The sequence below is a fragment of the Hydractinia symbiolongicarpus genome, chromosome 6 (assembly GCF_029227915.1).
Source record: "Hydractinia symbiolongicarpus strain clone_291-10 chromosome 6, HSymV2.1, whole genome shotgun sequence".
NCBI lineage: Eukaryota > Metazoa > Cnidaria > Hydrozoa > Anthoathecata > Hydractiniidae > Hydractinia > Hydractinia symbiolongicarpus.
The window spans coordinates 2,525,084-2,597,172 of NC_079880.1; positions in this window are offsets into that span (position 1 = coordinate 2,525,084).

Sequence of the window (72,089 nt, forward strand, 5' to 3'; positions counted from 1 at the left end):
CTCATTTCCCGAACGATTTTTTAAATTATTTTTTCAGCACTAAAACGCATGAGACTTGCAGTTTTTAAAAATGTTTTCATTTTTGATGAGACGGTGAATAAAAGAAGTTTAATTGCCGGCAAACGAAAACCTGCGATTTCCCGTAAATCCTGGACTCGGCCCGTATAGTCAAAAGTATACAAAGAAAGTACCCAGGGTGTAAACTCATTTCCCGAACGATTTTTTAAATTATTTTTTCACTACTAAAACGCATGAGACTTGTAGTTTTCAAAAATGTTTTCATTTTTGATGAGACGCTGAATAAAAGAAGTTTAATCGCCGGCAAACGAAAACCTGCGATTTCCCGTAAATCCCGTACTCGGCCCGTATAGTCAAAAGTATACAAAGAAAGTACCCAGGGAGTAAACTCATTTCCCAAACGATTTTTTAAATTATTATTTCACCACTAAAGCCCATGAGACTTGTAGTTTTTAAAAATGTTTTCATTTTTGATGAGACGCTGAATAAAAGAAGTTTAATCGCCGGCAAACGAAAACCTGCGATTTCCTGTAAATTCCGGACTCGGCCCGTATAGTCAAAAGTATACAAAGAAAGTACCCAGAGAGTAAACTCATTTCCAGAACGATTTTTTAAATTATTTTTTCACCATTGAAACGCATAAGACTTGTAGTTTTTAAAAATGTTTTCATTTTTGATGAGACGCTGAATAAAAAAGGTTTAATCGCCGGCAAACGAAAACCTGCGATTTCCCGTAAATCCCGGACTCGGCCCGTATAGTCAAAAGTATACAAAGAAAGTACCCAGGGTGTAAACTCATTTCCCGAACGATTTTTTAAATTATTTTTTCACCACTAAAACGCATGAGACTTGTAGTTTTCAAAAATGTTTTCATTTTTGATGAGACGCTGAATAAAAAAAGTTTAATCGCCGGCAAACGAAAACCCGCGATTTCCCGTAAATCCCGTACTCGGCCCGTATAGTCAAAAGTATACAAAGAAAGTACCCAGGGAGTAAACTCATTTCCCAAACGATTTTTTAAATTATTATTTCACCACTAAAGCCCATGAGACTTGTAGTTTTTAAAAATGTTTTCATTTTTGATGAGACGCTGAATGAAAGAAGTTTAATCGCCGGCAGACGAAAACCTGCGATTTCCCGTAAATCCCGGACTCGGCCCGAATAGTCAAAAGTATAATAAGAAAGTACCCAGGGTGTAAACTCATTTCCCGAACGATTTTTTAAATTATTATTTCACCACTAAAGCCCATGAGACTTGTAGTTTTTAAAAATGTTTTCATTTTTGATGAGACGCTGCATAAAAGAAATTTAATCGCCAGCAAACGAAAACCCGCCATTTCCCGTTAACCCTGGACTCGGCCTGTATAACCAAAAGTATACAAAGAAAGTACCCAGGGAGTAAACTCATTTCCCGAACGATTTTTTAAATTTTTTTTTCACCACTAAAACGCATGAGACTTGTAGTTTTCAAAAATGTTTTCATTTTTGATGAGACGCTTAATGAAAGAGGTTTAATTGCCGGAAAACGAAAACCCGCGATTTCCCGTAAATCCCGGGCTTGACCCGTATAGTCGAATGTATACAAAGAAAGTACCCTGTGAGTAAACTCATTTCCAGAACGATTTTTTAAATTATTTTTTCACCACTAAAACGCATAAGACTTGTAGTTTTTAAAAATGTTTTCATTTTTGATGAGACGCTGAATAAAAGAAGTTTAATCGCCGGCAAACAAAAACCCGCCAATTCCCGTAAACCCCGGACTCGGCCCGCATAGTCAAAAGTATACAAAGAAAGTACCCAGGGAGTAAACTCATTTCCCGAACGATTTTTTAAATTATTTTTTCAGCACTAAAACGCATGAGACTTGCAGTTTTTAAAAATGTTTTCATTTTTGATGAGACGGTGAATAAAAGAAGTTTAATCGCCGGCAAACGAAAACCTGCGATTTCCTGTAAATTCTGGACTCGGCCCGTATAGTCAAAAGTATACAAAGAAAGTACCCAGGGAGTAAACTCATTTCCCAAACGATTTTTTAAATTATTATTTCACCACTAAAACGCATGAGACTTGTAGTTTTCCAAAATGTTTTCATTTTTGATGAGACGCTGAATAAAAGAAGTTTAATCGCCGGCAAACAAAACCCCGCCATTTCCCGTAAACCCCGGACTCGGCCCGCATAGTCAAAAGTATACAAAGAAAGTACCGAGGGAGTAAACTCATTTCCCAAACGATTTTTTAAATTATTATTTCACCACTAAAACGCATGAGACTTGTAGTTTTCAAGAATGTTTTCATTTTTGATGAGACGCTGAATGAAAGAAGTTTAATCGCCGGCAGACAAAAACCTGCGATTTCCCGTAAATCCCGGACTCGGCCCGTATAGTCAAAAGTATAATAAGAAAGTACCCAGGGTGTAAACTCATTTCCCGAACGATTTTTTAAATTATTATTTCACCACTAAAGCACATGAGACTTGTAGTTTTTAAAAATGTTTTCATTTTTGATGAGACGCTGAATAAAAGAAATTTAATCGCCAGCAAACGAAAACCCGCCATTTCCCGTAAACCCTGGACTCGGCCTGTATAACCAAAAGTATACAAAGAAAGTACCCAGGGAGTAAACTCATTTCCCGAACGATTTTTTAAATTTTTTTTTCACCACTAAAACGCATGAGACTTGTAGTTTTCAAAAATGTTTTCATTTTTGATGAGACGCTTAATGAAAGAGGTTTAATCGCCGGAAAACGAAAACCCGCGATTTCCCGTAAATCCCGGGCTTGACCCGTATAGTCGAATGTATACAAAGAAAGTACCCTGTGAGTAAACTCATTTCCAGAACGATTTTTTAAATTATTTTTTCACCACTAAAACGCATAAGACTTGTAGTTTTTAAAAATGTTTTCATTTTTGATGAGACGCTGAATAAAAGAAGTTTAATCGCCGGCAAACAAAAACCCGCCAATTCCCGTAAATCCCGGACTCGGCCCGAATAGTCAAAAGTATAATAAGAAAGTACCCAGGGTGTAAACTCATTTCCCGAACGATTTTTTAAATTATTATTTCACCACTAAAGCCCATGAGACTTGTAGTTTTTAAAAATGTTTTCATTTTTGATGAGACGCTGAATAAAAGAAGTTTAATCGCCGGCAAACAAAAACCCGCCAATTCCCGTAAACCCCGGACTCGGCCCGCATAGTCAAAAGTATACAAAGAAAGTACCCAGGGAGTAAACTCATTTCCCGAACGATTTTTTAAATTATTTTTTCAGCACTAAAACGCATGAGACTTGCAGTTTTTAAAAATGTTTTCATTTTTGATGAGACGGTGAATAAAAGAAGTTTAATCGCCGGCAAACGAAAACCTGCGATTTCCTGTAAATTCTGGACTCGGCCCGTATAGTCAAAAGTATACAAAGAAAGTACCCAGGGAGTAAACTCATTTCCCAAACGATTTTTTAAATTATTATTTCACCACTAAAACGCATGAGACTTGTAGTTTTCCAAAATGTTTTCATTTTTGATGAGACGCTGAATAAAAGAAGTTTAATCGCCGGCAAACAAAACCCCGCCATTTCCCGTAAACCCCGGACTCGGCCCGCATAGTCAAAAGTATACAAAGAAAGTACCGAGGGAGTAAACTCATTTCCCAAACGATTTTTTAAATTATTATTTCACCACTAAAACGCATGAGACTTGTAGTTTTCAAGAATGTTTTCATTTTTGATGAGACGCTGAATGAAAGAAGTTTAATCGCCGGCAGACAAAAACCTGCGATTTCCCGTAAATCCCGGACTCGGCCCGTATAGTCAAAAGTATAATAAGAAAGTACCCAGGGTGTAAACTCATTTCCCGAACGATTTTTTAAATTATTATTTCACCACTAAAGCACATGAGACTTGTAGTTTTTAAAAATGTTTTCATTTTTGATGAGACGCTGAATAAAAGAAATTTAATCGCCAGCAAACGAAAACCCGCCATTTCCCGTAAACCCTGGACTCGGCCTGTATAACCAAAAGTATACAAAGAAAGTACCCAGGGAGTAAACTCATTTCCCGAACGATTTTTTAAATTTTTTTTTCACCACTAAAACGCATGAGACTTGTAGTTTTCAAAAATGTTTTCATTTTTGATGAGACGCTTAATGAAAGAGGTTTAATCGCCGGAAAACGAAAACCCGCGATTTCCCGTAAATCCCGGGCTTGACCCGTATAGTCGAATGTATACAAAGAAAGTACCCTGTGAGTAAACTCATTTCCAGAACGATTTTTTAAATTATTTTTTCACCACTAAAACGCATAAGACTTGTAGTTTTTAAAAATGTTTTCATTTTTGATGAGACGCTGAATAAAAGAAGTTTAATCGCCGGCAAACAAAAACCCGCCAATTCCCGTAAACCCCGGACTCGGCCCGCATAGTCAAAAGTATACAAAGAAAGTACCCAGGGAGTAAACTCATTTCCCGAACGATTTTTTAAATTATTTTTTCAGCACTAAAACGCATGAGACTTGCAGTTTTTAAAAATGTTTTCATTTTTGATGAGACGGTGAATAAAAGAAGTTTAATCGCCGGCAAACGAAAACCTGCAATTTCCTGTAAATTCTGGACTCGGCCCGTATAGTCAAAAGTATACAAAGAAAGTACCCAGGGAGTAAACTCATTTCCCAAACGATTTTTTAAATTATTATTTCACCACTAAAACGCATGAGACTTGTAGTTTTCCAAAATGTTTTCATTTTTGATGAGACGCTGAATAAAAGAAGTTTAATCGCCGGCAAACGAAAACCTGCGATTTCCCGTAAATCCCGTACTCGGCCCGTATAGTCAAAAGTATACAAAGAAAGTACCCAGGGAGTAAACTCATTTCCCAAACGATTTTTTAAATTATAATTTCACCACGAAAGCCCATGAGACTTGTAGTTTTTAAAAATGTTTTCATTTTTGATGAGACGCTGAATAAAAGAAGTTTAATCGCCGGCAAACGAAAACCCGCAATTTCCCGTAAATCCCGGTCTCGGCCCGTATAGTCAAAAGTATACAAGGAAAGTAACCAGTGAGTAAACTCATTTCCCTAACGATTTTTTAGATTATTTTTTCACCATTAAAACGCATAAGACTTGTAGTTTTTAAAAATGTTTTCATTTTTGATGAGACGCTGAATAAAAAAAGTTAAATCGCCGGCAAACGAAAACCTGCGATTTCCCGTAAATCCCGGACTCGGCCCGTATAGTCAAAAGTATACAAAGAAAGTACCCAGGGTGTAAACTCATTTCCCGAACGATTTTTTAAATTATTTTTTCACCACTAAAACGCATGAGACTTGTAGTTTTCCAAAATGTTTTCATTTTTGATGAGACGCTGAATAAAAGAAGTTTAATCGCTGGCAAACAAAAACCTGCGATTTCCCGTAAATCCCGTACTCGGCCCGCATAGTCAAAAGTATACAAAGAAAGTACCCAGGGAGTAAACTCATTTCCCAAACGATTTTTTAAATTATTATTTCACCACTAAAACGCATGAGACTTGTAGTTTTCAAGAATGTTTTCATTTTTGATGAGACGCTGAATGAAAGAAGTTTAATCGCCGGCAGACGAAAACCTGCGATTTCCCGTAAATCCCGGACTCGGCCCGTATAGTCAAAAGTATAATAAGAAAGTACCCAGGGTGTAAACTCATTTCCCGAACGATTTTTTAAAATATTATTTCACCACTAAAGCACATGAGACTTGTAGTTTTTAAAAATGTTTTCATTTTTGATGAGACGCTGAATAAAAGAAATTTAATCGCCAGCAAACGAAAACCCGCCATTTCCCGTAAACCCTGGACTCGGCCTGTATAACCAAAAGTATACAAAGAAAGTACCCAGGGAGTAAACTCATTTCCCGAACGATTTTTTAAATTTTTTTTTCACCACTAAAACGCATGAGACTTGTAGTTTTCAAAAATGTTTTCATTTTTGATGAGACGCTTAATGAAAGAGGTTTAATCGCCGGAAAACGAAAACCCGCGATTTCCCGTAAATCCCGGGCTTGACCCGTATAGTCGAATGTATACAAAGAAAGTACCCTGTGAGTAAACTCATTTCCAGAACGATTTTTTAAATTATGTTTTCACCACTAAAACGCATAAGACTTGTAGTTTTTAAAAATGTTTTCATTTTTGATGAGACGGTGAATAAAAGAAGTTTAATCGCCGGCAAACGAAAACCTGCGATTTCCTGTAAATTCTGGACTCGGCCCGTATAGTCAAAAGTATACAAAGAAAGTACCCAGGGAGTAAACTCATTTCCCAAACGATTTTTTAAATTATTATTTCACCACTAAAACGCATGAGACTTGTAGTTTTCAAGAATGTTTTCATTTTTGATGAGACGCTGAATAAAAGAAGTTTAATCGCCGGCAAACGAAAACCTGCGATTTCCTGTAAATTCCGGACTCGGCCGTATAGTCAAAAGTATACAAAGAAAGTACCGAGAGAGTAAACTCATTTCCAGAACGATTTTTTAAAATATTTTTTCACCATTAAAACGCATGAGACTTGTAGTTTTTAAAAATGTTTTCATTTTTGATGAGACGCTGAATAAAAAAGGTTTAATCGCCGGCAAACGAAAACCTGCGATTTCCCGTAAATCCCGGACTCGGCCCGTATAGTCAAAAGTATACAAAGAAAGTACCCAGGGTGTAAACTCATTTCCCGAACGATTTTTTAAATTATTTTTTCACCACTAAAACGCATGAGACTTGTAGTTTTCCAAAATGTTTTCATTTTTGATGAGACGCTGAATAAAAGAAGTTTAATCGCCGGCAAACGAAAACCCGCCATTTCCCGTAAACCCTGGACTCGGCCTGTATAACCAAAAGTATACAAAGAAAGTACCCAGGGAGTAAACTCATTTCCCGAACGATTTTTTAAATTTTTTTTTCACCACTAAAACGCATGAGACTTGTAGTTTTCAAAAATGTTTTCATTTTTGATGAGACGCTTAATGAAAGAGGTTTAATCGCCGGAAAACGAAAACCCGCGATTTCCCGTAAATCCCGGGCTTGACCCGTATAGTCGAATGTATACAAAGAAAGTACCATGTGAGTAAACTCATTTCCAGAACGATTTTTTAAATTATTTTTTCACCACTAAAACGCATAAGACTTGTAGTTTTTAAAAATGTTTTCATTTTTGATGAGACGCTGAATAAAAGACGTTTAATCGCCGGCAAACAAAAACCCGCCAATTCCCGTAAACCCCGGACTCGGCCCGCATAGTCAAAAGTATACAAAGAAAGTACCCAGGGAGTAAACTCATTTCCCGAACGATTTTTTAAATTATTTTTTCAGCACTAAAACGCATGAGACTTGCAGTTTTTAAAAATGTTTTCATTTTTGATGAGACGGTGAATAAAAGAAGTTTAATCGCCGGCAAACGAAAACCTGCGATTTCCTGTAAATTCTGGACTCGGCCCGTATAGTCAAAAGTATACAAAGAAAGTACCCAGGGAGTAAACTCATTTCCCAAACGATTTTTTAAATTATTATTTCACCACTAAAACGCATGAGACTTGTAGTTTTCAAGAATGTTTTCATTTTTGATGAGACGCTGAATAAAAGAAGTTTAATCGCCGGCAAACGAAAACCTGCGATTTCCTGTAAATTCCGGACTCGGCCGTATAGTCAAAAGTATACAAGGAAAGTAACCAGTGAGTAAACTCATTTCCCTAACGATTTTTTAGATTATTTTTTCACCATTAAAACGCATAAGACTTGTAATTTTTAAAAATGTTTTCATTTTTGATGAGACGCTGAATAAAAAAAGTTTAATCGCCGGCAAACGAAAACCTGCGATTTCCCGTAAATCCCGGACTCGGCCCGTATAGTCAAAAGTATACAAAGAAAGTACCCAGGGTGTAAACTCATTTCCCGAACGATTTTTTAAATTATTTTTTCACCACTAAAACGCATGAGACTTGTAGTTTTCCAAAATGTTTTCATTTTTGATGAGACGCTGAATAAAAGAAGTTTAATCGCCGGCAAACAAAAACCCGCCATTTCCCGTAAACCCCGGACTCGGCCTGTATAACCAAAAGTATACAAAGAAAGTACCCAGGGAGTAAACTCATTTCCCGAACGATTTTTTAAATTTTTTTTTCACCACTAAAACGCATGAGACTTGTAGTTTTCAAAAATGTTTTCATTTTTGATGAGACGCTTAATGAAAGAGGTTTAATCGCCGGAAAACGAAAACCCGCGATTTCCCGTAAATCCCGGGCTTGACCCGTATAGTCGAATGTATACAAAGAAAGTACCCTGTGAGTAAACTCATTTCCAGAACGATTTTTTAAATTATGTTTTCACCACTAAAACGCATAAGACTTGTAGTTTTTAAAAATGTTTTCATTTTTGATGAGACGGTGAATAAAAGAAGTTTAATCGCCGGCAAACGAAAACCTGCGATTTCCTGTAAATTCTGGACTCGGCCCGTATAGTCAAAAGTATACAAAGAAAGTACCCAGGGAGTAAACTCATTTCCCAAACGATTTTTTAAATTATTATTTCACCACTAAAACGCATGAGACTTGTAGTTTTCAAGAATGTTTTCATTTTTGATGAGACGCTGAATAAAAGAAGTTTAATCGCCGGCAAACGAAAACCTGCGATTTCCTGTAAATTCCGGACTCGGCCGTATAGTCAAAAGTATACAAAGAAAGTACCGAGAGAGTAAACTCATTTCCAGAACGATTTTTTAAAATATTTTTTCACCATTAAAACGCATGAGACTTGTAGTTTTTAAAAATGTTTTCATTTTTGATGAGACGCTGAATAAAAAAGGTTTAATCGCCGGCAAACGAAAACCTGCGATTTCCCGTAAATCCCGGACTCGGCCCGTATAGTCAAAAGTATACAAAGAAAGTACCCAGGGTGTAAACTCATTTCCCGAACGATTTTTTAAATTATTTTTTCACCACTAAAACGCATGAGACTTGTAGTTTTCCAAAATGTTTTCATTTTTGATGAGACGCTGAATAAAAGAAGTTTAATCGCCGGCAAACGAAAACCCGCCATTTCCCGTAAACCCTGGACTCGGCCTGTATAACCAAAAGTATACAAAGAAAGTACCCAGGGAGTAAACTCATTTCCCGAACGATTTTTTAAATTTTTTTTTCACCACTAAAACGCATGAGACTTGTAGTTTTCAAAAATGTTTTCATTTTTGATGAGACGCTTAATGAAAGAGGTTTAATCGCCGGAAAACGAAAACCCGCGATTTCCCGTAAATCCCGGGCTTGACCCGTATAGTCGAATGTATACAAAGAAAGTACCATGTGAGTAAACTCATTTCCAGAACGATTTTTTAAATTATTTTTTCACCACTAAAACGCATAAGACTTGTAGTTTTTAAAAATGTTTTCATTTTTGATGAGACGCTGAATAAAAGACGTTTAATCGCCGGCAAACAAAAACCCGCCAATTCCCGTAAACCCCGGACTCGGCCCGCATAGTCAAAAGTATACAAAGAAAGTACCCAGGGAGTAAACTCATTTCCCGAACGATTTTTTAAATTATTTTTTCAGCACTAAAACGCATGAGACTTGCAGTTTTTAAAAATGTTTTCATTTTTGATGAGACGGTGAATAAAAGAAGTTTAATCGCCGGCAAACGAAAACCTGCGATTTCCTGTAAATTCTGGACTCGGCCCGTATAGTCAAAAGTATACAAAGAAAGTACCCAGGGAGTAAACTCATTTCCCAAACGATTTTTTAAATTATTATTTCACCACTAAAACGCATGAGACTTGTAGTTTTCAAGAATGTTTTCATTTTTGATGAGACGCTGAATAAAAGAAGTTTAATCGCCGGCAAACGAAAACCTGCGATTTCCTGTAAATTCCGGACTCGGCCGTATAGTCAAAAGTATACAAGGAAAGTAACCAGTGAGTAAACTCATTTCCCTAACGATTTTTTAGATTATTTTTTCACCATTAAAACGCATAAGACTTGTAATTTTTAAAAATGTTTTCATTTTTGATGAGACGCTGAATAAAAAAAGTTTAATCGCCGGCAAACGAAAACCTGCGATTTCCCGTAAATCCCGGACTCGGCCCGTATAGTCAAAAGTATACAAAGAAAGTACCCAGGGTGTAAACTCATTTCCCGAACGATTTTTTAAATTATTTTTTCACCACTAAAACGCATGAGACTTGTAGTTTTCCAAAATGTTTTCATTTTTGATGAGACGCTGAATAAAAGAAGTTTAATCGCCGGCAAACAAAAACCCGCCATTTCCCGTAAACCCCGGACTCGGCCCGCATAGTCAAAAGTATACAAAGAAAGTACCCAGGGAGTAAACTCATTTCCCGAACGATTTTTTAAGTTATTTTTTTCACCACTAAAACGCATGAGACTTGTAGTTTTCAAAAATGTTTTCATTTTTGATGAGACGCTGAATAAAAGAAGTTTAATCGCCGGCAAACAAAAACCTGCGATTTCCCGTAAATCCCGTACTCGGCCCGTATAGTCAAAAGTATACAAAGAAAGTACCCAGGGAGTAAACTCATTTCCCAAACGATTTTTTAAATTATTATTTCACCACTAAAGCCCATGAGACTTGTAGTTTTTAAAAATGTTTTCCTTTTTGATGAGACGCTGAATAAAAGAAGTTTAATCGCCGGCAAACGAAAACCCGCGATTTTCCGTGAATCCCGGCTTGGCCCGTATAGTCAAAAGTATACAAAGAAAGTACCCAGGGAGTAAACTCATTTCCCGAACGATTTTTTAAATTATTTTTTCACCACTTAAACGCATGAGACTTGTAGTTTTCAAAAATGTTTTCATTTTTGATGAGACGCTGAATAAAAGAAGTTTAATCGCCGGCAAACGAAAACCTGCGATTTCCCGTAAATCCCGGGCTTGGCCCGTATAGTCAAAAGTATACAAAGAAAGTACCCAGGGAGTAAACTCATTTCCCGAACGATTTTTTAAATTACTTTTTACCACTAAAACGCATGAGACTTGTAGTTTTTAAAAATGTTTTCATTTTTGATGAGACGCTGAATAAAAGAAGTTTAATCGCCGGCAAACGAAAACCTGCGATTTCCCGTAAATCCTGGACTCGGCCCGTATAGTCAAAAGTATACAAAGAAAGTACCCAGGGAGTAAACTCATTTCCCAAACGATTTTTTAAATTATTATTTCACCACTAAAACGCACGAGACTTGTAGTTTTTAAGAATGTTTTCATTTTTGATGAGACGCTGAATAAAAGCAGTTTAATCGCGGGCAAACGAAAACCTGCGATTTCCCGTAAATCCCGGACTCGGTCCGTATAGTCAAAAGTATACAAAGAAAGTACCCAGGGAGTAAACTCATTTCCAGAACGATTTTTTAAATTATTTTTTCACCACTAAAACGCATAAGACTTGTAGTTTTTAAAAATGTTTTCATTTTTGATGAGACGCTGAATAAAAGAAGTTTAATCGCCGGCAAACGAAAACCCGCCATTTCCCGTAAATCCCGGGCTTGGCCGTATAGTTAAAAGTATACAAAGAAAGTACCCAGGGAGTAAACTCATTTCCCGAACGATTTTTTAAATTACTTTTTCACCACTAAAACGCATGAGACTTGTAGTTTTCAAAAATGTTTTTATTTTTGATGAGACGCTGAATAAAAGCAGTTTAATCGCCGGCAAACGAAAATCCGCGACTTCCCGTATATCCCGGACTCGGCCCGTATAGTCAAAAGTATACAAAGAAAGTACCAAGGGAGTAAACTCATTTCCCGAACGATTTTTTAAATTATTTTTTCACCACTAAAACGCATGAGACTTGCAGTTTTTAGAAATGTTTTCATTTTTGATGAGACGGTGAATAAAAGAAGTTTAATCGCCGGCAAACGAAAACCTGCGATTTCCCGTAAATCCCGTACTCGGCCCGTATAGTCAAAAGTATACAAAGAAAGTACCCAGGGAGTAAACTCATTTCCCAAACGATTTTTTAAATTATTAGTTCACCACTAAAACGCATGAGACTTATAGTTTTCAAGAATGTTTTCATTTTTGATGAGACGCTGAATAAAAGAAGTTTAATCGCCGGCAAACGAAAACCTGCGATTTCCTGTAAATCCCGGACTCGGCCCGTATAGTCAAAAGTGTACAAAGAAAGTACCCAGAGAGTAAACTCATTTCCAGAACGATTTTTTAAATTATTTTTTCACCATTAAAACGCATAAGACTTGTAGTTTTTAAAAATGTTTTCATTTTTGATGAGACGCTGAATAAAAAAAGTTTAATCGCCGGCAAACGAAAACCTGCGATTTCCCGTAAATCCCGGACTCGGCCCGTATAGTCAAAAGTATACAAAGAAAGTACCCAGGGTGTAAACTCATTTCCCGAACGGTTTTTTAAATTATTTTTTCACCACTAAACCGCATGAGACTTGTAGTTTTCAAAAATGTTTTCATTTTTGATGAGACGCTGAATAAAAGAAGTTTAATTGCCGGCAAACGAAAACCTGCGATTTCCCGTAAATCCCGGTCTCGGCCCGTATAGTCAAAAGTATACAAAGAAAGTACCCAGGGTGTAAACTCATTTCCCGAACGATTTTTTAAATTATTTTTTCACCACTAAAACGCACGAGACTTGTAGTTTTCAAAAATGTTTTTATTTTTGATGAGACGCTGAATAAAAGAAGTTTAATCGCCGGCAAACAAAAACCTGCGATTTCCCGTAAATCCCGTACTCGGCCCGTATAGTCAAAAGTATACAAAGAAAGTACCCAGGGAGTAAACTCATTTCCCAAACGATTTTTTAAATTATTATTTCACCACTAAAGCCCATGAGACTTGTAGTTTTTAAAAATGTTTTCATTTTTGATGAGACGCTGAATAAAAGAAGTTTAATCGCCGGAAAACGAAAACCCGCAATTTCCCGTAAATCCCGGTCTCGGCCCGTATAGTCAAAAGTATACAAGGAAAGTACCCAGTGGGTAAACTCATTTCCCTAACGATTTTTTAAATTATTTTTTCACCATTAAAACGCATAAGACTTGTAGTTTTTAAAAATGTTTTCATTTTTGATGAGACGCTGAATAAAAAAAGTTTAATCGCCGGCAAACGAAAACCTGCGATTTCCCGTAAATCCCGGACTCGGCCCGTATAGTCAAAAGTATACAAAGAAAGTACCCAGGGTGTAAACTCATTTCCCGAACGATTTTTTAAATTATTTTTTCACCACTAAAACGCATGAGACTTGTAGTTTTCAAAAATGTTTTTATTTTTGATGAGACGCTGAATAAAAGAAGTTTAATCGCCGGCAAACAAAAACCTGCGATTTCCCGTAAATCCCGTACTCGGCCCGTATAGTCAAAAGTATACAAAGAAAGTACCCAGGGAGTAAACTCATTTCCCAAACGATTTTTTAAATTATTATTTCACCACTAAAGCCCATGAGACTTGTGTTTTTTAAAAATGTTTTCCTTTTTGATGAGACGCTGAATAAAAGAAGTTTAATCGCCGGCAAACGAAAACCCGCGATTTTCCGTGAATCCCGGCTTGGCCCGTATAGTCAAAAGTATACAAAGAAAGTACCCAGGGAGTAAACTCATTTCCCGAACGATTTTTTAAATTATTTTTTCACCACTAAAACGCATGAGACTTGTAGTTTTTAAAAATGTTTTCATTTTTGATGAGACGCTGAATAAAAGAAGTTTAATCGCCGGCAAACGAAAACCTGCGATTTCCCGTAAATCCCGGGCTTGGCCCGTATAGTCAAAAGTATACAAAGAAAGTACCCAGGGAGTAAACTCATTTCCCGAACGATTTTTTAAATTACTTTTTACCACTAAAACGCATGAGACTTGTAGTTTTTAAAAATGTTTTCATTTTTGATGAGATGCTGAATAAAAGAAGTTTAATCGCCGGCAAACGAAAACCTGCGATTTCCCGTAAATCCTGGACTCGGCCCGTATAGTCAAAAGTATACAAAGAAAGTACCCAGGGAGTAAACTCATTTCCCAAACGATTTTTTAAATTATTATTTCACCACTAAAACGCACGAGACTTGTAGTTTTTAAGAATGTTTTCATTTTTGATGAGACGCTGAATAAAAGCAGTTTAATCGCCGGCAAACGAAAACCCGCCATTTCCCGTAAATCCCGGACTCGGTCCGTATAGTCAAAAGTATACAAAGAAAGTACCCAGGGAGTAAACTCATTTCCAGAACGATTTTTTAAATTATTTTTTCACCACTAAAACGCATAAGACTTGTAGTTTTTAAAAATGTTTTCATTTTTGATGAGACGCTGAATAAAAGAAGTTTAATCGCCGGCAAACGAAAACCCGCCATTTCCCGTAAATCCCGGGCTTGGCCGTATAGTTAAAAGTATACAAAGAAAGTACCCAGGGAGTAAACTCATTTCCCGAACGATTTTTTAAATTACTTTTTCACCACTAAAACGCATGAGACTTGTAGTTTTCAAAAATGTTTTTATTTTTGATGAGACGCTGAATAAAAGCAGTTTAATCGCCGGCAAACGAAAATCCGCGACTTCCCGTATATCCCGGACTCGGCCCGTATAGTCAAAAGTATACAAAGAAAGTACCAAGGGAGTAAACTCATTTCCCGAACGATTTTTTAAATTATTTTTTCACCACTAAAACGCATGAGACTTGCAGTTTTTAGAAATGTTTTCATTTTTGATGAGACGGTGAATAAAAGAAGTTTAATCGCCGGCAAACGAAAACCTGCGATTTCCCGTAAATCCCGTACTCGGCCCGTATAGTCAAAAGTATACAAAGAAAGTACCCAGGGAGTAAACTCATTTCCCAAACGATTTTTTAAATTATTTTTTCACCACTAAAACGCATAAGACTTGTAGTTTTTAAAAATGTTTTCATTTTTGATGAGACGCTGAATAAAAGAAGTTTAATCGCCGGCAAACGAAAACCCGCCATTTCCTGTAAATCCCGGACTCGGCCCGTATAGTCAAAAGTGTACAAAGAAAGTACCCAGAGAGTAAACTCATTTCCAGAACGATTTTTTAAATTATTTTTTCACCATTAAAACGCATAAGACTTGTAGTTTTTAAAAATGTTTTCATTTTTGATGAGACGCTGAATAAAAAAAGTTTAATCGCCGGCAAACGAAAACCTGCGATTTCCCGTAAATCCCGGACTCGGCCCGTATAGTCAAAAGTATACAAAGAAAGTACCCAGGGTGTAAACTCATTTCCCGAACGGTTTTTTAAATTATTTTTTCACCACTAAACCGCATGAGACTTGTAGTTTTCAAAAATGTTTTCATTTTTGATGAGACGCTGAATAAAAGAAGTTTAATTGCCGGCAAACGAAAACCTGCGATTTCCCGTAAATCCCGTACTCGGCCCGTATAGTCAAAAGTATACAAAGAAAGTACCCAGGGAGTAAACTCATTTCCCAAACGATTTTTAAAATTATTATTTCACCACTAAAGCCCATGAGACTTGTAGTTTTTAAAAATGTTTTCATTTTTGATGAGACGCTGAATAAAAGAAGTTTAATCGCCGGCAAACGAAAACCCGCAATTTCCCGTAAATCCCGGTCTCGGCCCGTATAGTCAAAAGTATACAAGGAAAGTACCCAGTGAGTAAACTCATTTCCCTAACGATTTTTTAAAGTATTTTTTCACCATTAAAACGCATAAGACTTGTAGTTTTTAAAAATGTTTTCATTTTTGATGAGACGCTGAATAAAAAAAGTTTAATCGCCGGCAAACGAAAACCTGCGATTTCCCGTAAATCCCGGACTCGGCCCGTATAGTCAAAAGTATACAAAGAAAGTACCCAGGGTGTAAACTCATTTCCCGAACGATTTTTTAAATTATTTTTTCACCACTAAAACGCACGAGACTTGTAGTTTTCAAAAATGTTTTTATTTTTGATGAGACGCTGAATAAAAGAAGTTTAATCGCCGGCAAACAAAAACCTGCGATTTCCCGTAAATCCCGTACTCGGCCCGTATAGTCAAAAGTATACAAAGAAAGTACCCAGGGAGTAAACTCATTTCCCAAACGATTTTTTAAATTATTATTTCACCACTAAAGCCCATGAGACTTGTAGTTTTTAAAAATGTTTTCATTTTGGATGAGACGCTGAATAAAAGAAGTTTAATCGCCGGAAAACGAAAACCCGCAATTTCCCGTAAATCCCGGTCTCGGCCCGTATAGTCAAAAGTATACAAGGAAAGTACCCAGTGGGTAAACTCATTTCCCTAACGATTTTTTAAATTATTTTTTCACCATTAAAACGCATAAGACTTGTAGTTTTTAAAAATGTTTTCATTTTTGATGAGACGCTGAATAAAAAAAGTTTAATCGCCGGCAAACGAAAACCTGCGATTTCCCGTAAATCCCGGACTCGGCCCGTATAGTCAAAAGTATACAAAGAAAGTACCCAGGGTGTAAACTCATTTCCCGAACGATTTTTTAAATTATTTTTTCACCACTAAAACGCATGAGACTTGTAGTTTTCAAAAATGTTTTTATTTTTGATGAGACGCTGAATAAAAGAAGTTTAATCGCCGGCAAACAAAAACCTGCGATTTCCCGTAAATCCCGTACTCGGCCCGTATAGTCAAAAGTATACAAAGAAAGTACCCAGGGAGTAAACTCATTTCCCAAACGATTTTTTAAATTATTATTTCACCACTAAAGCCCATGAGACTTGTAGTTTTTAAAAATGTTTTCATTTTTGATGAGACGCTGAATAAAAGAAGTTTAATCGCCGGCAAACGAAAACCCGCAATTTCCCGTAAATCCCGGTCTCGGCCCGTATAGTCAAAAGTATACAAGGAAAGTACCCAGTGAGTAAACTCATTTCCCTAACGATTTTTTAAATTATTTTTTCACCACTAAAACGCATGAGACTTGTAGTTTTCAAAAATATTTTCATTTTTGATGAGACGCTGAATAAAAGAAGTTTAATCGCCGGCAAACGAAAACCTGCGATTTCCTGTAAATCCCGTACTCGGCCCGTATAGTCGAATGTATACAAAGAAAGTTCCCAGGGAGTAAACTCATTTCCCAAAGGATTTTTTAAATTTTTTTTCGCCACTAAAACGCATGAGACTTGTAGTTTTCAAAAATGTTTTCATTTTTGATGAGACGCTTAATGAAAGAGGTTTAATCGCCGGAAAACAAAAACCCGCAATTTCCCGTAAATCCCGGGCTTGGCCCGTATAGTCGAATGTATACAAAGAGAGTACCCTGTGAGTAAACTCATTTCCAGAACAATTTCTTAAAGTATTTTTTCACCACTAAAACGCATAACACTTGTAGTTTTTAAAAATGTTTTCATTTTTGATGAGACGCTGAATAAAAGAAGTTTAATCGCCGGCAAACGAAAACCCGCGATTTCCCGTAAATCCCGGGCTTGGCCCGTATAGTCAAAAGTATACAAGGAAAGTACCCAGTGAGTAAACTCATTTCCCTAACGATTTTTTAAAGTATTTTTTCACCATTAAAACGCATAAGACTTGTATTTTTTAAAAATGTTTTCATTTTTAATGAGACGCTGAATAAAAAAAGTTTAATAGCCGGCAAACGAAAACCTGCGATTTCCCTTAAATCCCAGACTCGGCCCGTATAGTCAAAAGTATACAAAGAAAGTACCCAGGGTGTAAACTCATTTCCCGAACGATTTTTTAAATTATTTTTTCACCACTAAAACGCACGAGACTTGTAGTTTTCAAAAATGTTTTTATTTTTGATGAGACGCTGAATAAAAGAAGTTTAATCGCCGGCAAACAAAAACCTGCGATTTCCCGTAAATCCCGTACTCGGCCCGTATAGTCAAAAGTATACAAAGAAAGTACCCAGGGAGTAAACTCATTTCCCAAACGATTTTTTAAATTATTATTTCACCACTAAAGCCCATGAGACTTGTAGTTTTTAAAAATGTTTTCATTTTTGATGAGACGCTGAATAAAAGAAGTTTAATCGCCGGCAAACGAAAACCCGCAATTTCCCGTAAATCCCGGCCTCGGCCCGTATAGTCAAAAGTATACAAGGAAAGTACCCAGTGAGTAAACTCATTTCCCTAACGATTTTTTAAATTATTTTTTCACCATTAAAACGCATAAAACTTGTAGTTTTTAAAAATGTTTTCATTTTTGATGAGACGCTGAATAAAAAAAGTTTAATCGCCGGCAAACGAAAACCTGCGATTTCCCGTAAATCCCGGACTCGGGCCGTATAGTCAAAAGTATACAAAGAAAGTACCCAGGGTGTAAACTCATTTCCCGAACGATTTTTTAAATTATTTTTTCACCACTAAAACGCATGAGACTTGTAGTTTTTAAAAATGTTTTCATTTTTGATGAGACGCTGAATAAAAAAAGTTTAATCGCCGGCAAACGAAAACCTGCGATTTCCCGTAAATCCCGGACTCGGCCCGTATAGTCAAAAGTATACAAAGAAAGTACCCAGGGTGTAAACTCATTTCCCGAACGATTTTTTAAATTATTTTTTCACCACTAAAACGCATGAGACTTGTAGTTTTCAAAAATGTTTTTATTTTTGATGAGACGCTGAATAAAAGAAGTTTAATCGCCGGCAAACAAAAACCTGCGATTTCCCGTAAATCCCGTACTCGGCCCGTATAGTCAAAAGTATACAAAGAAAGTACCCAGGGAGTAAACTCATTTCCCAAACGATTTTTTAAATTATTATTTCACCACTAAAGCCCATGAGACTTGTAGTTTTTAAAAATGTTTTCACTTTTGATGAGACGCTGAATAAAAGAAGTTTAATCGCCGGCAAACGAAAACCCGCAATTTCCCGTAAATCCCGGTCTCGGCCCGTATAGTCAAAAGTATACAAGGAAAGTACCCAGGGAGTAAACTCATTTCCCGAACGATTTTTTAAATTATTTTTTCACCACTAAAACGCATGAGACTTGTAGTTTTCAAAAATGTTTTCATTTTTGATGAGACGCTGAATAAAAGAAGTTTAATCGCCGGCAAACGAAAACCTGCGATTTCCCGTAAATCCCGTACTCGGCCCGTATAGTCAAAAGTATACAAAGAAAGTACCCAGGGAGTAAACTCATTTCCCAAACGATTTTTTAAATTATTATTTCACCACCAAAGCCCATGAGACTTGTAATTTTCAAAGATGTTTTCATTTTTGATGAGACGCCGAATGAAAGAGGTTTAATTGCCGGCAAACGAAATCCCGCGTTTTCCCGTAAATCCGGGGCTTGGCCCGTATAGTCGAATGTATACAAAGAAAGTACCCAGGGAGTAAACTCATTTCCCAAAGGATTTTTTAAATTTTTTTCGCCACTAAAGCGCATGAGACTTGTAGTTTTCAAAAATGTTTTCATTTTTGATGAGACGCTTAATGAAAGAGGTTTAATCGCCGGAAAAAAAAAACCCGCAATTTCCCGTAAATCCCGGGTTTGGCCCGTATAGTCGAATGTATACAAAGAGAGTACCCTGTGAGTAAACTCATTTCCAGAACAATTTCTTAAAGTATTTTTTCACCACTAAAACGCATAACACTTTTAGTTTTTAAAAATGTTTTCCTTTTTGATGAGACGCTGAATAAAAGAAGTTTAATCGCCGGCAAACGAAAACCCGCGATTTTCCGTAAATCCCGGCTTGGCCAGTATAGTCAAAAGTATACAAAGAAAGTACCCAGGGAGTAAACTCATTTCCAGAACGATTTTTTAAATTATTTTTTCACCACTAAAACGCATAAGACTTGTAGTTTTTAAAAATGTTTTCATTTTTGATGAGACGCTGAATAAAAGAAGTTTAATCGCCGGCAAACGAAAACCCGCGATTTCCCGTAAATCTCGGGCTTGGCCCGTATAGTCAAAAGTATACAAACAAATTACCCAGGGAGTAAACTCATTTCCCGAACGATTTTTTATATTATTTTTTTACCACTAAACGCATGAGACTTGTAGTTTTTAAAAATATTTTTATATTTGATGGGACGCAGAATAAAAGAAGTTTAATCGCCGGCAAACGAAAATCCGCGACTTCCCGTATATCTCGGACTCGGCCCGTATAGTCAAAAGTATACAAAGAAAGTACCAAGGGAGTAAACGCATTTCCCGAACGATTTTTTAAATTATTTTTTCACCACTAAAACGCATGAGACTTGCAGTTTTTAGAAATGTTTTCATTTTTGATGAGACGGTGAATAAAAGAAGTTTAATCGCCGCCAAACGAAAACCTGCTATTTCCCGTAAATCCCGTACTCGGCCCGTATAGTCAAAAGTATACAAAGAAAGTACCCAGGGAGTAAACTCATTTCCCAAATGATTTTTTAAATTATTAGTTCACCACTAAAACGCATGAGACTTATAGTTTTCAAGAATGTTTTCATTTTTGATGAGACGCTGAATAAAAGAAGTTTAATCGCCGGCAAACGAAAACCTTCGATTTCCTGTAAATCCCGGACTCGGCCCGTATAGTCAAAAGTGTACAAAGAAAGTACCCAGAGAGTAAACTCATTTCCAGAACGATTTTTTAAATTATTTTTTCACCATTAAAACGCATAAGACTTGTAGTTTTTAAAAATGTTTTCATTTTTGATGAGACGCTGAATAAAAAAAGTTTAATCGCCGGCAAAAGAAAACCTGCGATTTCCCGTAAATCCCGGACTCGGCCCGTATAGTCAAAAGTATACAAAGAAAGTACCCAGGGTGTAAACTCATTTCCCGAACGGTTTTTTAAATTATTTTTTCACCACTAAACCGCATGAGACTTGTAGTTTTCAAAAATGTTTTCATTTTTGATGAGACGCTGAATAAAAGAAGTTTAATTGCCGGCAAACGAAAACCTGCGATTTCCCGTAAATCCCGTACTCGGCCGGTATAGTCAAAAGTATACAAAGAAAGTACCCAGGGAGTAAACTCATTTCCCAAACGATTTTTTAAATTATTATTTCACCACTAAAGCCCATGAGACTTGTAGTTTTTAAAAATGTTTTCATTTTTGATGAGACGCTGAATAAAAGAAGTTTAATCGCCGGCAACCAAAAACCTGCAATTTCCCGTAAATCCCGGTCTCGGCCCGTATAGTCAAAAGTATACAAGGAAAGTACCCAGTGAGTAAACTCATTTCCCTAACGATTTTTTAAATTATTTTTTCACCATTAAAACGCATAAGACTTGTAGTTTTTAAAAATGTTTTCATTTTTGATGAGACGCTGAATAAAAAAAGTTTAATCGCCGGCAAACGAAAACCTGCGATTTCCCGTAAATCCCGGACTCGGCCCGTATAGTCAAAAGTATACAAAGAAAGTACCCAGGGTGTAAACTCATTTCCCGAACGATTTTTTAAATTATTTTTTCACCACTAAAACGCATGAGACTTGTAGTTTTCAAAAATGTTTTTTATTTTTGATGAGACGCTGAATAAAAGAAGTTTAATCGCCGGCAAACAAAAACCTGCGATTTCCCGTAAATCCCGTACTCGGCCCGTATAGTCAAAAGTATACAAAGAAAGTACCCAGGGAGTAAACTCATTTCATAAACGATTTTTTAAATTATTATTTCACCACTAAAGCCCATGAGACTTGTAGTATTTAAAAATGTTTTCATTTTTGATGAGACGCTGAATAAAAGAAGTTTAATCGCCGGCAAACGAAAACCCGCGATTTTCCGTAAATCCCGGCTTGGCCCGTATAGTCAAAAGTATACAAAGAAAGTACCCAGGGAGTAAACTCATTTCCCGAACGATTTTTTAAATTATTTTTTCACCACTAAAACGCATGAGACTTGTAGTTTTCAAAAATGTTTTCATTTTTGATGAGACGCTGAATAAAAGAAGTTTAATCGCCGGCAAACGAAAACCTGCCATTTCCCGTAAATCCCGGGCTTGGCTCGTATAGTCAAAAGTATACAAAGAAAGTACCCAGGGAGTAAACTCATTTCCCGAACGATTTTTTAAATTACTTTTTACCACTAAAACGCATGAGACTTGTAGTTTTTAAAAATGTTTTCATTTTTGATGAGACGCTGAATAAAAGAAGTTTAATCGCCGGCAAACGAAAACCCGCGATTTCCCGTAAATCCTGGGCTTGGCCGTATAGTCAAAAGTATACAAAGAAAGTACCCAGGGAGTAAACTCATTTCCCGAACGATTTTTTAAATTACTTTTTCACCACTAAAACGCATGAGACTTGTAGTTTTCAAAAATGTTTTCATTTTTTATGAGACGCTGAATAAAAGCAGTTTAATCGCCGGCAAACGAAAACCTGCGATTTCCCTAAATCCCGGACTCGGCCAGTATAGTCAAAAGTATACAAAGAAAGTACTCAGGGAGTAAACTCATTTCCAGAACGATTTTTTAAATTATTTTTTCACCACTAAAACCCATAAGACTTGTAATTTTTAAAGATGTTTTCATTTTTGATGAGACGCCTAATGAAAGAGGTTTAATCGCCGGCAAACGAAATCCCGCGTTTTCCCGTAAATCCGGGGCTTGGCCCGTATAGTCGAATGTATACAAAGAAAGTACCCAGGGAGTAAACTCATTTCCCAAAGGATTTTTTAAATTTTTTTTCGCCACTAAAACGCATGAGACTTGTAGTTTTTAAAAATGTTTTCATTTTTGATGAGACGCTTAATGAAAGAGGTTTAATCGCCGGAAAACAAAAACCCGCAATTTCCCGTAAATCCCGTGCTTGGCCCGTATAGTCGAATGTATACAAAGAGAGTACCCTGTGAGTAAACTCATTTCCAGAACGATTTTTTAAAGTATTTTTTCACCACTAAAACGCATAACACTTGTAGTTTTTAAAAATGTTTTCCTTTTTGATGAGACGCTGAATAAAAGAAGTTTAATCGCCGGCAAACGAAAACCCGCGATTTTCCGTAAATCCCGGCTTGGCCCGTATAGTCAAAAGTATACAAAGAAAGTACCCAGGGAGTAAACTCATTTCCCGAACGATTTTTTAAATTATTTTTTCACCACTAAAACGCATGAGACTTGTAGTTTTCAAAAATGTTTTCATTTTTGATGAGACGCTGAATAAAAGAAGTTTAATCGCCGGCAAACGAAAACCTGCCATTTCCCGTAAATCCCGGGCTTGGCTCGTATAGTCAAAAGTATACAAAGAAAGTACCCAGGGAGTAAACTCATTTCCCGAACGATTTTTTAAATTACTTTTTACCACTAAAACGCATGAGACTTGTAGTTTTTAAAAATGTTTTCATTTTTGATGAGACGCTGAATAAAAGAAGTTTAATCGCCGGCAAACGAAAACCCGCGATTTCCCGTAAATCCTGGGCTTGGCCGTATAGTCAAAAGTATACAAAGAAAGTACCCAGGGAGTAAACTCATTTCCCGAACGATTTTTTAAATTACTTTTTCACCACTAAAACGCATGAGACTTGTAGTTTTCAAAAATGTTTTCATTTTTTATGAGACGCTGAATAAAAGCAGTTTAATCGCCGGCAAACGAAAACCTGCGATTTCCCCAAATCCCGGACTCGGCCAGTATAGTCAAAAGTATACAAAGAAAGTACCCAGGGAGTAAACTCATTTCCCAAAGGATTTTTTAAATTTTTTTTCGCCACTAAAACGCATGAGACTTGTAGTTTTTAAAAATGTTTTCATTCTTGATGAGACTCTTAATGAAAGAGGTTTAATCGCCGGAAAACAAAAACCCGCAATTTCCCGTAAATCCCGGGCTTGGCCCGTATAGTCGAATGTATACAAAGAGAGTACCCTGTGAGTAAACTCATTTCCAGAACGATTTTTTAAAGTATTTTTTCACCACTAAAACGCATAACACTTGTAGTTTTTAAAAATGTTTTCCTTTTTGATGAGACGCTGAATAAAAGAAGTTTAATCGCCGGCAAACGAAAACCCGCGATTTTCCGTAAATCCCGGCTTGGCCCGTATAGTCAAAAGTATACAAAGAAAGTACCCAGGGAGTAAACTCATTTCCCGAACGATTTTTTAAATTATTTTTTCACCACTAAAACGCATGAGACTTGTAGTTTTCAAAAATGTTTTCATTTTTGATGAGACGCTGAATAAAAGAAGTTTAATCGCCGGCAAACGAAAACCTGCCATTTCCCGTAAATCCCGGGCTTGGCTCGTATAGTCAAAAGTATACAAAGAAAGTACCCAGGGAGTAAACTCATTTCCCGAACGATTTTTTAAATTACTTTTTACCACTAAAACGCATGAGACTTGTAGTTTTTAAAAATGTTTTCATTTTTGATGAGACGCTGAATAAAAGAAGTTTAATCGCCGGCAAACGAAAACCCGCGATTTCCCGTAAATCCTGGGCTTGGCCGTATAGTCAAAAGTATACAAAGAAAGTACCCAGGGAGTAAACTCATTTCCCGAACGATTTTTTAAATTACTTTTTCACCACTAAAACGCATGAGACTTGTAGTTTTCAAAAATGTTTTCATTTTTTATGAGACGCTGAATAAAAGCAGTTTAATCGCCGGCAAACGAAAACCTGCGATTTCCCTAAATCCCGGACTCGGCCAGTATAGTCAAAAGTATACAAAGAAAGTACTCAGGGAGTAAACTCATTTCCAGAACGATTTTTTAAATTATTTTTTCACCACTAAAACCCATAAGACTTGTAGTTTTTAAAAATGTTTTCATTTTTGATGAGACGCTGAATAAAAGAAGTTTAATCGCCGGCAAACGAAAACCCGCGATTTCCCGTAAATCCCGGGCTTGGCCCGTATAGTCAAAAGTATACAAAGAAAGTACCCAGGGAGTAAACTCATTTCCCGAACGATTTTTTATATTATTTTTTTACCACTAAACGCATGAGACTTGTAGTTTTCAAAAATATTTCCATATTTGATGGGACGCTGAATAAAAGAAGTTTAATCGCCGGCAAACGAAAATCCACGACTTCCCGTAAATCCCGGACTCGGCCCGTATAGTCAAAAGTATACAAGGAAAGTACCCAGGGAGTAAACTCATTTCCCAAACGATTTTTTAAATTATTATTTCACCACTAAAGCCCATGAGACTTGTAATTTTCAAAGATGTTTTCATTTTTGATAAGACGCCTAATGAAAGAGGTTTAATCGCCGGCAAACGAAATCCCGCGTTTTCCCGTAAATCCTGGGCTTGGCCCGTATAGTCGAATGTATACAAAGAAAGTACCCAGGGAGTAAACTCATTTCCCGAACGATTTTTTAAATTTTTTTTCACCACTAAAACGCATGAGACTTGTAGTTTTCAAAAATGTTTTCATTTTTGATGAGACGCTTAATGAAAGAGGTTTAATCGCCGGAAAACAAAAACCCGCAATTTCCCGTAAATCCCGGGCTTGGCCCGTATAGTCGAATGTATACAAGGAGAGTACCCTGTGAGTAAACTCATTTCCAGAACGATTTTTTAAAGTATTTTTTCACCACTAAAACCTATAACACTTGTAGTTTTTAAAAATGTTTTCCGTTTTGATGAGACGCTGAATAAAAGAAGTTTAATCGCCGGCAAACGAAAACCCGCGATTTTCCGTAAATCCCGGCTTGGCCCGTATAGTCAAAAGTATACAAAGAAAGTACTCAGGGAGTAAACTCATTTCCAGAACGATTTTTTAAATTATTTTTTCACCACTAAAACGCATAAGACTTGTAGTTTTTAAAAATGTTTTCATTTTTGATGAGACGCTGAATAAAAGAAGTTTAATCGCCGGCAAACGAAAACCTGCGATTTCCCGTAAATCCCGGACTCGGCCCGTATAGTCAAAAGTATACAAAGAAAGTACCCAGGGTGTAAACTCATTTCCCGAACGGTTTTTTAAATTATTTTTTCACCACTAAACCGCATGAGACTTGTAGTTTTCAAAAATGTTTTCATTTTTGATGAGACGCTGAATAAAAGAAGTTTAATCGCCGGCAAACGAAAACCTGCGATTTCCCGTAAATCCTGGACTCGGCCCGTATAGTCAAAAGTATACAAAGAAAGTACCCAGGGTGTAAACTCATTTCCCGAACGATTTTTTAAATTATTTTTTCACCACTAAAACGCATGAGACTTGTAGTTTTCAAAAATGTTTTCATTTTTGATGAGACGCTGAATAAAAGAAGTTTAATCGCCGGCAAACGAAAATCCGCGACTTCCCGTAAATCCCGGACTCGGCCCGTATAGTCAAAAGTATACAAAGAAAGTACCAAGGGAGTAAACTCATTTCCCGAACAATTTTTTAAATTATTTTTTCACCACTAAAACGCATGAGACTTGCAGTTTTTAAATTTTCATTTTTGATGAGACGGTGAATAAAAGAAGTTTAATCGCCGGCAAACGAAAACCTGCGATTTCCCGTAAATCCTGGACTCGGCCCGTATAGTCAAAAGTATACAAAGAAAGTACCCAGGGAGTAAACTCATTTCCCAAACGATTTTTTAAATTATTATTTCACCACTAAAACGCATGAGACTTGTAGTTTTCAAGAATGTTTTCATTTTTGATGAGACGCTGAATAAAAGAAGTTTAATCGCCGGCAAACGAAAACCTGCGATTTCCTGTAAATCCCGGACTCGGTCCGTATAGTCAAAAGTGTACAAAGAAAGTACCCAGAGAGTAAACTCATTTCCAGAACGATTTTTTAAATTATTTTTTCACCATTAAAACGCATAAGACTTGTAGTTTTTAAAAATGTTTTCATTTTTGATGAGACGCTGAATAAAAAAAGTTTAATCGCCGGCAAACGAAAACCTGCGATTTCCCGTAAATCCCGCACTCGGCCCGTATAGTCAAAAGTATACAAAGAAAGTACCCAGGGTGTAAACTCATTTCCCGAACGGTTTTTTAAATTATTTTTTCACCACTAAACCGCATGAGACTTGTAGTTTCCAAAAATGTTTTCATTTTTGATGAGACGCTGAATAAAAGAAGTTTAATCGCCGGCAAACGAAAACCTGCGATTTCCCGTAAATCCCGTACTCGGCCCTTTTAGTCAAAAGTATACAAAGAAAGTACCCAGGGAGTAAACTCATTTCCCAAACGATTTTTTAAATTATTATTTCACCACTAAAGCCCATGAGACTTGTAGTTTTTAAAAATGTTTTCATTTTTTATGAGACGCTGAATAAAAAAAGTTTAATCGCCGGCAAACGAAAACCTGCGATTTCCCGTAAATCCCGGACTCGGCCCGTATAGTCAAAAGTATACAAGGAAAGTACCCAGGGTGTAAACTCATTTCCCGAACGATTTTTTAAATTATTTTTTCACCACTAAAACGCATGAGACTTGTAGTTTTCAAGAATGTTTTCATTTTTGATGAGACGCTGAATAAAAGACGTTTAATCGCCGGCAAACGAAAACCTGCGATTTCCTGTAAATCCCGGACTCGGTCCGTATAGTCAAAAGTGTACAAAGAAAGTACCCAGAGAGTAAACTCATTTCCAGAACGATTTTTTAAATTATTTTTTCACCAATAAAACGCATAAGACTTGTAGTTTTTAAAAATGTTTTCATTTTTTATGAGACGCTGAATAAAAAAAGTTTAATCGCCGGCAAACGAAAACCTGCGATTTCCCGTAAATCCCGGACTCGGCCCGTATAGTCAAAAGTATACAAAGAAAGTACCCAGGGTGTAAACTCATTTCCCGAACGATTTTTTAAATTATTTTTTCACCACTAAAACGCATGAGACTTGTAGTTTTCAAAAATGTTTTCATTTTTGATGAGACGCTGAATAAAAGAAGTTTAATCGCCGGCAAACGAAAACCTGCGATTTCCCGTAAATCCCGTACTAGGCCCGTATAGTCAAAAGTATACAAAGAAAGTACCCAGGGAGTAAACTCATTTCCCGAACGATTTTTTAAATTTTTTTTCACCACTAAAACGCATGCGACTTGTAGTTTTCAAAAATGTTTTCATTTTTGATGAGACGCTTAATGAAAGAGGTTTAATCGCCGGAAAACAAAAACCCGCAATTTCCCGTAAATCCCGGGCTTGGCCCGTATAGTCGAATGTGTACAAAGAGAGTACCCTGTGAGTAAACTCATTTCCAGAACGATTTTTTAAAGTATTTTTTCACCACTAAAACGCATAACACTTTTAGTTTTTAAAAATGTTTTCCTTTTTGATGAGACGCTGAATAAAAGAAGTTTAATCGCCGGCACACGAAAACCCGCGATTTTCCGTAAATCCTGGCTTGGCCCGTATAGTCAAAAGTATACAAAGAAAGTACCCAGGGAGTAAACTCATTTCCCGAACGATTTTTTAAATTATTTTTTCACCACTAAAACGCATGAGACTGGTAGTTTTCAAAAATGTTTTCATTTTTGATGAGACGCTGAATAAAAGAAGTTTAATCGCCGGCAAACGAAAACCTGCGATTTCCCGTAAATCCCGGGCTTGGCCCGTATAGTCAAAAGTATACAAAGAAAGTACCCAGGGAGTAAACTCATTTCCCGAACGACTTTTTAAATTACTTTTTACCACTAAAACGCATGAGACTTGTAGTTTTTAAAAATGTTTTCATTTTTGATGAGACGCTGAATAAAAGAAGTTTAATCGCCGGCAAACGAAAACCTGCGATTTCCCGTAAATCCCGGGCTTGGCCCGTATAGTCAAAAGTATACAAAGAAAGTACCCAGGGAGTAAACTCATTTCCCGAACGACTTTTTAAATTACTTTTTACCACTAAAACGCATGAGACTTGTAGTTTTTAAAAATGTTTTCATTTTTGATGAGACGCTGAATAAAAGAAGTTTAATCGCCGGCAAACGAAAACCTGCGATTTCCCGTAAATCCTGGACTCGACCCGTATAGTCAAAAGTATACAAAGAAAGTACCCAGGGAGTAAACTCATTTCCCAAACGATTTTTTAAATTATTATTTCACCACTAAAACGCACGAGACTTGTAGTTTTCAAGAATGTTTTCATTTTTGATGAGACGCTGAATAAAAGAAGTTTAATCGCCGGCAAACGAAAACCCGCGATTTCCCGTAAATCCCGGGCTTGGCCGTATAGTCAAAAGTATACAAAGAAAGTACCCAGGGAGTAAACTCAATTCCCGAACGATTTTTTAAATTACTTTTTCACCACTAAAACGCATGAGACTTGTAGTTTTCAAAAATGTTTTCATTTTTGATGAGACGCTGAAAAAAAGCAGTTTAATCGCCGGCAAACGAAAACCTGCGATTTCCCTAAATCCCGGACTCGGCCCGTATATTCAAAAGTATACAAAGAAAGTACCCAGGGAGTAAACTCATTTCCAGAACGATTTTTTAAATTACTTTTTCACCACTAAAACGCATAAGACTTGTAGTTATTAAAAATGTTTTCATTTTTGATGAGACGCTGAATAAAAGAAGTTTAATCGCCGGCAAACGAAAACTCGCGATTTCCCGTAAATCCCGGGCTTGGCCGTATAGTCAAAAGTAAACAAAGAAAGTACCCAGGGAGTAAACTAATTTCCCGAACGATTTTTTATATTATTTTTTTTACCACTAAACGCATGAGACTTGTAGTTTTCAAAAATGTTTTCATTTTTGATGAGACGCTGAATAAAAGAAGTTTAATCGCCGGCAAACGAAAACCTGCGATTTCCCGTAAATTCCGGGCTTGGCCCGTATAGTCAAAAGTATACAAAGAAAGTACCCAGGGAGTAAACTCATTTCCAGAACGATTTTTTAAATTATTTTTTCACCACTAAAACGCATAAGACTTGTAGTTTTTAAAAATGTTTTCATTTTTGATGAGACGCTGAATAAAAGAAGTTTAATCGCCGGCAAACGAAAACCTGCGATTTCCCGTAAATCCCGGGCTTGGCCGTATAGTCAAAAGTATACAAAGAAAGTACCCAGGGAGTAAACTCAATTCCCGAACGATTTTTTAAATTACTTTCTCACCACTAAAACGCATGAGACTTGTAGTTTTCAAAAATGTTTTCATTTTTGATGAGACGCTGAATAAAAGCAGTTTAATCGCCGGCAAACGAAAACCTGCGATTTCCCTAAATCCCGGACTCGGCCCGTATAGTCAAAAGTATACAAAGAAAGTACCCAGGGAGTAAACTCATTTCCAGAACGATTTTTTAAATTATTTTTTCACCACTAAAACGCATAAGACTTGTAGTTATTAAAAATGTTTTCATTTTTGATGAGACGCTGAATAAAAGAAGTTTAATCGCCGGCAAACGAAAACCTGCGATTTCCCGTAAATCCCGGGCTTGGCCCGTATAGTCAAAAGTATACAAAGAAAGTACCCAGGGAGTAAACTCATTTCCCGAACGATTTTTTAAATTACTTTTTACCACTGAAACGCATAAGACTTGTAGTTTTTAAAAATGTTTTCATTTTTGATGAGACGCTGAATAAAAGAAGTTTAATCGCCGGCAAACGAAAACCTGCGATTTCCCGTAAATCCTGGACTCGGCCCGTATAGTCAAAAGTATACAAAGAAAGTACCCAGGGAGTAAACTCATTTCCCAAACGATTTTTTAAATTATTATTTCACCACTAAAACGCACGAGACTTGTAGTTTTCAAGATTGTTTTCATTTTTGATGAGACGCTGAATAAAAGCAGTTTAATCGCCGGCAAACGAAAACCTGCGATTTCCGGTAAATCCCGACTCGGCCCGTATAGTCAAAGGTATACAAAGAAAGTACTCAGGGAGTAAAGTCATTTCCAGAACGATTTTTCAAATTACTTTTTCACCACTAAAACGCATAAGACTTGTAGTTTTTAAAAATGTTTTCATTTTTGATGAGACGCTGAATAAAAGAAGTTTAATCGCCGGCAAACGAAAACCCGCGATTTCCCGTAAATCCCGGGCTTGGCCGTATAGTCAAAAGTATACAAAGAAAGTACCCAGGGAGTAAACTCATTTCCCGAACGATTTTTTAAATTACTTTTTCACCACTAAAACGCATGAGACTTGTAGTTTTCAAAAATGTTTTCATTTTTGATGAGACGCTGAATAAAAGCAGTTTAATCGCCGGCAAACGAAAATCTGCGATTTCCCTAAATCCCGGACTCGGCCCGTATAGTCAAAAGTATACAAAGAAAGTACCCAGGGAGTAAACTCATTTCCAGAACGATTTTTTAAATTATTTTTTCACCACTAAAACGCATAAGACTTGTAGTTATTAAAAATGTTTTCATTTTTGATGAGACGCTGAATAAAAGAAGTTTAATCGCCGGCAAATGAAAACCCGCGATTTCCCGTAAATCCCAGGCTTGGCCCGTATAGTCAAAAGTAAACAAAGAAAGTACCCAGGCAGTAAACTCATTTCCCGAACGATTTTTTATATTATTTTTTTACCATAAACGCATGAGACTTGTAGTTTTCAAAAATATTTTCATATTTGATGGGACGCTGAATAAAAGAAGTTTAATCGCCGGCAAACGAAAATCCGCGACTTCCCGTAAATCCCGGACTCGGCCCGTATAGTCAAAAGTATACAAAGAAAGTACCAAGAGAGTAAACTCATTTCCCGAACGATTTTTTAAAGTATTTTTTCACCACTAAAACGCATGAGACTTGTAGTTTTCAAAAATGTTTTTATTTTTGATGAGACGCTGAATAAAAGAAGTTTAATCGCCGGCAAACGAAAACCTGCGATTTCCCGTAAATCCCGTACTCGGCCCGTATAGTCAAAAGTATACAAAGAAAGTACCCAGGGAGTAAACTCATTTCCCAAACGATTTTTTAAATTATTATTTCACCACTAAAGCCCATGAGACTTGTAATTTTCAAAGATGTTTTCATTTTTGATGAGACGCCTAATGAAAGAGGTTTAATCGCCGGCAAACGAAATCCCGCGTTTTCCCGTAAATCCGGGGCTTGGCCCGTATAGTCGAATGTATACAAAGAAAGTACCCAGGGAGTAAACTCATTTCCCGATCGATTTTTTAAATTTTTTTTCACCACTAAAACGCATGAGACTTGTAGTTTTCAAAAATGTTTTCATTTTTGATGAGACGCTTAATGAAAGAGGTTTAATCGCCGGAAAACAAAAACCCGCAATTTCCCGTAAATCCCGGGCTTGGCCCGTATAGTCGAATGTGTACAAAGAGAGTACCCTGTGAGTAAACTCATTTCCAGAACGATTTTTTAAAGTATTTTTTCACCACTAAAACGCATAACACTTGTAGTTTTTAAAAATGTTTTCCTTTTTGATGAGACGCTGAATAAAAGAAGTTTAATCGCCGGCACACGAAAACCCGCGATTTTCCGTAAATCCTGGCTTGGCCCGTATAGTCAAAAGTATACAAAGAAAGTACCCAGGGAGTAAACTCATTTTCCGAACGATTTTTTAAATTATTTTTTCACCACTAAAACGCATGAGACTTGTAGTTTTCAAAAATGTTTTCATTTTTGATGAGACGCTGAATAAAAGAAGTTTAATCGCCGGCAAACGAAAACCTGCGATTTCCCGTAAATCCCGGGCTTGGCCCGTATAGTCAAAAGTATACAAAGAAAGTACCCAGGGAGTAAACTCATTTCCCAAACGATTTTTTAAATTATTATTTCACCACTAAAACGCACGAGACTTGTAGTTTTCAAGAATGTTTTCATTTTTGATGAGACGCTGAATAAAACCAGTTTAATCGCCGGCAAACGAAAACCTGCGATTTCCCGTAAATCCCGGACTCGGCCCGTATAGTCAAAAGTATACAAAGAAAGTACCCAGGGAGTAAACTCATTTCCAGACCGATTTTTTAAATTATTTTTTCACCACTAAAACGCATAAGACTTGTAGTTTTTAAAAATGTTTTCATTTTTGATGAGACGCTGAATAAAAGAAGTTTAATCGCCGGCAAACGAAAACCCGCGATTTCCCGTAAATCCCGGGCTTGGCCGTATAGTCAAAAGTATACAAAGAAAGTACCCAGGGAGTAAACTCAATCCCCGAACGATTTTTTAAATTACTTTTTCACCCCTAAAACGCATGAGACTTGTAGTTTTCAAAAATGTTTTCATTTTTGATGAGACGCTGAAAAAAAGCAGTTTAATCGCCGGCAAACGAAAACCTGCGATTTCCCTAAATCCCGAACTCGGCCCGTATATTCAAAAGTATACAAAGAAAGTACCCAGGGAGTAAACTCATTTCCAGAACGATTTTTTAAATTACTTTTTCACCACTAAAACGCATAAGACTTGTAGTTATTAAAAATGTTTTCATTTTTGATGAGACGCTGAATAAAAGAAGTTTATTCGCCGGCAAACGAAAACTCGCGATTTCCCGAAAATCCCGGGCTTGGCCGTATAGTCAAAAGTAAACAAAGAAAGTACCCAGGGAGTAAACTAATTTCCCGAACGATTTTTTATATTATTTTTTTACCACTAAACGCATGAGACTTGTAGTTTTCAAAAATGTTTTCATTTTTGATGAGACGCTGAATAAAAGAAGTTTAATCGCCGGCAAACGAAAACCTGCGATTTCCCGTAAATTCCGGGCTTGGCCCGTATAGTCAAAAGTATACAAAGAAAGTACCCAGGGAGTAAACTCAATTCCCGAACGATTTTTTAAATTACTTTCTCACCACTAAAACGCATGAGACTTGTAGTTTTCAAAAATGTTTTCATTTTTGATGAGACGCTGAATAAAAGCAGTTTAATCGCCGGCAAACGAAAACCTGCGATTTCCCTAAATCCCGGACTCGGCCCGTATAGTCAAAAGTATACAAAGAAAGTACCCAGGGAGTAAACTCATTTCCAGAACGATTTTTTAAATTATTTTTTCACCACTAAAACGCATAAGACTTGTAGTTATTAAAAATGTTTTCATTTTTGATGAGACGCTGAATAAAAGAAGTTTAATCGCCGGCAAACGAAAACCTGCGATTTCCCGTAAATCCCGGGCTTGGCCCGTATAGTCAAAAGTATACAAAGAATGTACCCAGGGAGTAAACTCATTTCCCGAACGATTTTTTAAAATACTTTTTACCACTAAAACGCATAAGACTTGTAGTTTTTAAAAATGTTTTCATTTTTGATGAGACGCTGAATAAAAGAAGTTTAATCGCCGGCAAACGAAAACCTGCGATTTCCCGTAAATCCTGGACTCGGCCCGTATAGTCAAAAGTATACAAAGAAAGTACCCAGGGAGTAAACTCATTTCCCAAACGATTTTTTAAATTATTATTTCACCACTAAAACGCACGAGACTTGTAGTTTTCAAGAATGTTTTCATTTTTGATGAGACGCTGAATAAAAGCAGTTTAATCGCCGGCAAACGAAAACCTGCGATTTCCCGTAAATCCCGACTCGGTCCGTATAGTCAAAGGTATACAAAGAAAGTACTCAGGGAGTAAACTCATTTCCAGAACGATTTTTCAAATTATTTTTTCACCACTAAAACGCATAAGACTTGTAGTTTTTAAAAATGTTTTCATTTTTGATGAGACGCTGAATAAAAGAAGTTTAATCGCCGGCAAACGAAAACCCGCGATTTCCCGTAAATCCCGGGCTTGGCCGTATAGTCAAAAGTATACAAAGAAAGTACCCAGGGAGTAAACTCATTTCCCGAACGATTTTTTAAATTACTTTTTCACCACTAAAACGCATGAGACTTGTAGTTTTCAAAAATGTTTTCATTTTTGATGAGACGCTGAATAAAAGCAGTTTAATCGCCGGCAAACGAAAATCTGCGATTTCCCTAAATCCCGGACTCGGCCCGTATAGTCAAAAGTATACAAAGAAAGTACCCAGGGAGTAAACTCATTTCCCGAACGATTTTTTAAATTACTTTTTCACCACTAAAACGCATGAGACTTGTAGTTTTCAAAAATGTTTTCATTTTTGATTAGACGCTGAATAAAAGAAGTTTAATCGCCGGCAAATGAAAACCCGCGATTTCCCGTAAATCCCAGGCTTGGCCCGTATAGTCAAAAGTAAACAAAGAAAGTACCCAGGCAGTAAACTCATTTCCCGAACGATTTTTTATATTATTTTTTTACCACTAAACGCATGAGACTTGTAGTTTTCAAAAATATTTTCATATTTGATGGGACGCTGAATAAAAGAAGTTTAATCGCCGGCAAACGAAAATCCGCGACTTCCCGTAAATCCCGGACTCGGCCCGTATAGCCAAAAGTATACAAAGAAAGTACCAAGAGAGTAAACTCATTTCCCGAACGATTTTTTAAAGTATTTTTTCACCACTAAAACGCATGAGACTTGTAGTTTTCAAAAATGTTTTCATTTTTGATGAGGCGCTTAATGAAAGAGGTTTAATCGCCGGCAAACGAAATCCCGCGATTTTCCGTAAATCCCGGGCTTGGCCGTATAGTCAAAGGTATACAAAGAAAGTACCCAGGGAGTAAACTCATTTCCCGAACGATTTTTTAAATTACTTTTTCACCACTAAAACGCATGAGACTTTTAGTTTTCAAAAATGTTTTCATTTTTGATGAGACGCTGAATAAAAGCAGTTTAATCGCCGGCAAACGAAAACCTGCGATTTCCCTAAATCCGGGACTCGGCCCGTATAGTCAAAAGTATACAAAGAAAGTACCCAGGGAGTAAACTCATTTCCAGAACGATTTTTTAAATTATTTTTTCACCACTAAAACGCATAAGACTTGTAGTTATTAAAAATGTTTTCATTTTTGATGAGACGCTGAATAAAAGAAGTTTAATCGCCGGCAAACGAAAACCCGCCATTTCCCGTAAATCCCGGGCTTGACCCGAATAGTCAAAAGTAAACAAAGAAAGTACCCAGGGAGTAAACTCATTTCCCGAACGATTTTTTATATTATTTTTTTACCACTAAACGCATGAGACTTGTAGTTTTCAAAAATATTTTCATATTTGATGGGACGCTGAATAAAAGAAGTTTAATTGCCGGCAAACGAAAATCCGCGACTTCCCGTAAATCCCGGACTCGGCCCGTATAGTCAAAAGTATACAAAGAAAGTACCAAGGGAGTAAACTCATTTCCCGAACGATTTTTTAAAGTATTTTTTCACCACTAAAACGCATGAGACTTGTAGTTTTCAAAAATGTTTTCATTTTTGATGAGACGCTTAATAAAAGAGGTTTAATCGCCGGCAAACGAAATCCCGCGATTTTCCGTAAATCCCGGGCTTGGCCCGTATAGTCAAAGGTATACAAAGAAAGTACTCAGGGAGTAAACTCATTTCCAGAACGATTTTTCAAATTATTTTTTCACCACTAAAACGCATAAGACTTGTAGTTTTTAAAAATGTTTTCATTTTTGATGAGACGCTGAATAAAAGAAGTTTAATCGCCGGCAAACGAAAACCCGCGATTTCCCGTAAATCCCGGGCTTGGCCGTATAGTCAAAAGTATACAAAGAAAGTACCCAGGGAGTAAACTCATTTCCCGAACGATTTTTTAAATTACTTTTTCACCACTAAAACGCATGAGACTTGTAGTTTTCAAAAATGTTTTCATTTTTGAAATGACGCTGAATAAAAGCAGTTTAATCGCCGGCAAACGAAAATCTGCGATTTCCCTAAATCCCGGACTCGGCCCGTATAGTCAAAAGTATACAAAGAAAGTACCCAGGGAGTAAACTCATTTCCAGAACGATTTTTTAAATTATTTTTTCACCACTAAAACGCATAAGACTTGTAGTTATTAAAAATGTTTTCATTTTTGATGAGACGCTGAATAAAAGAAGTTTAATCGCCGGCAAATGAAAACCCGCGATTTCCCGTAAATCCCAGGCTTGGCCCGTATAGTCAAAAGTAAACAAAGAAAGTACCCAGGCAGTAAACTCATTTCCCGAACGATTTTTTATATTATTTTTTTACCACTAAACGCATGAGACTTGTAGTTTTCAAAAATATTTTCATATTTGATGGGACGCTGAATAAAAGAAGTTTAATCGCCGGCAAACGAAAATCCGCGACTTCCCGTAAATCCCGGACTCGGCCCGTATAGTCAAAAGTATACAAAGAAAGTACCAAGAGAGTAAACTCATTTCCCGAACGATTTTTTAAAGTATTTTTTCACCACTAAAACGCATGAGACTTGTAGTTTTCAAAAATGTTTTCATTTTTGATGAGGCGCTTAATGAAAGAGGTTTAATCGCCGGCAAACGAAATCCCGCGATTTTCCGTAAATCCCGGGCTTGGCCGTATAGTCAAAGGTATACAAAGAAAGTACCCAGGGAGTAAACTCATTTCCCGAACGATTTTTTAAATTACTTTTTCACCACTAAAACGCATGAGACTTTTAGTTTTCAAAAATGTTTTCATTTTTGATGAGACGCTGAATAAAAGCAGTTTAATCGCCGGCAAACGAAAACCTGCGATTTCCCTAAATCCGGGACTCGGCCCGTATAGTCAAAAGTATACAAAGAAAGTACCCAGGGAGTAAACTCATTTCCAGAACGATTTTTTAAATTATTTTTTCACCACTAAAACGCATAAGACTTCTAGTTATTAAAAATGTTTTCATTTTTGATGAGACGCTGAATAAAAGAAGTTTAATCGCCGGCAAACGAAAACCCGCCATTTCCCGTAAATCCCGGGCTTGACCCGATTAGTCAAAAGTAAACAAAGAAAGTACCCAGGGAGTAAACTCATTTCCCGAACGATTTTTTATATTATTTTTTTACCACTAAACGCATGAGACTTGTAGTTTTCAAAAATATTTTCATATTTGATGGGACGCTGAATAAAAGAAGTTTAATTGCCGGCAAACGAAAATCCGCGACTTCCCGTAAATCCCGGACTCGGCCCGTATAGTCAAAAGTATACAAAGAAAGTACCAAGGGAGTAAACTCATTTCCCGAACGATTTTTTAAAGTATTTTTTCACCACTAAAACGCATGAGACTTGTAGTTTTCAAAAATGTTTTCATTTTTGATGAGACGCTTAATAAAAGAGGTTTAATCGCCGGCAAACGAAATCCCGCGATTTTCCGTAAATCCCGGGCTTGGCCCGTATAGTCGAATGTATACAAAGAAAGTACCCTGTGAGTAAACTCATTTCCAGAACGATTTTTTAAATTATTTTTTCACCACTAAAACGCATAAGACTTGTAGTTTTTAAAAATGTTTTCATTTTTGATGAGACGCTGAATAAAAGAAGTTTAATCGCCGGCAAACGAAAACCCGCGATTTCCCGTAAATCCCGGCTTGGCCCGTATAGTCAAAAGTATACAAAGAAAGTACCCAGGGAGTAAACTCATTTCCCGAACGATTTTTTAAATTATTTTTTCACCACTAAAACGCATGAGACTTGTAGTTTTCAAAAATGTTTTCATTTTTGATGAGACGCTGAATAAAAGAAGTTTAATCGCCGGCAAACGAAAACCCGCGATTTCCCGTAAATCCCGGGCTTGGCCCGTATAGTCGAATGTATACAAAGAAAGTACCCAGGGAGTAAACTCATTTCCAGAACAATTTTTTAAATTATTTTTTCACCACTAAAACGCATAAGACTTGTAGTTTTTAAAAATGTTTTCATTTTTGATGAGACGCTGAATAAAAGAAGTTTAATCGCCGGCAAACGAAAACCCGCGATTTCCCGTAAATCCCGGGCTTGGCCCGAATAGTCAAAAGTAAACAAAGAAAGTACCCAGGGAGTAAACTCATTTCCCGAACGATTTTTTATATTATTTTTTTACCACTAAACGCATGAGACTTGTAGTTTTCAAAAATATTTTCATATTTGATGGGACGCTGAATAAAAGAAGTTTAATCGCCGGCAAACGAAAATCCGCGACTTCCCGTAAATCACGGACTCGGCCCGTATAGTCAAAAGTATACAAAGAAAGTACCAAGGGAGTAAACTCATTTCCCGAACGATTTTTTAAAGTATTTTTTCACCACTAAAACGCATGAGACTTGTAGTTTTCAAAAATGTTTTCATTTTTGATGAGACGCTTAAAGAAAGAGGTTTAATCGCCGGCAAACGAAATCCCGCGATTTTCCGTAAATCCCGGGCTTGGCCCGTATAGTCGAATGTGTACAAAGAAAGTACCCTGTGAGTAAACTCATTTCCAGAACGATTTTTTAAATTATTTTTTCACCACTAAAACTCATAAGACTTGTAGTTTTTAAAAATGTTTTCATTTTTGATGAGACGCTGAATAAAAGAAGTTTAATCGCCGGCAAACGAAAACCCGCGATTTCCCGTAAATCCCGGCTTGGCCCGTATAGTCAAAAGTATACAAAGAAAGTACCCAGGGAGTAAACTCATTTCCCGAACGATTTTTTAAATTATTTTTTCACCACTAAAACGCATGAGACTTGTAGTTTTCAAAAATGTTTTCATTTTTGATGAGACGCTGAATAAAAGAAGTTTAACCGCCGGCAAACGAAAACCCGCGATTTCCCGTAAATCCCGGGCTTGGCCCGTATAGTCGAATGTATACAAAGAAAGTACCCAGGGAGTAAACTCATTTCCAGAACAATTTTTTAAATTATTTTTTCACCACTAAAACGCATAAGACTTGTAGTTTTTAAAAATGTTTTCATTTTTGATGAGACGCTGAATAAAAGAAGTTTAATCGCCGGCAAACGAAAACCTGCGATTTCCCGTAAATCCTGGACTCGGCCCGTATAGTCAAAAGTATACAAAGAAAGTACCCAGAGAGTAAACTCATTTCCCAAACGATTTTTTAAATTATTATTTCACTACTAAAACGCATGAGACTTGTAGTTTTCAAGAATGTTTTCATTTTTGATCAGACGCTGAATAGAAGCAGTTTAATCGCCGGCAAACGAAAACCCGCGATTTCCCGTAAATCCCGGGCTTGGCACGTATAGTCGAATGTATACAAAGAAAGTACCCTGTGAGTAAACTCATTTCCAGAACGATTTTTTAAATTATTTTTTCATCACTAAAACACATAAGACTTGTAGTTTTTAAAAATGTTTTCATTTTTGATGAGACGCTGAATAAAAGAAGTTTAATCGCCGGCAAACGAAAACCCGCGATTTCCCGTAAATCCCGGCTTGGCCCGTATAGTCAAAAGTATACAAAGAAAGTACCCAGCAAGTAAACTCATTTCCAGAACGATTTTTTAAATTATTTTTTCACCACTAAAACGCATGAGACTTGTAGTTTTCAAAAATATTTTCATTTTTGATGAGACGCTGAAAAAAAGCAGTTTAATCGGCGGCAAACGAAAACCTGCGATTTCCCTAAATTCCGGACTCGGCCCGTATAGTCAAAAGTATACAAAGAAAGTACCCAGGGAGTAAACTCATTTCCAGAACAATTTTTTAAATTATTTTTTCACCACTAAAACGCATAAGACTTGTAGTTTTTAAAAATGTTTTCATTTTTGATGAGACGCTGAATAAAAGAAGTTTAATCGCCGGCAAACGAAAACCCGCGATTTCCCGTAAATCCCGGGCTTGGCCCGAATAGTCAAAAGTAAACAAAGAAAGTACCCAGGGAGTAAACTCATTTCCCGAACGATTTTTTATATTATTTTTTTACCACTAAACGCATGAGACTTGTAGTTTTCAAAAATATTTTCATATTTGATGGGACGCTGAATAAAAGAAGTTTAATCGCCGGCAAACGAAAATCCGCGACTTCCCGTAAATCACGGACTCGGCCCGTATAGTCAAAAGTATACAAAGAAAGTACCAAGGGAGTAAACTCATTTCCCGAACGATTTTTTAAAGTATTTTTTCACCACTAAAACGCATGAGACTTGTAGTTTTCAAAAATGTTTTCATTTTTGATGAGACGCTTAAAGAAAGAGGTTTAATCGCCGGCAAACGAAATCCCGCGATTTTCCGTAAATCCCGGGCTTGGCCCGTATAGTCGAATGTGTACAAAGAAAGTACCCTGTGAGTAAACTCATTTCCAGAACGATTTTTTAAATTATTTTTTCACCACTAAAACTCATAAGACTTGTAGTTTTTAAAAATGTTTTCATTTTTGATGAGACGCTGAATAAAAGAAGTTTAATCGCCGGCAAACGAAAACCCGCGATTTCCCGTAAATCCCGGCTTGGCCCGTATAGTCAAAAGTATACAAAGAAAGTACCCAGGGAGTAAACTCATTTCCCGAACGATTTTTTAAATTATTTTTTCACCACTAAAACGCATGAGACTTGTAGTTTTCAAAAATGTTTTCATTTTTGATGAGACGCTGAATAAAAGAAGTTTAACCGCCGGCAAACGAAAACCCGCGATTTCCCGTAAATCCCGGGCTTGGCCCGTATAGTCGAATGTATACAAAGAAAGTACCCAGGGAGTAAACTCATTTCCAGAACAATTTTTTAAATTATTTTTTCACCACTAAAACGCATAAGACTTGTAGTTTTTAAAAATGTTTTCATTTTTGATGAGACGCTGAATAAAAGAAGTTTAATCGCCGGCAAACGAAAACCTGCGATTTCCCGTAAATCCTGGACTCGGCCCGTATAGTCAAAAGTATACAAAGAAAGTACCCAGAGAGTAAACTCATTTCCCAAACGATTTTTTAAATTATTATTTCACTACTAAAACGCATGAGACTTGTAGTTTTCAAGAATGTTTTCATTTTTGATCAGACGCTGAATAGAAGCAGTTTAATCGCCGGCAAACGAAAACCCGCGATTTCCCGTAAATCCCGGGCTTGGCACGTATAGTCGAATGTATACAAAGAAAGTACCCTGTGAGTAAACTCATTTCCAGAACGATTTTTTAAATTATTTTTTCATCACTAAAACACTTAAGACTTGTAGTTTTTAAAAATGTTTTCATTTTTGATGAGACGCTGAATAAAAGAAGTTTAATCGCCGGCAAACGAAAACCCGCGATTTCCCGTAAATCCCGGCTTGGCCCGTATAGTCAAAAGTATACAAAGAAAGTACCCAGCAAGTAAACTCATTTCCAGAACGATTTTTTAAATTATTTTTTCACCACTAAAACGCATGAGACTTGTAGTTTTCAAAAATATTTTCATTTTTGATGAGACGCTGAAAAAAAGCAGTTTAATCGGCGGCAAACGAAAACCTGCGATTTCCCTAAATTCCGGACTCGGCCCGTATAGTCAAAAGTATACAAAGAAAGTACCCAGGGAGTAAACTCATTTCCAGAACGATTTTTTAAATTATTTTTTCACCACTAAAACGCATAAGACTTGTAGTTTTAAACAATGTTTTCATTTATGATGAGACGCTGAATAAAAGTAGTTTAATCGCCGGCAAACGAAAACCCGCGCTTTCCCATAAATCCCGGGCTTGGCCCGTATAGTCAAAAGTATACAAAGAAAGTACCCTGTGAGTAAACTCATTTCCAGAACGATTTTTTAAATTATTTTTTCATCACTAAAACGCATAAGACTTGTAGTTTTTAAAAATGTTTTCATTTTTGATGAGACGCTGAATAAAAGAAGTTTAATCGCCGCCAAACTAAAACCCGCGATTTCCCGTAAATCCCGGCTTGGCCCGTATAGTCAAAAGTATACAAAGAAAGTACCCAGGAAGTAAACTCATTTCCCGAACGATTTTTTAAATTATTTTTTCACCACTAAAACGCATGAGAATTGTAGTTTTCAAAAATGTTTTCATTTTTGATGAGACGCTGAAAAAAAGCAGTTTAATCGCCGGCAAACGAAAACCTGCGATTTTCCTAAATCCCAGACTCGGCCCGTATAGTCAAAAGTATACAAAGAAAGTACCCAGGGAGTAAACTCATTTCCAGAACGATTTTTTAAATTATTTTTTCACCACTAAAACGCATAAGACTTGTAGTTTTTAAAAATGTTTTCATTTTTGATGAGACGCTGAATAAAAGAAGTTTAACCGCCGGCAAACGAAAACCCGCGATTTCCCGTAAATCCCGGGCTTGGCCCGTATAGTCGAATGTATACAAAGAAAGTACCCAGGGAGTAAACTCATTTCCAGAACAATTTTTTAAATTATTTTTTCACCACTAAAACGCATAAGACTTGTAGTTTTTAAAAATGTTTTCATTTTTGATGAGACGCTGAATAAAAGAAGTTTAATCGCCGGCAAACGAAAACCTGCGATTTCCCGTAAATCCTGGACTCGGCCCGTATAGTCAAAAGTATACAAAGAAAGTACCCAGAGAGTAAACTCATTTCCCAAACGATTTTTTAAATTATTATTTCATTACTAAAACGCATGAGACTTGTAGTTTTCAAGAATGTTTTCATTTTTGATCAGACGCTGAATAGAAGCAGTTTAATCGCCGGCAAACGAAAACCCGCGATTTCCCGTAAATCCCGGGCTTGGCACGTATAGTCGAATGTATACAAAGAAAGTACCCTGTAAGTAAACTCATTTCCAGAACGATTTTTTAAATTATTTTTTCATCACTAAAACACATAAGACTTGTAGTTTTTAAAAATGTTTTCATTTTTGATGAGACGCTGAATAAAAGAAGTTTAATCGCCGGCAAACGAAAACCCGCGATTTCCCGTAAATCCCGGGCTTGGCCCGTATAGTCGAATGTATACAAAGAAAGTACCCAGGGAGTAAACTCATTTCCAGAACAATTTTTTAAATTATTTTTTCACCACTAAAACGCATAAGACTTGTAGTTTTTAAAAATGTTTTCATTTTTGATGAGACGCTGAATAAAAGAAGTTTAATCGCCGGCAAACGAAAACCTGCGATTTCCCGTAAATCCTGGACTCGGCCCGTATAGTCAAAAGTATACAAAGAAAGTACCCAGAGAGTAAACTCATTTCCCAAACGATTTTTTAAATTATTATTTCATTACTAAAACGCATGAGACTTGTAGTTTTCAAGAATGTTTTCATTTTTGATCAGACGCTGAATAGAAGCAGTTTAATCGCCGGCAAACGAAAACCCGCGATTTCCCGTAAATCCCGGGCTTGGCACGTATAGTCGAATGTATACAAAGAAAGTACCCTGTGAGTAAACTCATTTCCAGAACGATTTTTTAAATTATTTTTTCATCACTAAAACACATAAGACTTGTAGTTTTTAAAAATGTTTTCATTTTTGATGAGACGCTGAATAAAAGAAGTTTAATCGCCGGCAAACGAAAACCCGCGATTTCCCGTAAATCCCGGCTTGGCCCGTATAGTCAAAAGTATACAAAGAAAGTACCCAGCAAGTAAACTCATTTCCAGAACGATTTTTTAAATTATTTTTTCACCACTAAAACGCATGAGACTTGTAGTTTTCAAAAATATTTTCATTTTTGATGAGACGCTGAAAAAAAGCAGTTTAATCGGCGGCAAACGAAAACCTGCGATTTCCCTAAATTCCGGACTCGGCCCGTATAGTCAAAAGTATACAAAGAAAGTACCCAGGGAGTAAACTCATTTCCAGAACGATTTTTTAAATTATTTTTTCACCACTAAAACGCATAAGACTTGTAGTTTTTAAAAATGTTTTCATTTTTGATGAGACGCTGAATAAAAGAAGTTTAATCGCCGGAAAACGAAAACCCGCGATTTCCCGTAAATCTCGGCTTGGCCCGTATAGTCAAAAGTATACAAAGAAAGTACCCTGGGAGTAAACTCATTTCCCGAACGATTTTTTAAATTATTTTTTCACCACTAAAACGCATGAGACTTGTAGTTTTCAACAATGTTTTCATTTATGATGAGACGCTGAATAAAAGTAGTTTAATCGCCGGCAAACGAAAACCCGCGCTTTCCCATAAATCCCGGGCTTGGCCCGTATAGTCAAAAGTATACAAAGAAAGTACCCTGTGAGTAAACTCATTTCCAGAACGATTTTTTAAATTATTTTTTCATCACTAAAACGCATAAGACTTGTAGTTTTTAAAAATGTTTTCATTTTTGATGAGACGCTGAATAAAAGAAGTTTAATCGCCGCCAAACTAAAACCCGCGATTTCCCGTAAATCCCGGCTTGGCCCGTATAGTCAAAAGTATACAAAGAAAGTACCCAGGAAGTAAACTCATTTCCCGAACGATTTTTTAAATTATTTTTTCACCACTAAAACGCATGAGAATTGTAGTTTTCAAAAATGTTTTCATTTTTGATGAGACGCTGAAAAAAAGCAGTTTAATCGCCGGCAAACGAAAACCTGCGATTTTCCTAAATCCCGGACTCGGCCCGTATAGTCAAAAGTATACAAAGAAAGTACCCAGGGAGTAAACTCATTTCCAGAACGATTTTTTAAATTATTTTTTCACCACTAAAACGCATAAGACTTGTAGTTTTTAAAAATGTTTTCATTTTTGATGAGACGCTGAATAAAAGAATTTTAATCGCCGGCAAACGAAAACCCGCGATTTCCCGTAAATCCCGGGCTTCGCCCGTATAGTCAAAAGTATACAAAGAAAGTAACCAGGAAGTAAACTCATTTCCCGAACGATTTTTTAAATTATTTTTTCACCACTAAAACGCAGGAGACTTGTAGTTTTCAAAAATGTTTTCATTTTTGATGAGACGCTGAGTAAAAGCAGTTTAATCGCCGGCAAACGAAAACCTGCGATTTCCCGTAAATCCTGGACCCGGCCCGTATAGTCAAAAGTATACAAAGAAAGTACCCAGGGAGTAAACTCATTTCCAGAACGATTTTTTAAATTATTTTTTCACCACTAAAACGCATAAGACTTGTAGTTTTCAAAAGTGTTTTCATTTTTGATGAGACGCTGAATAAAAGAAGTTTAATCGCCGGCAAACGAAAACCCGCGATTTCCCGTAAATCCCGGCTTGGCCCGTATAGTCAAAAGTATACAAAGAAAGTACCCAGCAAGTAAACTCATTTCCAGAACGATTTTTTAAATTATTTTTTCACCACTAAAACGCATGAGACTTGTAGTTTTCAAAAATATTTTCATTTTTGATGAGACGCTGAAAAAAAGCAGTTTAATCGGCGGCAAACGAAAACCTGCGATTTCCCTAAATTCCGGACTCGGCCCGTATAGTCAAAAGTATACAAAGAAAGTACCCAGGGAGTAAACTCATTTCCAGAACGATTTTTTAAATTATTTTTTCACCACTAAAACGCATAAGACTTGTAGTTTTTAAAAATGTTTTCATTTTTGATGAGACGCTGAATAAAAGAAGTTTAATCGCCGGAAAACGAAAACCCGCGATTTCCCGTAAATCTCGGCTTGGCCCGTATAGTCAAAAGTATACAAAGAAAGTACCCTGGGAGTAAACTCATTTCCCGAACGATTTTTTAAATTATTTTTTCACCACTAAAACGCATGAGACTTGTAGTTTTCAACAATGTTTTCATTTATGATGAGACGCTGAATAAAAGTAGTTTAATCGCCGGCAAACGAAAACCCGCGCTTTCCCATAAATCCCGGGCTTGGCCCGTATAGTCAAAAGTATACAAAGAAAGTACCCTGTGAGTAAACTCATTTCCAGAACGATTTTTTAAATTATTTTTTCATCACTAAAACGCATAAGACTTGTAGTTTTTAAAAATGTTTTCATTTTTGATGAGACGCTGAATAAAAGAAGTTTAATCGCCGCCAAACTAAAACCCGCGATTTCCCGTAAATCCCGGCTTGGCCCGTATAGTCAAAAGTATACAAAAAAAGTACCCAGGAAGTAAACTCATTTCCCGAACGATTTTTTAAATTATTTTTTCACCACTAAAACGCATGAGAATTGTAGTTTTCAAAAATGTTTTCATTTTTGATGAGACGCTGAAAAAAAGCAGTTTAATCGCCGGCAAACGAAAACCTGCGATTTTCCTAAATCCCGGACTCGGCCCGTATAGTCAAAAGTATACAAAGAAAGTACCCAGGGAGTAAACTCATTTCCAGAACGATTTTTTAAATTATTTTTTCACCACTAAAACGCATAAGACTTGTAGTTTTTAAAAATGTTTTCATTTTTGATGAGACGCTGAATAAAAGAATTTTAATCGCCGGCAAACGAAAACCCGCGATTTCCCGTAAATCCCGAGCTTCGCCCGTATAGTCAAAAGTATACAAAGAAAGTAACCAGGAAGTAAACTCATTTCCCGAACGATTTTTTAAATTATTTTTTCACCACTAAAACGCAGGAGACTTGTAGTTTTCAAAAATGTTTTCATTTTTGATGAGACGCTGAGTAAAAGCAGTTTAATCGCCGGCAAACGAAAACCTGCGATTTCCCGTAAATCCCGGACCCGGCCCGTATAGTCAAAAGTATACAAAGAAAGTACCCAGGGAGTAAACTCATTTCCAGAACGATTTTTTAAATTATTTTTTCACCACTAAAACGCATAAGACTTGTAGTTTTCAAAAGTGTTTTCATTTTTGATGAGACGCTGAATAAAAGAAGTTTAATCGCCGGCAAACGAAAACCCGCGATTTCCCGTAAATCCCGGGCTTGGCCCGTATAGTCGAATGTATACAAAGAAAGTACCCAGGGAGTAAACTCATTTCCAGAACAATTTTTTAAATTATTTTTTCACCACTAAAACGCAAAAGACTTGTAGTTTTTAAAAATGTTTTCATTTTTGATGAGACGCTGAATAAAAGAAGTTTAATCGCCGGCAAACGAAAACCCGTGATTTCCCGTAAATCCCGGCTTGGCCCGTATAGTCAAAAGTATACAAAGAAAGTACCCAGGGAGTAAACTCATTTCCCGAACGATTTTTTAAATTATTTTTTCACCACTAAAGCGCATGAGACTTGTAGTTTTCAAAAATGTTTTCATTTTTGATGAGACGCTGAATAAAAGTAGTTTAATCGCCGGCAAACGAAAACCTGCGATTTCCGTAAATCCTGGACTCGGCCCGTATAGTCAAAAGTATACAAAGAAAGTAACCAGAGAGTAAACTCATTTCCCAAACGATTTTTTAAATTATTATTTCACTACTAAAACGCATGAGACTTGTAGTTTTCAAGAATGTTTTCATTTTTGATGAGACGCTGAATAGAAGCAGTTTAATTGCCGGCAAACGAAAACCCGCGATTTCCCGTAAATCCCGGGCTTGGCACGTATAGTCGAATGTATACAAAGAAAGTACCCTGTGAGTAAACTCATTTCCAGAACGATTTTTTAAATTATTTTTTCATCACTAAAACACATAAGACTTGTAATTTTTAAAAATGTTTTCATTTTTGATGAGACGCTGAATAAAAGAAGTTTAATCGCCGGCAAACGAAAACCCGCGATTTCCCGTAAATCCCGGCTTGGCCCGTATAGTCAAAAGTATACAAAGAAAGTACCCAGCAAGTAAACTCATTTCCCGAACGATTTTTTAAATTATTTTTTCACCACTAAAACGCATGAGACTTGTAGTTTTCAAAAATATTTTCATTTTTGATGAGACGCTGAAAAAAAGCAGTTTAATCGCCGGCAAACGAAAACCTGCGATTTCCCTAAATCCCGGACTCGGCTCGTATAGTCAAAAGTATACAAAGAAAGTACCCAGGGAGTAAACTCATTTCCGGAACGATTTTTTAAATTATTTTTTCACCACTAAAACGCATAAGACTTGTAGTTTTTAAAAATGTTATCATTTTTGATGAGACGCTGAATAAAAGAAGTTTAATCGCCGGAAAACGAAAACCCGCGATTTCCCGTAAATCTCGGCTTGGCCCGTATAGTCAAAAGTATACAAAGAAAGTACCCTAGGAGTAAACTCATTTCCCGAACGATTTTTTAAATTATTTTTTCACCACTAAAACGCATGAGACTTGTAGTTTTCCACAATGTTTTCATTTATGATGAGACGCTGAATAAAAGTAATTTAATCGCCGGCAAACGAAAACCCGCGCTTTCCCATAAATCCCGGGCTTGGCCCGTATAGTCAAAAGTATACAAAGAAAGTACCCAGGGAGGAAACTCATTTCCCGAACGATTTTTTAAATCACTTTTTCACCACTAAAACGCATGAGACTTGTAGTTTTTAAAAATGTTTTCATTTTTGATGAGACGCTGAATAAAAGAAGTTTAATCGCCGGCAAACGAAAACCTGCGATTTCCCGTAAATCCTGGACTCGGCCCGTATAGTCAAAAGTATACAAAGAAAGTACCCAGGGAGTAAACTCATTTCCCAAACGATTTTTTAAATTATTATTTCACCACTAAAACGCATGACACTTGTAGTTTTCAAGAATGTTTTCATTTTTGATGAGACGCTGAATAAAAGCAGTTTAATCGCCGGCAAACGAAAACCCGCGATTTCCCGTAAATCCCGGGCTTGCCACGTATAGTCGAATGTATACAAAGAAAGTACCCTGTGAGTAAACTCATTTCCAGAACGATTTTTTAAATTATTTTTTCATCACTAAAACGCATAAGACTTGTAGTTTTTAAAAATGTTTTCATTTTTGATGAGACGCTGAATAAAAGAAGTTTAATCGCCGCCAAACTAAAACCCGCGATTTCCCGTAAATCCCGGCTTGGCCCGTATAGTCAAAAGTATACAAAGAAATTACCCAAGAAGTAAGCTCATTTCCCGAACGATTTTTTAAATTATTTTTTCACCACTAAAACGCATGAGAATTGTAGTTTTCAAAAATGTTTTCATTTTTGATGAGACGCTGAAAAAAAGCAGTTTAATCGCCGGCAAACGAAAACCTGCGATTTTCCTAAATCCCGGACTCGGCCCGTATAGTCAAAAGTATACAAAGAAAGTACCCAGGGAGTAAACTCATTTCCAGAACGATTTTTTAAATTATTTTTTCACCACTAAAACGCATAAGACTTGTAGTTTTTAAAAATGTTTTCATTTTTGATGAGACGCTGAATAAAAGAAGTTTAATCGCCGGCAAACGAAAACCCGCGATTTCCCGTAAATCCCGGGCTTCGCCCGTATAGTCAAAAGTATACAAAGAAAGTACCCAGGGAGTAAACTCATTTCCCGAACGATTTTTTAAATTATTTTTTCACCACTAAAACGCAGGTGACTTGTAGTTTTCAAAAATGTTTTCATTTTTGATGAGACGCTGAATAAAAGCAGTTTAATCGCCGGCAAACGAAAACCTGCGATTTCCCGTAAATCCCGGACTCGGCCCGTATAGTCAAAAGTATACAAAGAAAGTACCCAGGGAGTAAACTCATTTCCAGAACGATTTTTTAAATTATTTTTTCACCACTAAAACGCATAAGACTTGTAGTTTTTAAAAATGTTTTCATTTTTGATGAGACGCTGAAAAAAAGCAGTTTAATCGCCGGCAAACGAAAACCTGCGATTTTCCTAAATCCCGGACTCGGCCCGTATAGTCAAAAGTATACAAAGAAAGTACCCAGGGAGTAAACTCATTTCCAGAACGATTTTTTAAATTATTTTTTCACCACTAAAACGCATGAGACTTGTAGTTTTTAAAAATGTTTTCATTTTTGATGAGACGCTGAATAAAAGAAGTTTAATCGCCGGCAAACGAAAACCTGCGATTTCCCGTAAATCCTGGACTCGGCCCGTATAGTCAAAAGTATACAAAGAAAGTACCCAGGGAGTAAACTCATTTCCCAAACGATTTTTTAAATTATTATTTCACCACTAAAACGCATGACACTTGTAGTTTTCAAGAATGTTTTCATTTTTGATGAGACGCTGAATAAAAGCAGTTTAATCGCCGGCAAACGAAAACCCGCGATTTCCCGTAAATCCCGGGCTTGCCACGTATAGTCGCATGTATACAAAGAAAGTACCCTGTGAGTAAACTCATTTCCAGAACGATTTTTTAAATTATTTTTTCATCACTAAAACGCATAAGACTTGTAGTTTTTAAAAATGTTTTCATTTTTGATGAGACGCTGAATAAAAGAAGTTTAATCGCCGCCAAACTAAAACCCGCGATTTCCCGTAAATCCCGGCTTGGCCCGTATAGTCAAAAGTATACAAAGAAATTACCCAAGAAGTAAACTCATTTCCCGAACGATTTTTTAAATTATTTTTTCACCACTAAAACGCATGAGAATTGTAGTTTTCAAAAATGTTTTCATTTTTGATGAGACGCTGAAAAAAAGCAGTTTAATCGCCGGCAAACGAAAACCTGCAATTTTCCTAAATCCCGGACTCGGCCCGTATAGTCAAAAGTATACAAAGAAAGTACCCATGGAGTAAACTCATTTCCAGAACGATTTTTTAAATTATTTTTTCACCACTAAAACGCATAAAACTTGTAGTTTTTAAAAATGTTTTCATTTTTGATGAGACGCTGAATAAAAGAAGTTTAATCGCCGGCAAACGAAAACCCGCGATTTCCCGTAAATCCCGGGCTTCGCCCGTATAGTCAAAAGTATACAAAGAAAGTACCCAGGGAGTAAACTCATTTCCCGAACGATTTTTTAAATTATTTTTTCCCCACTAAAACGCATAAGACTTGTAGTTTTCAAAAATGTTTTCATTTTTGATGAGACGCTGAAAAAAAGCAGTTTAATCGCCGGCAAACGAAAACCTGCGATTTTCCTAAATCCCGGCTCGGCCCGTATAGTCAAAAGTATACAAAGAAAGTACCCAGGGAGTAAACTCATTTCCAGAACGATTTTTTAAATTATTTTTTCACCACTAAAACGCATAAGACTTGTAGTTTTTAAAAATGTTTTCATTTTTGATGAGACGCTGAATAAAAGAAGTTTAATCGCCGGCAAACGAAAACCCGCGATTTCCCGTAAATCCCGGGCTTCGCCCGTATAGTCAAAAGTATACAAAGAAAGTAACCAGGAAGTAAACTCATTTCCCGAACGATTTTTTAAATTATTTTTTCACCACTAAAACGCAGGAGACTTGTAGTTTTCAAAAATGTTTTCATTTTTGATGAGACGCTGAATAAAAGCAGTTTAATCGTCGGCAAACGAAAACCTGCGATTTCCCGTAAATCCCGGACCCGGCCCGTATAGTCAAAAGTATACAAAGAAAGTACCCAGGGAGTAAACTCATTTCCAGAACGATTTTTTAAATTATTTTTTCACCACTAAAACGCATAAGACTTGTAGTTTTTAAAAATGTTTTCATTTTTGATGAGACGCTGAATAAAAGAAGTTTAATCGCCGGCAAACGAAAACCCGCGATTTCCCGTAAATCCCGGGCTTCGCCCGTATAGTCAAAAGTATACAAAGAAAGTACCCAGGGAGTAAACTCATTTCCCGAACGATTTTTTAAATTATTTTTTCACCACTAAAACGCAGGTGACTTGTAGTTTTCAAAAATGTTTTCATTTTTGATGAGACGCTGAATAAAAGCAGTTTAATCGCCGGCAAACGAAAACCTGCGATTTCCCGTAAATCCCGGACTCGGCCCGTATAGTCAAAAGTATACAAAGAAAGTACCCAGGGAGTAAACTCATTTCCAGAACGATTTTTTAAATTATTTTTTCACCACTAAAACGCATAAGACTTGTAGTTTTTAAAAATGTTTTCATTTTTGATGAGACGCTGAAAAAAAGCAGTTTAATCGCCGGCAAACGAAAACCTGCGATTTTCCTAAATCCCGGACTCGGCCCGTATAGTCAAAAGTATACAAAGAAAGTACCCAGGGAGTAAACTCATTTCCAGAACGATTTTTTAAATTATTTTTTCACCACTAAAACGCATGAGACTTGTAGTTTTTAAAAATGTTTTCATTTTTGATGAGACGCTGAATAAAAGAAGTTTAATCGCCGGCAAACGAAAACCTGCGATTTCCCGTAAATCCTGGACTCGGCCCGTATAGTCAAAAGTATACAAAGAAAGTACCCAGGGAGTAAACTCATTTCCCAAACGATTTTTTAAATTATTATTTCACCACTAAAACGCATGACACTTGTAGTTTTCAAGAATGTTTTCATTTTTGATGAGACGCTGAATAAAAGCAGTTTAATCGCCGGCAAACGAAAACCCGCGATTTCCCGTAAATCCCGGGCTTGCCACGTATAGTCGCATGTATACAAAGAAAGTACCCTGTGAGTAAACTCATTTCCAGAACGATTTTTTAAATTATTTTTTCATCACTAAAACGCATAAGACTTGTAGTTTTTAAAAATGTTTTCATTTTTGATGAGACGCTGAATAAAAGAAGTTTAATCGCCGCCAAACTAAAACCCGCGATTTCCCGTAAATCCCGGCTTGGCCCGTATAGTCAAAAGTATACAAAGAAATTACCCAAGAAGTAAACTCATTTCCCGAACGATTTTTTAAATTATTTTTTCACCACTAAAACGCATGAGAATTGTAGTTTTCAAAAATGTTTTCATTTTTGATGAGACGCTGAAAAAAAGCAGTTTAATCGCCGGCAAACGAAAACCTGCAATTTTCCTAAATCCCGGACTCGGCCCGTATAGTCAAAAGTATACAAAGAAAGTACCCATGGAGTAAACTCATTTCCAGAACGATTTTTTAAATTATTTTTTCACCACTAAAACGCATAAAACTTGTAGTTTTTAAAAATGTTTTCATTTTTGATGAGACGCTGAATAAAAGAAGTTTAATCGCCGGCAAACGAAAACCCGCGATTTCCCGTAAATCCCGGGCTTCGCCCGTATAGTCAAAAGTATACAAAGAAAGTACCCAGGGAGTAAACTCATTTCCCGAACGATTTTTTAAATTATTTTTTCCCCACTAAAACGCATAAGACTTGTAGTTTTCAAAAATGTTTTCATTTTTGATGAGACGCTGAAAAAAAGCAGTTTAATCGCCGGCAAACGAAAACCTGCGATTTTCCTAAATCCCGGCTCGGCCCGTATAGTCAAAAGTATACAAAGAAAGTACCCAGGGAGTAAACTCATTTCCAGAACGATTTTTTAAATTATTTTTTCACCACTAAAACGCATAAGACTTGTAGTTTTTAAAAATGTTTTCATTTTTGATGAGACGCTGAATAAAAGAAGTTTAATCGCCGGCAAACGAAAACCCGCGATTTCCCGTAAATCCCGGGCTTCGCCCGTATAGTCAAAAGTATACAAAGAAAGTAACCAGGAAGTAAACTCATTTCCCGAACGATTTTTTAAATTATTTTTTCACCACTAAAACGCAGGAGACTTGTAGTTTTCAAAAATGTTTTCATTTTTGATGAGACGCTGAATAAAAGCAGTTTAATCGTCGGCAAACGAAAACCTGCGATTTCCCGTAAATCCCGGACCCGGCCCGTATAGTCAAAAGTATACAAAGAAAGTACCCAGGGAGTAAACTCATTTCCAGAACGATTTTTTAAATTATTTTTTCACCACTAAAACGCATAAGACTTGTAGTTTTCAAAAGTGTTTTCATTTTTGATGAGACGCTGAATAAAAGAAGTTTAATCGCCGGCAAACGAAAACCCGCGATTTCCCGTAAATCCCGGGCTTGGCCCGTATAGTCGAATGTATACAAAGAAAGTACCCAGGGAGTAAACTCATTTCCAGAACAATTTTTTAAATTATTTTTTCACCACTAAAACGCAAAAGACTTGTAGTTTTTAAAAATGTTTTCATTTTTGATGAGACGCTGAATAAAAGAAGTTTAATCGCCGGCAAACGAAAACCCGTGATTTCCCGTAAATCCCGGCTTGGCCCGTATAGTCAAAAGTATACAAAGAAAGTACCCAGGGAGTAAACTCATTTCCCGAACGATTTTTTAAATTATTTTTTCACCACTAAAACGCATGAGACTTGTAGTTTTCAAAAATGTTTTCATTTTTGATGAGACGCTGAATAAAAGAAGTTTAATCGCCGGCAAACGAAAACCCGCGATTTCCGTAAATCCCGGGCTTGGCCCGTATAGTCGAAAGTATACAAAGAAAGTACCCAGGGAGTAAACTCATTTCCCGAACGATTTTTTAAATCACATTTTCACCAATAAAACGCATGAGACTTGTAGTTTTTAAAAATGCTTTCATTTTTGATGAGACGCTGAATAAAAGTAGTTTAATCGCCGGCAAACGAAAACCTGCGATTTCCCGTAAATCCTGGACTCGGCCCGTATAGTCAAAAGTATACAAAGAAAGTAACCAGAGAGTAAACTCATTTCCCAAACGATTTTTTAAATTATTATTTCACTACTAAAACGCATGAGACTTGTAGTTTTCAAAAATGCTTTCATTTTTGATGAGACGCTGAATAAAAGAAGTTTAATCGCCGGCAAACGAAAACCCGCGATTTCCGTAAATCCCGGGCTTGGCCCGTATAGTCAAAAGTATACAAAGAAAGTACCCAGGGAGTAAACTCATTTCCCGAACGATTTTTTAAATCACATTTTCACCACTAAAACGCATGAGACTTGTAGTTTTTAAAAATGCTTTCATTTTTGATGAGACGCTGAATAAAAGAAGTTTAATCGCCGGCAAACGAAAACCCGCGATTTCCCGTAAATCCCGGGCTTCGCCCGTATAGTCAAAAGTATACAAAGAAAGTAACCAGGAAGTAAACTCATTTCCCGAACGATTTTTTAAATTATTTTTTCACCACTAAAACGCAGGAGACTTGTAGTTTTCAAAAATGTTTTCATTTTTGATGAGACGCTGAATAAAAGCAGTTTAATCGCCGGCAAACGAAAACCTGCGATTTCCCGTAAATCCCGGACCCGGCCCGTATAGTCAAAAGTATACAAAGAAAGTACCCAGGGAGTAAACTCATTTCCAGAACGATTTTTTAAATTATTTTTTCACCACTAAAACGCATAAGACTTGTAGTTTTCAAAAGTGTTTTCATTTTTGATGAGACGCTGAATAAAAGAAGTTTAATCGCCGGCAAACGAAAACCCGCGATTTCCCGTAAATCCCGGGCTTGGCCCGTATAGTCGAATGTATACAAAGAAAGTACCCAGGGAGTAAACTCATTTCCAGAACAATTTTTTAAATTATTTTTTCACCACTAAAACGCAAAAGACTTGTAGTTTTTAAAAATGTTTTCATTTTTGATGAGACGCTGAATAAAAGAAGTTTAATCGCCGGCAAACGAAAACCCGTGATTTCCCGTAAATCCCGGCTTGGCCCGTATAGTCAAAAGTATACAAAGAAAGTACCCAGGGAGTAAACTCATTTCCCGAACGATTTTTTAAATTATTTTTTCACCACTAAAACGCATGAGACTTGTAGTTTTCAAAAATGTTTTCATTTTTGATGAGACGCTGAATAAAAGAAGTTTAATCGCCGGCAAACGAAAACCCGCGATTTCCGTAAATCCCGGGCTTGGCCCGTATAGTCAAAAGTATACAAAGAAAGTACCCAGGGAGTAAACTCATTTCCCGAACGATTTTTTAAATCACATTTTCACCACTAAAACGCATGAGACTTGTAGTTTTTAAAAATGCTTTCATTTTTGATGAGACGCTGAATAAAAGTAGTTTAATCGCCGGCAAACGAAAACCTGCGATTTCCCGTAAATCCTGGACTCGGCCCGTATAGTCAAAAGTATACAAAGAAAGTAACCAGAGAGTAAACTCATTTCCCAAACGATTTTTTAAATTATTATTTCACTACTAAAACGCATGAGACTTGTAGTTTTCAAGAATGTTTTCATTTTTGATGAGACGCTGAATAGAAGCAGTTTAATCGCCGGCAAACGAAAACCCGCGATTTCCCGTAAATCCCGGGCTTGGCACGTATAGTCGAATGTATACAAAGAAAGTACCCTGTGAGTAAACTCATTTCCAGAACGATTTTTTAAATTATTTTTTCATTACTAAAACACATAAGACTTGTAGTTTTTAAAAATGTTTTCATTTTTGATGAGACGCTGAATAAAAGAAGTTTAATCGCCGGCAAACGAAAACCCGCGATTTCCCGTAAATCCCGGCTTGGCCCGTATAGTCAAAAGTATACAAAGAAAGTACCCAGCAAGTAAACTCATTTCCCGAACGATTTTTTAAATTATTTTTTCACCACTAAAACGCATGAGACTTGTAGTTTTCAAAAATATTTTCATTTTTGATGAGACGCTGAAAAAAAGCAGTTTAATCGCCGGCAAACGAAAACCTGCGATTTCCCTAAATCCCGGACTCGGCTCGTATAGTCAAAAGTATACAAAGAAAGTACCCAGGGAGTAAACTCATTTCCGGAACGATTTTTTAAATTATTTTTTCACCACTAAAACGCATGAGACTTGTAGTTTTCAAAAATGTTTTCATTTTTGATGAGACGCTGAATAAAAGAAGTTTAATCGCCGGCAAACGAAAACCCGCGATTTCCGTAAATCCCGGGCTTGGCCCGTATAGTCAAAAGTATACAAAGAAAGTACCCAGGGAGTAAACTCATTTCCCGAACGATTTTTTAAATCACATTTTCACCACTAAAACGCATGAGACTTGTAGTTTTTAAAAATGCTTTCATTTTTGATGAGACGCTGAATAAAAGTAGTTTAATCGCCGGCAAACGAAAACCTGCGATTTCCCGTAAATCCTGGACTCGGCCCGTATAGTCAAAAGTATACAAAGAAAGTAACCAGAGAGTAAACTCATTTCCCAAACGATTTTTTAAATTATTATTTCACTACTAAAACGCATGAGACTTGTAGTTTTCAAGAATGTTTTCATTTTTGATGAGACGCTGAATAGAAGCAGTTTAATCGCCGGCAAACGAAAACCCGCGATTTCCCGTAAATCCCGGGCTTGGCACGTATAGTCGAATGTATACAAAGAAAGTACCCTGTGAGTAAACTCATTTCCAGAACGATTTTTTAAATTATTTTTTCATTACTAAAACACATAAGACTTGTAGTTTTTAAAAATGTTTTCATTTTTGATGAGACGCTGAATAAAAGAAGTTTAATCGCCGGCAAACGAAAACCCGCGATTTCCCGTAAATCCCGGCTTGGCCCGTATAGTCAAAAGTATACAAAGAAAGTACCCAGCAAGTAAACTCATTTCCCGAACGATTTTTTAAATTATTTTTTCACCACTAAAACGCATGAGACTTGTAGTTTTCAAAAATATTTTCATTTTTGATGAGACGCTGAAAAAAAGCAGTTTAATCGCCGGCAAACGAAAACCTGCGATTTCCCTAAATCCCGGACTCGGCTCGTATAGTCAAAAGTATACAAAGAAAGTACCCAGGGAGTAAACTCATTTCCGGAACGATTTTTTAAATTATTTTTTCACCACTAAAACGCATAAGACTTGTAGTTTTTAAAAATGTTATCATTTTTGATGAGACGCTGAAAAAAAGCAGTTTAATCGCCGGAAAACGAAAACCCGCGATTTCCCTAAATCCCGGACTCGGCTCGTATAGTCAAAAGTATACAAAGAAAGTACCCAGGGAGTAAACTCATTTCCGGAACGATTTTTTAAATTATTTTTTCACCACTAAAACGCATAAGACTTGTAGTTTTTAAAAATGTTATCATTTTTGATGAGACGCTGAATAAAAGAAGTTTAATCGCCGGAAAACGAAAACCCGCGATTTCCCGTAAATCTCGGCTTGGCCCGTATAGTCAAAAGTATACAAAGAAAGTACCCTAGGAGTAAACTCATTTCCCGAACGATTTTTTAAATTATTTTTTCACCACTAAAACGCATGAGACTTGTAGTTTTCCACAATGTTTTCATTTATGATGAGACGCTGAATAAAAGCAGTTTAATCGCCGGCAAACGAAAACCTGCGATTTTCCTAAATCCCGGACTCGGCCCGTATAGTCAAAAGTATACAAAGAAAGTACCCAGGGAGTAAACTCATTTCCAGAACGATTTTTTAAATTATTTTTTCACCACTAAAACGCATAAGACTTGTAGTTTTCAAAAATGTTTTCATTTTTGATGAGACGCTGAAAAAAAGCAGTTTAATCGCCGGCAAACGAAAACCTGCGATTTTCCTAAATCCCGGACTCGGCCCGTATAGTCAAAAGTATACAAAGAAAGTACCCAGGGAGTAAACTCATTTCCAGAACGATTTTTTAAATTATTTTTTCACCACTAAAACGCATAAGACTTGTAGTTTTTAAAAATGTTTTCATTTTTGATGAGACGCTGAATAAAAGGAGTTTAATCGCCGGCAAACAAAAACCCGCGATTTCCCGTAAATCCCGGGCTTCGCCCGTATAGTCAAAAGTATACAAAGAAAGTAACCAGGAAGTAAACTCATTTCCCGAACGATTTTTTAAATTATTTTTTCACCACTAAAACGCAGGAGACTTGTAGTTTTCAAAAATGTTTTCATTTTTGATGAGACGCTGAATAAAAGCAGTTTAATCGCCGGCAAACGAAAACCTGCGATTTCCCGTAAATCCCGGACCCGGCCCGTATAGTCAAAAGTATACAAAGAAAGTACCCAGGGAGTAAACTCATTTCCAGAACGATTTTTTAAATTATTTTTTCACCACTAAAACGCATAAGACTTATAGTTTTTAAAAGTGTTTTCATTTTTGATGAGACGCTGAATAAAAGAAGTTTAATCGCCGGCAAACGAAAACCCGCGATTTCCCGTAAATCCCGGGCTTGGCCCGTATAGTCGAATGTATACAAAGAAAGTACCCAGGGAGTAAACTCATTTCCAGAACAATTTTTTAAATTATTTTTTCACCACTAAAACGCAAAAGACTTGTAGTTTTTAAAAATGTTTTCATTTTTGATGAGACGCTGAATAAAAGAAGTTTAATCGCCGGCAAACGAAAACCCGTGATTTCTCGTAAATCCCGGCTTGGCCCGTATAGTCAAAAGTATACAAAGAAAGTACCCAGGGAGTAAACTCATTTCCCGAACGATTTTTTAAATTATTTTTTCACCACTAAAACGCATGAGACTTGTAGTTTTCAAAAATGTTTTCATTTTTGATGAGACGCTGAATAAAAGAAGTTTAATCGCCGGCAAACGAAAACCCGCGATTTCCGTAAATCCCGGGCTTGGCCCGTATAGTCAAAAGTATACAAAGAAAGTACCCAGGGAGTAAACTCATTTCCCGAACGATTTTTTAAATCACATTTTCACCACTAAAACGCATGAGACTTGTAGTTTTTAAAAATGCTTTCATTTTTGATGAGACGCTGAATAAAAGTAGTTTAATCGCCGGCAAACGAAAACCTGCGATTTCCCGTAAATCCTGGACTCGGCCCGTATAGTCAAAAGTATACAAAGAAAGTAACCAGAGAGTAAACTCATTTCCCAAACGATTTTTTAAATTATTATTTCACTACTAAAACGCATGAGACTTGTAGTTTTCAAAAATGCTTTCATTTTTGATGAGACGCTGAATAAAAGAAGTTTAATCGCCGGCAAACGAAAACCCGCGATTTCCGTAAATCCCGGGCTTGGCCCGTATAGTCAAAAGTATACAAAGAAAGTACCCAGGGAGTAAACTCATTTCCCGAACGATTTTTTAAATCACATTTTCACCACTAAAACGCATGAGACTTGTAGTTTTTAAAAATGCTTTCATTTTTGATGAGACGCTGAATAAAAGTAGTTTAATCGCCGGCAAACGAAAACCTGCGATTTCCCGTAAATCCTGGACTCGGCCCGTATAGTCAAAAGTATACAAAGAAAGTAACCAGAGAGTAAACTCATTTCCCAAACGATTTTTTAAATTATTATTTCACTACTAAAACGCATGAGACTTGTAGTTTTCAAGAATGTTTTCATTTTTGATGAGACGCTGAATAGAAGCAGTTTAATCGCCGGCAAACGAAAACCCGCGATTTCCCGTAAATCCCGGGCTTGGCACGTATAGTCGAATGTATACAAAGAAAGTACCCTGTGAGTAAACTCATTTCCAGAACGATTTTTTAAATTATTTTTTCATTACTAAAACACATAAGACTTGTAGTTTTTAAAAATGCTTTCATTTTTGATGAGACGCTGAATAAAAGAAGTTTAATCGCCGGCAAACGAAAACCCGCGATTTCCGTAAATCCCGGGCTTGGCCCGTATAGTCAAAAGTATACAAAGAAAGTACCCAGGGAGTAAACTCATTTCCCGAACGATTTTTTAAATCACATTTTCACCACTAAAACGCATGAGACTTGTAGTTTTTAAAAATGCTTTCATTTTTGATGAGACGCTGAATAAAAGTAGTTTAATCGCCGGCAAACGAAAACCTGCGATTTCCCGTAAATCCTGGACTCGGCCCGTATAGTCAAAAGTATACAAAGAAAGTAACCAGAGAGTAAACTCATTTCCCAAAGGAGTTTTTAAATTATTATTTCACTACTAAAACGCATGAGACTTGTAGTTTTCAAGAATGTTTTCATTTTTGATGAGACGCTGAATAGAAGCAGTTTAATCGCCGGCAAACGAAAACCCGCGATTTCCCGTAAATCCCGGGCTTGGCACGTATAGTCGAATGTATACAAAGAAAGTACCCTGTGAGTAAACTCATTTCCAGAACGATTTTTTAAATTATTTTTTCATTACTAAAACACATAAGACTTGTAGTTTTTAAAAATGTTTTCATTTTTGATGAGACGCTGAATAAAAGAAGTTTAATCGCCGGCAAACGAAAACCCGCGATTTCCCGTAAATCCCGGCTTGGCCCGTATAGTCAAAAGTATACAAAGAAAGTACCCAGCAAGTAAACTCATTTCCCGAACGATTTTTTAAATTATTTTTTCACCACTAAAACGCATGAGACTTGTAGTTTTCAAAAATATTTTCATTTTTGATGAGACGCTGAATAAAAGTAGTTTAATCGCCGGCAAACGAAAACCTGCGATTTCCCTAAATCCCGGACTCGGCTCGTATAGTCAAAAGTATACAAAGAAAGTACCCAGGGAGTAAACTCAATTCCGGAACGATTTTTTAAATTATTTTTTCACCACTAAAACGCATAAGACTTGTAGTTTTTAAAAATGTTATCATTTTTGATGAGACGCTGAATAAAAGAAGTTTAATCGCCGGAAAACGAAAACCCGCGATTTCCCGTAAATCTCGGCTTGGCCCGTATAGTCAAAAGTATACAAAGAAAGTACCCTAGGAGTAAACTCATTTCCCGAACGATTTTTTAAATTATTTTTTCACCACTAAAACGCATGAGACTTGTAGTTTTCCACAATGTTTTCATTTATGATGAGACGCTGAATAAAAGTAGTTTAATCGCCGGCAAACGAAAACCCGCGCTTTCCCATAAATCCCGGGCTTGGCCCGTATAGTCAAAAGTATACAAAGAAAGTACCCAGGGAGTAAACTCATTTCCCGAACGATTTTTTAATCACTTTTTCACCACTAAAACGCATGAGACTTGTAGTTTTTAAAAATGTTTTCATTTTTGATGAGACGCTGAATAAAAGAAGTTTAATCGCCGGCAAACAAAAACCTGCGATTTCCCGTAAATCCTGGACTCGGCCCGTATAGTCAAAAGTATACAAAGAAAGTACCCAGGGAGTAAACTCATTTCCCAAACGATTTTTTAAATTATTATTTCACCACTAAAACGCATGACACTTGTAGTTTTCAAGAATGTTTTCATTTTTGATGAGACGCTGAATAAAAGCAGTTTAATCGCCGGCAAACGAAAACCCGCGATTTCCCGTAAATCCCGGGCTTGCCACGTATAGTCGAATGTATACAAAAAAAGTACCCTGTGAGTAAACTCATTTCCAGAACGATTTTTTAAATTATTTTTTCATCACTAAAACGCATAAGACTTGTAGTTTTTAAAAATGTTTTCATTTTTGATGAGACGCTGAATAAAAGAAGTTTAATCGCCGCCAAACTAAAACCCGCGATTTCCCGTAAATCCCGGCTTGGCCCGTATAGTCAAAAGTATACAAAGAAATTGCCCAAGAAGTAAACTCATTTCTTGAACGATTTTTTAAATTATTTTTTCACCACTAAAACGCATGAGAATTTTAGTTTTCAAAAATGTTTTCATTTTTGATGAGACGCTGAAAAAAAGCAGTTTAATCGCCGGCAAACGAAAACCTGCGATTTTCCTAAATCCCGGACTCGGCCCGTATAGTCAAAAGTATACAAAGAAAGTACCCAGGGAGTAAACTCATTTCCAGAACGATTTTTTAAATTATTTTTTCACCACTAAAACGCATAAGACTTGTAGTTTTTAAAAATGTTTTCATTTTTGATGAGACGCTGAATAAAAGAAGTTTAATCGCCGGCAAACGAAAACCCGCGATTTCCCGTAAATTCCGGGCTTCGCCCGTATAGTCAAAAGAATACAAAGAAAGTACCCAGGGAGTAAACTCATTTCCCGAACGATTTTTTAAATTATTTTTTCACCACTAAAACGCAGGTGACTTGTAGTTTTCAAAAATGTTTTCATTTTTGATGAGACGCTGAATAAAAGCAGTTTAATCGCCGGCAAACGAAAACCTGCGATTTCCCGTAAATCCCGGACTCGGCCCGTATAGTCAAAAGTATACAAAGAAAGTACCCAGGGAGTAAACTCATTTCCAGAACGATTTTTTAAATTATTTTTTCACCACTAAAACGCATAAGACTTGTAGTTTTTAAAAATGTTTTCATTTTTGATGAGACGCTGAATAAAAGAAGTTTAATCGCCGGCAAACGAAAACCCGCGATTTCCCGTAAATCCCGGGCTTGGCCCGTATAGTCAAAAGTATACAAAGAAAGTACCCAGGGAGTAAACTCATTTCCCGAACGATTTTTTAAATTACTTTTTCACCACTAAAACGCATGAGACTTGTAGTTTTCAAAAATGTTTTCATTTTTGATGAGACGCTGAAAAAAAGCAGTTTAAACGCCGGCAAACGAAAACCTGCGGTTTCCCTAAATCCCGAACTCGGCCCGTATAGTCAAAAGTATACAAAGAAAGTACCCAGGGAGTAAACTCGTTTCCAGAACGATTATTTAAATTATCTTTTCATCACTAAAACGCATAAGACTTGTAGTTTTTAAAAATGTTTTCACTTTTGATGAGACGCTGAATAAAAGAAGTTTAATCGCAGGCAAACAAAAACCCGAGATTTCTTGTAAATCCCGGCTTGGCCCGTTTAGTCAAAAGTATACAAAGAAAGTACCCAGGGAGTGAACTCATTTACCGAATGATTTTTTAAATTATTTTTTCACCACTAAAACGCATGAGACTTGTAGTTTTCAAAAATGTTTTCATTTTTGATGAGACGCTGAATAAAAGAAGTTTAATCGCCGGCAAACGAAAACCTACGATTTCCCGTAAATCCTGGACTTGGCCCGTATAGTCAAAAGTATACAAAGAAAGTACCCAGGGAGTAAACTCATTTCCCAAACGATTTTTTAAATTATTATTTCACCACTAAAACGCATGAGACTTGTAATTTTCAAGAATGTTTTCATTTTTGATGAGACGCTGAATAAAAGCAGTTTAATCGCCGGCAAACGAAATCCCGCGTTTTCCCGTAAATCCGGGGCTTGGCCCGTATATTCGAATATATACAAAGAAAGTACCCAGGGTGTAAACTCATTTCGCGAACGATTTTTTAAATTTTTTCTTCACCACTAAAACGCATGAGACTTGTAGTTTTCAAAAATGTTTTCATTTTTGATGAGACGCTTAATGAAAGAGGTTTAATCGCCGGAAAACGAAAACCCGCGATTTCTCGTAAATCCCGGGCTTGGCCCGTATAGTCAAATGTATACAAAGAAAGTACCCTGTGAGTAAACTCATTTCCTGAACGATTTTTTAAATTATTTTTTCACCACTAAAACGCATAAGACTTGTAGTTTTTAAAAATGTTTTCATTTTTGATGAGACGCTGAATAAAAGAAGTTTAATCGCCGGCAAACGAAAACCCGCGATTTCCCGTAAATCCCGGCTTGGACCGTATAGTGAAAAGTATACAAAGAAAGTACCCAGGGAGTAAACTCATTTCCGAACGATTTTTTAAATTATCTTTTCACCACTAAAACGCATGAGACTTGTAGTTTTCAAAAATGTTTTCATTTTTTATGAGACGCTGATTAAAGGAAGTTTAATCGCCGGCAAACGAAAACCCGCGATTTCCCGTAAATCCCGGGCTTGGCCCGTATAGTCAAAAGTATACAAAGAAAGTACCCAGGGAGTAAACTCATTTCCCGAACGATTTTTTAAATTACTTTTTCACCACTAAAACGCATGAGACTTGTAGTTTTTAAAAATGTTTTCATTTTTGATGAGACGCTAAATAAAAGAAGTTTAATCGTCGGCAAACGAAAACCTGCGATTTCCCGTAAATCCTGGACTCGGTCCGTATAGTCAAAAGTATACAAAGAAAATACCCAGGGAGTAAACTCATTTCCCAAACGATTTTTTAAATTATTATTTCACCACTAAAACGCATGAGACTAGTAGTTTTGCAAGAATGTTTTCATTTTTGATGAGACGCTGAATAAAAGCAGTTTAATCGCCGGCAAACGAAAACCCGCGATTTCCCGTAAATCCCGGGCTTGGCACGTATAGTCGAATGTATACAAAGAAAGTACCCTGTGAGTAAACTCATTTCCAAAACGACTTTTTAAATTATATTTTCACCACTAAAACGCATAAGACTTGTAGTTTTTGAAAATATTTTCATATTTGATGGGACGCTGAATAAAAGAAGTTTAATCGCCGGCAAACGAAAACCCGCGATTTCCCGTAAATCCCGGGCTTGGCCCGTATAGTCAAAAGTATACAAAGAAAGTACCCAGGGCGTAAACTCATTTCCCGAACGATTTTTTAAATTACTTTTTCACCACTAAAACGCATGAGACTTGTAGTTTTCAAAAATGTTTTCATTTTTGATGAGACGCTGAAAAAAAGAAGTTTAATCGCCGGCAAACGAAAACCTGCGATTTCCCTAAATCCCGGACTCGGCCCATATAGTCAAAACTATACAAAGAAAGTACCCAGGGAGTAAACTCATTTCCAGAACGATTTTTTAAATTATTTTTTCACCACTAAAACGCATAAGACTTGTAGTTTTTAAAAATGTTTTCATTTTTGATGAGACGCTGAATAAAAGAAGTTTAATCGCCGGCAAACGAAAACCCGCAATTTCCCGTAAATCCCGGGCTTGGCCCGTATAGTCAAAACTATACAAAGAAAGTACCCAGGGAGTAAACTCATTTCCCAAACGATTTTTTAAATTATTATTTCACCACTAAAACGCATGAGACTTGTAATTTTCAAGAATGTTTTCATTTTTGATGAGACGCTGAATAAAAGCAGTTTAATCGCCGGCAAACGAAATCCCGCGTTTTCCCGTAAATCCGGGGCTTGGCCCGTATATTCGAATATATACAAAGAAAGTACCCAGGGAGTAAACTCATTTCCCGAACGATTTTTTAAATTTTTTTTTCACCACTAGAACGCATGAGCCTTGTAGTTTTCAAAAATGTTTTCATTTTTGATGAGACGCTTAATGAAAGAGGTTTAATCGCCGGAAAACGAAAACCCGCGATTTCCCGTAAATCCCGGGCTTGGCCCGTATAGTCAAATGTATACAAAGAAAGTACCCTGTGAGTAAACTCATTTCCAGAACGATTTTTTAAATTATTTTTTCACCACTAAAACGCATAAGACTTGTAGTTTTTAAAAATGTTTTCATTTTTGATGAGACGCTGAATAAAAGAAGTTTAATCGCCGGCAAACGAAAACCCGCGATTTCCCGTAAATCCCGGCTTGGACCGTATAGTGAAAAGTATACAAAGAAAGTACCCAGGGAGTAAACTCATTTCCGAACGATTTTTTAAATTATCTTTTCACCACTAAAACGCATGAGACTTGTAGTTTTCAAAAATGTTTTCATTTTTGATGAGACGCTGATTAAAAGAAGTTTAATCGCCGGCAAACGAAAACCAGCGATTTCCCGTAAATCCCGGGCTTGGCCCGTATAGTCAAAAGTATACAAAGAAAGTACCCAGGGAGTAAACTCATTTCCCAAACGATTTTTTAAATTACTTTTTCACCACTAAAACGCATGAGACTTGTAGTTTTTAAAAATGTTTTCATTTTTGATGAGACGCTGAATAAAAGAAGTTTAATCGCCGGCAAACGAAAACCTGCGATTTCCCGTAAATCCTGAACTCGGCCCGTATAGTCAAAAGTATACAAAGAAAATACCCAGGGAGTAAACTCATTTCCCAAACGATTTTTTAAATTATTATTTCACCACTAAAACTCATGAGACTAGTAGTTTTCAAGAATGTTTTTATTTTTGATGAGACGCTGAATAAAAGCAGTTTAATCGCCGGCAAACGAAAACCCGCGATTTCCCGTAAATCCCGGGCTTGGCACGTATAGTCGAATGTATACAAAGAAAGTACCCTGTGAGTAAACTCATTTCCAAAACGATTTTTTAAATTATATTTTTACCACTAAAACGCATAAGACTTGTAGTTTTTAAAAATATTTTCATATTTGATGGGACGCTGAATAAAAGAAGTTTAATCGCCGGCAAACGAAAATCCGCGATTTCCCGTAAATCCCGGGCTTGGCCCGTATAGTCAAAAGTATACAAAGAAAGTACCCAGGGCGTAAACTCATTTCCCGAACGATTTTTTAAATTACTTTTTCACCACTAAAACGCATGAGACTTGTAGTTTTCAAAAATGTTTTCATTTTTGATGAGACGCTGAAAAAAAGAAGTTTAATCGCCGGCAAACGAAAACCTGCGATTTCCCTAAATCCCTGACTCGGCCCGTATAGTCAAAACTATACAAAGAAAGTACCCAGGGAGTAAACTCATTTCCAGAACGATTTTTTAAATTATTTTTTCACCACTAAAACGCATAAGACTTGTACTTTTTAAAAATGTTTTCATTTTTGATGAGACGCTGAATAAAAGAAGTTTAATCGCCGGCAAACGAAAACCCGCAATTTCCCGTAAATCCCGGCTTGGCCCGTATAGTCAAAACTATACAAAGAAAGTACCCAGGGTGTAAACTCATTTCCAGAACGATTTTTTAAATTATTTTTTCACCACTAAAACGCATAAGACTCTTAGTTTTCAAAAATATTTTCATATTTAATGGGACGCTGAATAAAAGAAGTTTAATCGCCGGCAAACGAAAATCCGCGATTTCCCGTAAATCCCGGACTCGGCCCGTATAGTCAAAAGTATACAAAGAAAGTACCCAGGGAGTAAACTCATTTCCCGAACGATTTTTTAAATTATTTTTTTACCACTAAAACGCATGAGACTTGTAGTTTTCAAAAATGTTTTCATTTTTGATGAGACGCTTAATGAAAGAGGTTTAATCGCCGGCAAACGAAATCCCGCGTTTTCCCGTAAATCCGGGGCTGGGCCCGTATAGTCGAATGTATACAAAGAAAGTACCCAGGGAGTAAACTCATTTCCCAAACGATTTTTTAAATTTTTTTTTCACCACTAAAACGCATGAGACTTGTAGTTTTCAAAAATGTTTTCATTTTTGATGAGACGCTTAATGAAAGAGGTTTAATCGCCGGAAAACGAAAACCCGCGTTTTCCCGTAAATCCGGGGCTGGGCCCGTATAGTCGAATGTATACAAAGAAAGTACCCAGGGAGTAAACTCATTTCCCAAACGATTTTTTAAATTTTTTTTTCACCACTAAAACGCATGAGACTTGTAGTTTTCAAAAATGTTTTCATTTTTGATGAGACGCTTAATGAAAGAGGTTTAATCGCCGGAAAACGAAAACCCGCAATTTCCCGTAAATCCCGGGCTTGGCCCGTATAGTCGAATGTATACAAAGAAAGTACCCTGTGAGTAAACTCATTTCCAGAACGATTTTTTAAATTATTTTTTCACCACTAAAACGCATCAGACTTGTAGTTTTTAAAAATGTTTTCATTTTTGATGAGACGCTGAATAAAAGAAGTTTAATCGCCGCCAAACTAAAACCCGCGATTTCCCGTAAATCCCGGCTTGGCCCGTATAGTCAAAAGTATACAAAGAAAGTACCCAGGAAGTAAACTCATTTCCCGAACGATTTTTTAAATTATTTTTTCACCACTAAAACGCATGAGAATTGTAGTTTTCAAAAATGTTTTCATTTTTGATGAGACGCTGAATAAAAGAAGTTTAATCGCCGGCAACCGAAAACCCGCGATTTCCTGTAAATCCCGGGCTTCGCCCGTATAGTCAAAAGTATACAAAGAAAGTACCCAGGGAGTAAACTCATTTCCCGAACGATTTTTTAAATTATTTTTTCACCACTAAAACGCAAGAGACTTGTAGTTTTTAAAAATGTTTTCATTTTTGATGAGACGCTGAATAAAAGCAGTTTAATCGCCGGCAAACTAAAACCCGCGATTTCCCGTAAATCCCGGACTCGGCCCGTATAGTCAAAAGTATACAAGGAAAGTACCCAGGAAGTAAACTCATTTCCCGAACGATTTTTTAAATTATTTTTTCACCACTAAAACGCATGAGAATTGTAGTTTTCAAAAATGTTTTCATTTTTGATGAGACGCTGAATAAAAGAAGTTTAATCGCCGGCAACCGAAAACCCGCGATTTCCTGTAAATCCCGGGCTTCGCCCGTATAGTCAAAAGTATACAAAGAAAGTACCCAGGGAGTAAACTCATTTCCCGAACGATTTTTTAAATTATTTTTTCACCACTAAAACGCAAGAGACTTGTAGTTTTTAAAAATGTTTTCATTTTTGATGAGACGCTGAATAAAAGCAGTTTAATCGCCGGCAAACGAAAACCTGCGATTTCCCGTAAATCCCGGACTCGGCCCGTATAGTCAAAAGTATACAAGGAAAGTACCCAGGGAGTAAACTCATTTCCAGAACGATTTTTTATATTATTTTTTCACCACTAAAACGCATAAGACTTGTAGTTTTTAAAAATGTTTTCATTTTTGATGAGACGCTGAATAAAAGAAGTTTAATCGCCGGCAAACGAAAACCCGCGATTTCCCGTAAATCCCGGCTTGGCCCGTTTAGTCAAAAGTATACAAAGAAAGTACCCAGGGAGTAAACTCATTTCCCGAACGATTTTTAAATTATTTTTTCACCACTAAAACGCATGAGACTTGTAGTTTTCAAAAATGTTTTCATTTTTGATGAGACGCTGAATAAAAGAAGTTTAATCGCCGGCAAACGAAAACCTACGATTTCCCGTAAATCCTGTACTCGGCCCGTATAGTCAAAAGTATACAAAGAAAGTACCCAGGGAGTAAACTTATTTCCCAAACGATTTTTTAAATTATTATTTCACCACTAAAACGCATGAGACTTGTAATTTTCAAGAATGTTTTCATTTTTGATGAGACGCTGAATAAAAGCAGTTTAGTCGCCGGCAAACGAAATCCCGCGTTTTCCCGTAAATCCGGGGCTTGGCCCGTATATTCGAATATATACAAAGAAAGTACCCAGGGTGTAAACTCATTTCCCGAACGATTTTTTAAATTTTTTTTTCACCACTAAAACGCATGAGACTTGTAGTTTTCAAAAATGTTTTCATTTTTGATGAGACGCTTAATGAAAGAGGTTTAATCGCCGGAAAACGAAAACCCGCGATTTCCCGTAAATCACGGGCTTGGCCCGTATAGTCAGATGTATACAAAGAAAGTACCCTGTGAGTAAACTCATTTCCAGAACGATTTTTTAAATTATTTTTTCACCACTAAAACGCATAAGACTTGTAATTTTCAAGAATGTTTTCATTTTTGATGAGACGCTGAATAAAAGCAGTTTAATCGCCGGCAATCGAAAACCCGCGATTTCCCGTAAATCCCGGCTTGGACCGTATAGTGAAAAGTATACAAAGAAAGTACCCAGGGAGTAAACTAATTTCCCAAACGATTTTTTAAATTATTATTTCACCACTAAAACGCATGAGACTTGTAATTTTCAAGAATGTTTTCATTTTTGATGAGACGCTGAATAAAAGCAGTTTAATCGCCGGCAAACGAAATCCCGCGTTTTCCCGTAAATCCGGGGCTTGGCCCGTATATTCGAATATATACAAAGAAAGTACCCAGGGTGTAAACTCATTTCCCGCACGATTTTTTAAATTATTTTTTCACCACTAAAACGCATAAGACTTGTAGTTTTTAAAAATGTTTTCATTTTTGATGAGACGCTGAATAAAAGAAGTTTAATCGCCGGCAAACGAAAACCTGCGATTTCCCGTAAATCCCGGCTTGGACCGTATAGTGAAAAGTATACAAAGAAAGTACCCAGGGAGTAAACTCATTTCCGAACGATTTTTTAAATTATCTTTTCACCACTAAAACGCATGAGACTTGTAGTTTTCAAAAATGTTTTCATTTTTGATGAGACGCTGATTAAAAGAAGTTTAATCGCCGGCAAACGAAAACCTGCGATTTCCCGTAAATCCTGGACTCGGCCCGTATAGTCAAAAGTATACAAAGAAAATACCCAGGGAGTAAACTCATTTCCCAAACGATTTTTTAAATTATTATTTCACCACTAAAACTCATGAGACTAGTAGTTTTCAAGAATGTTTTCATTTTTGATGAGACGCTGAATAAAAGCAGTTTAATCGCCGGCAAACGAAAACCCGCGATTTCCCGTAAATCCCGGGCTTGGCACGTATAGTCGAATGTATACAAAGAAAGTACCCTGTGAGTAAACTCATTTCCAAAACGATTTTTTAAATTATATTTTCACCACTAAAACGCATAAGACTTGTAGTTTTTAAAAATATTTTCATATTTGATGGGACGCTGAATAAAAGAAGTTTAATCGCCGGCAAACGAAAACCCGCGATTTCCCGTAAATCCCGGGCTTGGCCCGTATAGTCAAAAGTATACAAAGAAAGTACCCATGGCGTAAACTCATTTCCCGAACGATTTTTTAAATTACTTTTTCACCACTAAAACGCATGAGACTTGTAGTTTTCAAAAATGTTTTCATTTTTGATGAGACGCTGAAAAAAAAGAGTTTAATCGCCGGCAAACGAAAACCTGCGATTTCCCTAAATCCCTGACTCGGCCCGTATAGTCAAAACTATACAAAGAAAGTACCCAGGGAGTAAACTCATTTCCAGAACGATTTTTTAAATTATTTTTTCACCACTAAAACGCATCAGACTTGTAGTTTTTAAAAATGTTTTCATTTTTGATGAGACGCTGAATAAAAGAAGTTTAATCGCCGCCAAACTAAAACCCGCGATTTCCCGTAAATCCCGGCTTGGCCCGTATAGTCAAAAGTATACAAAGAAAGTACACAGGAAGTAAACTCATTTCCCGAACGATTTTTTAAATTATTTTTTCACCACTAAAACGCATGAGAATTGTAGTTTTCAAAAATGTTTTCATTCTTGATGAGACGCTGAATAAAAGAAGTTTAATCGCCGGCAAACGAAAACCCGCGATTTCCTGTAAATCCCGGGCTTCGCCCGTATAGTCAAAAGTATACAAAGAAAGTACCCAGGGAGTAAACTCATTTCCCGAACGATTTTTTAAATTATTTTTTCACCACGAAAACGCAAGAGACTTGTAGTTTTCAAAAATGTTTTCATTTTTGATGAGACGCTGAATAAAAGCAGTTTAATCGCCGGCAAACGAAAACCTGCGATTTCCCGTAAATCCCGGACTCGGCCCGTATAGTCGA